We start from the raw sequence: 72,089 nt of genomic DNA on the forward strand, positions 1-72,089 counted from the left end.
CTATTTGTTAAGTGGCATAGAGGAGGTGGCAGACTGTATTGTAGTATTTGCTTCTTGCACTGGACACCTGTGCTGCACTGTGGAAAGGAAATGCAGCAATACAGGAAGATAAGCTACTGTAATAAAGGATCACTGATCAAAAGACCGAATGCATTTTATATAGATCAGCTGGTACTGAATGCCGAAATAATCCTTTCAAAAACCATACTTGAAATTAAACAGCAGCTTCAACTGTGCACTTCTGAGTTTGTGTTCATGACATCTAAAATACACTACAAATTGTAGGAGGAACATCAACATTTCTTAACTTTCAAACAGTTGCTTTTTCAATTTACAGTTACAGCCTTATCTTGTTTCTTCTACACAGTAAGAACTGCCCTAAGAAGAAATACATTGCTGGACAACAGAATAAATAAAAAAGACACAGAGTAGCAGACTGCAATTAAAACGCCTGCGCTAACACTGCTCATGTAAATACACAGCGATAAATAATAAAACCAGGGTTAAAGGCATCTAATTTGTTAATTATCAGGAAAGTAGGGTTCTCTTATGCGCTCTTACTTCCAAAACTTAACGCCTAAATATCATACAAGACAAATAATAAAATAAAAAGCTACAATAACTCTGGTATCAGTAGTGCGCTTATTGGTTATATGTAAGGAAAAGATGCAGTCTTCTTCTCAAGTTTCTGTAAAGATATTTATTTAAATATCCATAGAATTTCAACTTTAAGCACAGACATTTGAAATAAATGTGCAAATTCTCATTTTTAGTCTCCAATATTTTAAAATCTACTGTAGACTACACAATTAACGTGAACTTAGTTAGAATAGCAGAATACTCAGATTGCTGCTGCAGCTAATGCCGTTTATCAGAAGAAGTGTTGCTTGGACTGAAACACGTCAACTCAAACCACCAGAGCAAAACTACACCGGACACTGAAATCTGAACCGCTTGCCTAATCATTATCCGTATCTCACACTTATTTTGGGATGTACAGTGTTTCAATTCTTCAGAACTGGTGGTACATTTGTTGACTTTGAACGCATTTTTGTTTGATTGTTGTTACTTATTTTGCCTTCTTTGTATCTTATGTAACATCTGTAATTTCTGTCAGGACAATTTGCATGTGCTGTTGGAGCCACCAGGTGGTGCTAACGTATCAGGAGTAGTGCATTTTCATTTCAACCACCTGCTGCACCCACACGGCAGTGCAATGATTATTGCTGACAGGAAATGCAACAGTTTAAAAAGGCAAAGACTTGTTTTTTTGTTCACACACGTCCTGGCGGTGCTAAGCTGGCGCTCCAGCAGGTTAGGAAGGCTAAACCAGCAGGGGATGTTTTTCCTCATCGTGCTACTGCGGACCCAACTGGCAAGGTGCCTGGTGAACTCGGGCAGATACCTGCAGCACTGGCCCTAGTCCTCCAGAGGATGGTAGCTCACTGACACCCGCTCTCAAGTTTTTGGGTGTAAAAGGAAATTGGCTTGGTCGTGGGATTGGAGGACAGCCACTGAACCTTCAGTTTTCCTGAGCTGTTTGGAGAATTGCTGCGGTGCAGGGGATTTTAAATTGTGGAGAAAATATTGCGGGTAAAATAACTGGGCAGTCTAAATTAAAAAAATAATATTAATTAAAAAAAAACAAAAAAAAAAACAAATGAAAACCTACTAATCTTAATCCAATCTATTATTACTGTGATCTTTGTCCCTGGTAAAAAAATAAATAAAATAAGAAAAGAAAATGTTGATTGAAAGATCAGCCGAGAACAGTGTGAAGCAAGTTTTAAAATAAACAGGCGCAGCAATCAAAAGTGACAGCAGGTCAGGCAGCATACACAAGTCTAAAGCTGTCGCAACCACAACATTAATATGCTAAAAAAATTAAATAATAAAAACAAAACATATAAACCTTCCTTTTTCTATTTTTTTTTTTAAACTCACATTTTCTAACTGGAAGAGGTCAAACAGCCCTAACAGTCATCTAAAATATTAGTGGCAGTGTATGCAAAAATAAAAACTAAACAAAAAAAATCTTTAACAATCTTACATTTTTGCCTAAACACTGTTGTATAAAAACACACCTCTATTTAGTAAACTTTATCTGAACCATCAAACAAGTATGAAAAACACAACTTTCCATCTTTCCATTATCCTTAGTTAATAAGTAGCATGTTCACACAATGACGCAATAATCGTCTTGTACCTATCGGCAGCTGCACTTCAATCCCTCTATACCATTAGCCAGCTGGATGCAGGAGTACAATAAATAATAACCCAGTATCATTATGATAACGCTCCTTTACTCATCCTATATATAAAAGGCAAACTTGTGACCATCATTACTTTAGAAAGGAAACCAAGTACAAACCAAGTACTTTTCAAGAGGCCTGTATACCACAGTTAGCTTGGACTCTTATATCATCCAAAAAGGTCTTAATGGGAAAAAAAATAAATCATATTCTTTTTATTCTACTGTATGTATACACGTGTTTGTTTTAGTTTTTTTTTTTTTTAGAGATAGTAGGCCTTTTGTAGTGTTCAACACATAAACCACTTTAAGAAAGGATACATTTAGAGGCCTGTAGCCAGGATCCAGCCAGTGGACCACTAACAAACTACATTGCCTTAAGGCCACCATCTTTTTTTTTTTCTTCTTCTAAGAATACCAACAAATCTTGTCTCTGGGTAACTTAATGTGCCAGTGTCTATAACTCATAACTCTTCATGCCCCAAATAAGAAAAAAAAAATTCTAGTGCCGTTTTTTTTTTTTTCTCAAGAGGTTTTCTTTTTTTTTTTTTTTTTTTTTTTACTTATCCATCCGAGACATGCATCCGCATGTGGTCGTTGAACAGCTCAATTTGGTCGAACTTGGCAGGGCAGACTGAGCACACGTAGGTGGTCCCCTCTTGGCAGCCTGCTTCAGCCGCAACTCCAACTCCCTCTTCCACACCTACACTAGCGCCCCCGGCCCTGACGGTGCCAGCCAAAGCTCCGGGTTCAGGCTTATGGACGGGAACTGAGACTGGTACTGCCACAGGACCGCCACTGCCTGTGCTGTGCAGGGCCATGTGTCTCTCAAGCAGGGTCTTGTGGGAGAACCTCTTCTTGCAGACGTAGCACTCGTAGGACTTCTCGCCGCGGTGGAGACGCATGTGAACGTTCAGGGAGCTCTTCTGAGTGAAGCGCTTGTTGCAGATGCTGCACTGGTACGCCCGGACCCCTGTGTGCGTCACCATGTGTTTTATAAGGTAATCCTTCAAGGAAAAAGAACGCCAACAGATGCTGCACTGGTGTGGTTTCTCACCTAAAACACAGGAATTCACATTCATTACAAAACAAACAAAAAAAACCTATTACATCCAAACAACTGTCTAAACATATGTAAAAAATAAAAATTATAATAATAAAAATAAAAACACCAAAAAATATGGAAAGATAAATGCAAAATGTTTTTTCCTCAAGCAGACCAGGTTTACTGAAAAAATTCCCTTTTAAACTTCTTCCTGATATGACCAATGGAATAGATCTCTACCCGTTGTGATCCTGCAGGAAGAAGAAAACATTTTCAATCACCATAACAAAAGACCCTAGGCTATACTGTATAGCTATGGCCAAAAGTTTTGCAACCTCTACAATTTCAGGATTGAGAAACTATATGAACATAATTTAGATCTTGTATTTAACATCATATTCATCAAAGAAACTACAACTGATAGCGCAAAAGTCTATTAGAAGCCATAATAGTAGTACAGTATTTTATTTCAAATTTTCAAAATCTACAAAACTGCATGTAATTCAACATGCCAATGTCAGTGTAACATTATTCAGTAAGTTTATTTTGATTTTATAAAGCAAAATTAGTTAATTCTACAGGATGATGCAAAACTTTTGGCCCTATCTGTATGTTTTTTTAGACCATGGAAATTTGATTTTCTTACTCCATTGGTGTGACCAGCAACAGGTTGAGAGTTATTTCCTAGGTCAAGGTCAAGAAACAAGAAATGTTTCCAGTACCTTAATGTTTGGAAAGTAAGCATCCGTGAAATTAAGAAACCATATGGGACTAACTATTTATCGCAAAGACAATTCTTAAATGTGGCACATGTCTTTGAGTTACAGATCTTTCATCATCTAAGGCATTTTCCTCTTTGACTCAAGGCCAGCATTCGAATGCTGACACAGATTTTCACATTTAACAGAGCAATTACATTTTTGTAAATTAAAGGATTAAAAGGCTGTGCATTTGTATATAAAACAAATTAAATAAAAACTGTATGAGGCAGTTTCACTAGACATTTTCAGTTTCACTGAAATATAATTGTGCTACTCTGTAATAAACACTTACAACTTATAAAACTTTCCTTGTGTCTTCTGAATTGTTTAACAATTATATGGAAGGCAGTTATTATTTTGAGGGAGAAATACTCAAAACTTGACATTTAGAGGAAACACACTACACTATAAAGATTTGAGTTAAACCTGGCTTTAGTTTCTTCTTTTTTTTTTATTGCCTGAAAAAATGCAAGAGCTTGGCACGTACTCTTCCTGTAGTACCATGACTGTCTGAGAGAAAAGACAGCGCTTATTATTAATGTCTAATAGGGTCCAGTCTCTGTTAGCCATTTAGGACACTTATGCACAGACATTATTAAACAAGATACTGTTCATACTGTTCATTCGTACAGTCATGGGAGCTGGGAAGTGCTGATGCCAAGTTCCACCCAGAAATGGTCTTGAATCAGCTTTCCCTATATATCTTGAAAGTCTTACCAGATATAGCTACATGTATTTTATGACTCATTTTATCATCAGAGATGCATAACCTGATGTCATGCTGCTTGTTTCATGAAATCAGCCATTTGTTTGTGTCAGAGAACATGTATACGCAATTTTATATAATCTGCTAGTCTACATATCTTAATATAATGCAATATAAAAAATGTTGTGTACCGTTTACAAGACTGAGTAAGTAGTTCAACATCACCACGACTATTTACAAAATGTTCAAATTTGCTTTTGAAACAGAACTGTATTCCTTACTCTACCCAATGTAGCATGCTTTAATTTGAACCTTTTGCCACTGCAACAGCTTGTCCACCAGTTAATTATTACTTCATTGCCAATGGTTTGAATATCTCTGAGCCAGCAAGAAAATAAACAAACAAAAAAATGCTAGCTTATTAAATCTACCTTCAGACTTCAACAGCAGAAACCAGAAATTAAGCCAACTAATCTAGCCTGGGGCATCTCTATGGTTAAATTGGTATCTCCAGCTGACTGGTTTTGCAGATACCTAAACATAACAGTTTTGTGTACGGAATGCACAGTCAAACATCTAAAACTGCACCCGTCTGACATCGAACACATGCAAAGCGATTTAGCAGTACTAACCTGTGTGCACAAACATGTGTTTGACGTAGTTCTGTTTCGCAGTAAATGTCTTGGTGCAGAGCGCACACTCATAGGGCTTCTTCTCTCCCTGGCCACCTGCTGTGCTCTGCCCAGCTTGCTGCCCCGGGGGCTGCTGTGCGGAGAGCGGGGTGGAGAAGGGGGGCAGGCTGGGTGGCGGAACAGTCAGAAACTGGGGCTGCTGGCCAGCCAGAGGCTGCGGCAAGCTGAACAGGAAGGGCTTGTTGCTGCTCGCCGACTGTGTGGCGAACAGGGTTGGCAGGTACGTGTTTCCAGCAGTGCCAATTACCTGTGTGTTGCTGGTCAGGGTCAGCGGCATTCTCAGGTTGCTGGTGAGGCCATCAAGCTGGCGAAGGTAAAGCTGGGTGCTGGGCACCTGCTTTGATATTGTGGGATTGGCTACAGGCTGTAGCGAACCCTTCTCGCTCACCATGGTAATGTCCCCCCCGCTCTGAGACTCCCCTGTGTCGGCATCCACATCGTTCATCTGCTCAGGTGAGGAGTCGTCGTTGACTTCTATCTGCTGTGTGTGTTCGGTCAGGAGTTCAGTTTGTTCTGCTTGCATGATGTCCTGGTGGCCTTCTCTGCCGAAGCCAGTCATATAGTGCTGCTCCACAGAGTCAGGCTCAGTCCCAATGGAGGAGCTCACTCCAGAGTCGAAGCTCTCTCCTTTGGGCTCACTCTCTGTACCCTCTGCCTGATCTGTGTCTTCAGTGCATTCTTCAGATTCGTTACGCTCCAAGACCTGTGTGCTCTGCTGATGGTAGTAGTCATAGTCATCCTCTACCTCCTGCTTAATGTGCGTGTTTCCCGACATGGTCTGGATGCGGACTGGACGGGGCTGCTTGCGGCAGTGGGTGGTTTCTGAGGTGGAGAGGTACCTTTCCATCTGCTGTGTTCTTTCGTGGATGCGGGTGATCCAGGCAGGCTCTTGCACGTGCTGGTCTTTTTGGAGTTCCAGAGACGTTTCATAGTTACCGACTATCCCCCCTCCATAATACGACTGGTCTCCTGTGCCATTCTGCATGGAGATCCCGGGACAGGTGTACAAGGACGAGTAGATCCGGTCCAAGCTATGCTGAGAGTGAGGTTGCATGTAACCAGATTCGGCATCACTGCTGGGCCCAGAGGTGCCAGATTCCGGTGTTCCCCTGGGCGTCTCCTGGCCCGAGTCCCCAGGGATTAGGGGGTACCCCCTGGCCCCAGAGCCCCCGGTCTGCGAGACAATGCGCGTGCATTCGTCAATAACAGTCTTAATCTGCAATATGCTGGCTGCCGTAAGGATCTGCAGGGCCTCAGACTGGGACACTCGCAGCACTCCACTGTACATGAAGTCAATGAGCTTCTGGATGGACTGCACCGAGACCACTGAGGGAATCTCAATGTCGCTGTAGCCCAAAAGGAGCTTGTCCTGGAAGAAGGGGCTCCCAGCAGCCAGCACACAGCGATGGGCACGCAGCATGCTTCCATGGATCCGAACTGTCACGTCACAGAAGTGGCCGCGGTTGCGCTGCTCATTGAGGGTCTCAAGTACAGAGTTGCTGAAGTTGTGGAGGTTGATGCTGTGAATGCGCTCGGTCATCCCCTTGCAACTGATGTCACCTGGCACAAAAACAAATACGATTACTACCACACATTACACATGGTAAGCCAAATAAACATTAACACGTTTTAAGTAATTGGGATTAGGTAGATATGTTTTTCAAATTAAATAAGTAACATTCTGCTTCACATGTAAAATGTTATTAAAAAAAAACAAAAACCCAACCAAAAAAAAAAAAAAAAAAAAAAAAACACCTTTCAATATTTAAGGGGTTGTAGAAAAGCAAGCATTCAATTTGGATAAGAACCTGAAAAGAAGACTTAAATATTGAGCAGTTGAAACAGCTCTGTTGGAAAGAGAGGTAAAACATCCCCAAATGCATGTACATGATACGACAAAGAAGCTGTGATAAATTCAAAGGAGGGCACATTACATTTTAATTAAAAAAAACAACAAAAAAAAACCTGTCTGTGCTAATTGTGTCAATCTGTCTGTCTATCACATTCTGCATCAAATCCACTTTAAGATACACTCCTAGCCTATACACTTTTTGGATTGCATTTGGCTGTACATGACAAGTGGATATATTTACAGCTACTTTAAAAATGTAAAAGCTGTGCAATTTTAATACATGTTTTTTACAGACGTATTTAAACATCACAGGAGTCTTCCCAGCAACATCCATCTCAAATTTGCCTATGCTGCTTAAATTATGGTCTGCGTTCGATCTCCCAGTAATTGCTATGATTGGAGTTGATTTGAAGTGCAAATAGATGAAACGCAGGGTAGATACATTTAATTTGGAAGGTTTTACATCCTTGAACAACTATAAATCATACGTTTAAAGCTACAGTATCACTGAAAACTGAAACTAACCAACATATTACATCTTATTAGCATTAGAAATGTTGTCACTAGTCCCACTTTAACTATGTTAACGACCTTTCACTTCACTGCTAGTTTTATACCTCAGTTAGGAATAAGCAGATATTTGAGTTAAAATCCTTCCTGGTAACTAATCACTGAATGTGTTGTTCAAATACCAATGGTTTAACTGCAATCAGGTCATGTGATCTACAGTCCAGCTATAGCTTTATATCTAAAATATTAGCATATCTGCAATGAACACATACTGTAAAACAGGTGGAAAATAATATAAGCACGAAAAGTAATAATGGTAATACAGCTAAGAGGTAATTTTAAAAGCACTGGTTAGCACTCCAGCTAAATCCAAATCAGCTTGCGTAACTAGAAAGACTAATCAAAATATGGATAGAAAATTATATATTTAAATATAAAACTTTCACATTTTTTAGCAAGGAAAAGCATTACTGGTGACAGAGGATTATGTACCTTCTCAGCCGATTGCACAGAGCTACTGCAGCTTACTGTATCAATATTACTGTTCAATCTAGTTAAACTGCAGCTTCTGAATGAGGTGTCATTTTTGGTGGCAGTTTTATGATATTGACTTACATCCACTGAGGCCATCAGTGAACGTGTCGTCTGGCCTCACTGCTTGCAACAGATATTGAGTTATCAGCATTTTTTATTTCAGTTACCTCAAGAACAGGTTGAGCTGTCTGAGGTCAAAGATCGGTCTGAGGCTACCATCCCGTTTCGGCTCTAGGCAGTACCTAAAGCCTTCCCTCTTGTCAAGAGGGTGTAGATAGAGATGGCCTGTTTTTATAATAGGGCTGACATCTCCAGAGACACTAAGGCAGTGTCTTGTGGATTCATGACCATTGTTTTGGTCACACCCCAAAAGGGGAGCGTGCCATGTTGAACTGTACAGACTAGCCAGTCTGAATGGTAGTGAGCACCCAGGTGTCTGGGGTGCATAACTGCTGGTAGTCCAGGGGCCTGAAGAAAATGGCCATGGACCTGTGGCAACAAAGCCCTAGGTTAGCTGTTAGTTAGAAGGGGCGCCGCCACTTTTGCATTTTTGGGCTCAGAACGGTGATTGTTGTGTTACGACCCCTACATGGACGGTCCGAGAAGCGGTTCGACGCAGTCGTTTGTGTGGAAACTGGCAGAACGTGCTGGCTTCAGGGGCTGTGGTGGCAAGCAGGTGGCGCGCAGAAAAGTGAAATGTTCTGTGGAGGCCACTGGCAAGAAGCCATAGCTTGCACCAGCAATTTGATGCTCCTGTTAGCAGCCTTTGCTAAAGTGCTGTTGAAACCAGCATCTCACTAAAGCAGCATAAGACACTGGTCATGATCTGTCTCAGCCACAACTGCTTACACAGAGCCACTTCAGTTTGCAGTATCAATGTTACTGTTCAGTCTATTTAGACTGCAGCTTCTGAACGAGGTGTCATTTAAAGTGGCAGTTTTACATTCACTGAGGCCGTCAGGACACATCTGAAGCAGCATTGGTCAGGAATCACTTTGGTAAATCTATCCTGGGTCAAGTATATTACAGGTCCCACAGATAACATGCGATTGCTTTTCTTTTAAGGTTTAAATCACATTTTCTATGTCTTGTAACAGCTCCCAAATGCACTGAGCATTAAAAAAAAACATATAGAAGTGAATATTAACTAGGGGTTTATAAGTAATTTGGATACAACTTCCCTAATTATGATTCTTCAATTTACACAGAAATAAATTGCAACATCAAGATTCAGAACATTCATTAAAGTTTGACTCTTGGGTGGAGTTATTCCAAATGGCAAGAGTGCTAGAGTGACAATGCATTGTGATGCAGCCACTTCAATTAAAATTGTATAGCCTATCCTGATTAATATTTTCTCTAAGCAATTATTTATATCACAGTTGCTGCAGTGTCCAATAATAGGTAAGCAAAATGCAAGCTGGAACATGATTACATTACCTAATGAAGACAGCGAACCCTGGCAATTTAAAGTCTACCTTCTGTTAAGACAAAAATAAACTTTAAAACAAAAAAAAGTAATCATATTTTAGCATTTCGGTGGCTGCAGGACGGAAACTAATGTATATAGAAAGCATCTGTCTTTATTAAGCTCCCATTACAGGCATCACTCTGAGCTGAACTGAGCTCATGACAGGGGGTATTTAATCCATGCTGAGCTAATGGATTGACATCTCCAGCCATGCAAAGATGTGCAACCCTGCTATGTTAGGTTGTATGTCAGAATCCTGATTCCCGAAACAGAAATGTTATCCATTACCTTGTGTAGCCTGATTTTCCTAAACATATATGTCAACACTTTTAGTAGAGCCACCTCTGTGTCAGGCATCCCTGAACCAGAGGGGATATAGTGCTGCAAACACCACTTTCTATTCGGGCCCGCTGTGTTGGGGTGAACGCAGCGGCCTCGAAAGTTAACGGATAACATTTCTATTTCAGGGAACGTTTCCATTCAGATGCAAAATGTTATTGCACTACTGACTGGGATAGTACACCAAAGCTGTTGCAAGTGCAGTACTTGCAGCACTGGCAGATGTGTTAAAAAGATTAGACCGGGAAGCTGCCCTTAGTACTCTGGTCCCGTAAACCAAGGTTTTCAGGATCTATGATGTACAGTCCACAGAACATAAAAAGAGTGGGGAGAACCTGCACTTCAGTATACATGCTGTAAAGGCTAGGCTGAGTAGCTTTCCTTAGCATTCTTTCTTAAAAATCCAAGATTTTAAGGGTTCTCTGACAAATATACTATAAAACTAGATAAAACTTGTGGGGTAAACCCATACTATGGTGTATGTGCATCACATGGTAGACTGAGTGGCTGCTCTTAGCTGCTCTGGTCCCAAAGCCAGGGTTTTGGGGATCTATATCAGTCAGACCCATAGGTATAAAACTTACCATCTCCTTTACTGTGCCAGTAATGCACTTAACATGACAGTATATCATCGGGTGACGCCTAAACGCCATTTACTGTCAAAACACATCACTCATTGTGATGTTAGAATAACGTGCCCTTAGAGACCAATTTTCTCATTTAAATATTATTCGTCTGATTCATAAATCTTTATTGTGCAGTTAATTGACCATTATCTGCATCATAATTGACATGTGACTCAGACCAGGCAGAGAATGAGATGCGTCTAAACGATATAATTTCCTAGCATAATTTCTGCGTTTTGGATTTAATTATTTTTATATTTGTAACTTATTCATTAAATTGCATTCTCACTAAATTAGGTGATTAAGTGCATATGCTTCAGTCATAGTCACTCAAGCGTGTGATGGTCAAGGATGAATGATCGAGTGATTAAAAAGAAACCAAAAACATTTTGTCAATGCCCATCAACACGTACGTGTGTTTACTATTTACTACTTAGCTTTACATATTTCTCATAGCAGTCCATCTGCATAACCCTAACCCCCCCCCCCCCAACACGTACGTGTGTTTACTATTTACTACTTAACTTAACATATTTCTCATAGCAGTCCATCTACCTAACCCTAACCCCCTCCCCCCAAACACGTATGTGTGTTTACTATTTACAGCTAGACAAAGGTTTTGTATCACCCTACAGCATTAACTAATTTTGCTTTATAAAGTCAAATGAAATCTGCTGAATAATATTATGTTAACATATTGAATTACATACCATTTTGTAGTTTTCCATATAGTTAACAAAAAGCTGACAAAATGAACAATTTTGAACTCTAACATGAAATACTGCACTATTATTATGGCTTCCGGAAGACTATTGCAATATCATTTTATAGTTTCTTTGATTACGTGATGTTAATTATGTTCATATATTTTTTATTTTATTTTATTATGTCTCAATCCTAATTCTAGGTGATGCTAAACTTTTGGCCATGGCTATATATTGAAAAATACATATTAGTGTAAAATGGGATTATTTATTTGTTCAATAAGTTTTCAAATATAGTTTCACTATTAAAGTTGATAGTATTGTGTGACAAGCAGGATTTTCTATCTAACTATTTATTTATTTTTGTTTAAAGTAAGCTTTTGTTTGGTAATGTGTACTGTATGAGAAACAGATTTGTGATGTATTATATTGTATGTATTGCATTTTATTTAATTGTGCAGGTATTTGCAAACTGAGGGAATACAGTAACAAATAAAAGCATAGGCTATTTTTTTCCGCCATTTAACAATACATTATATTCTAGTGTAACCGTGAGGAGCTGTCTTTCTGTGCTTTTGTAATTCAAACTAAAGTTTTAAACATGAGAACAATAACCAGAGTTTGCTGACGCTAGTGCCTTCTATACTTTATTGTGTGCTGGAAAGGAAACTTATGATAATATTAGAGGATAATTTTTTTTTTCTCAACCGAAAGTAAAATATCATGTACTGTGACACAAATACAATTTCTCTCTCTTATACAGTTCTTTTTCAGGAAGGTATGTGCATATAAATGTCAGCATTTTTTTTAATCAAAAAGCGTGCACTGCCCCTAACCTAACCTCCTCCCTAAAAATCAGGCAACACGTATCCCGATCGGAAATAAAATAACATTTCGTACATGAAGGGGAACTATCCTTTAAAATTCTGGACCCTAAACAAACAACTTTACTAAAAAGGATTTTACAAGAACACTCAATAAGTTCATGTGTTGGCAGATACTTCAGGGAAAGTACCTTTACCTTTATCTTTGCTAACATATATATATATATTTTTTTTGTATATAAAAAAAAAAAAATGGTACCAAAGATAAAGGTAAAGGTACAGAAATTTTACATTTTTATTAAATTTGTGTTTGTGATTTTATGGCTTTAAAAGGGCACCGGTCGTGAGTACGGCTCTTTTAGCTAAAAAGGTGGATATGCTCTTCACTATTATACTACTGAAAATGAAACTGCACAGTTGTAAGGGCAGTGATAATGGAAATGAAGCTATTAAGTGTCCGGCAAATAAATTTAAAAACAAAACAAGGGCTTTTAAGATATCCACTAAACAACATCTTAATCTTCAGCTACTGTATACTGTGGATTACTAGTAACTCTGAAGTATGTGGACCTGTGTCACACAATCAATTTAAACTGAGGACATTAATAATTGGCAGACTTCAGAGGCTTAGGAACAAAGTAGTGAACACTGTTAATGAACAGAGGAAGAACCATTATTTAGTCAAAACACATGTTAAGTACCATTAATAGGTTGTTAATTAGAGATAAAAATCCATTACAATAAAGGTTACGTATTGCATGTAGCAAGAGGTTATGCAGCAAATGCATTACAAAAATGAATTGCCTCAAAAGGTACTGCCCTTCAATCAATATGAAGGAATGTCGAGGCTTGATGCCGCTGCTGCTCAGGAGTACAGTATTTACTTACATGTTATTTATAATTAAGGAGAAAAACCTTTCACTGACCTTGAACAAAATGAATATATATATATATATATATATATATATATATATATATATATATATATATATATATATATATATATATATATATAGTGACGGGTTGTACCTGTGCTACTGTAACCCAGGGGTTTTTAGGACCGTGGGTAAAAGTTGCTGGTGCCCATTTTGGACCAATTAGGTCAAATAGGTCAAACAATTGGACACAGGTGCTGTCGGTTAAGCTGCTAGTGGTACAAAAAGCAGAAGAAATGTTTGTTTAGCGCAGTAATACTCAATTCTGGCCCACAAGATCCAATCCAGTCCAGGTTTTCACTCCAAGAAGCTTCTGATGTAGTTAACTGAAGCTACTAATAGGCAATTAACTTATATAAGACCTGGTTGGAATAAAGACCAGGACTGGAATTCATCTCGAGGGCCAGAGTTGAGTATCACTGGTTTGGAGAGAGACACATGGTATCGAAGACATGTCAAGATGGATATGCTGACTCATCCTGGAGAGCTGGTGTTTTATTTTTTAAGCGATGGCTTAAAAAAAAAAAAAAAATATATATATATATATATATATATATATATATATATATATATATATATATATATTAAAATCTGTAACTTTCCCTCTGTCTCTCTTCCAATGCAAAATGCTTTTCTTTTTTCTTCACATCATTGTGAAATGTTTATTTCTATTCCGGTAGGCTAGTGAGATAAAGTGCCACTTATGTTCATAACTGCAGTATTCACTTGCTTTTGGATGTTATATTCTCAACATGTTTTTATCAACATTTTTCCTTTTCTTTATACATTCTCACAAAACACTCCCCTGGCTCTATGCAGCTATCGTGCCGTGCCAGTATCAGCTACGAAAGAATGCTGGCACGGCATAGTCCTAACACGCCAGGGCACGGTATGGGTTTCTACAAAAATCATGGAAACAGTGTGGCACGTTTTCATAACAGTGACATAACAATGCCAGCACGGTACTGCAGGTTCATGGAAACTTTGCTAATCTATATATATATATAATATATATATAATATATATATATATATATATATATATATATATATTGAAGATAAATTGATTAATTCTAGAAGTTAATAGAAGTTAATATAATTTAATTTTAAATTATATATTTTAACACTGGGAGTGCAAACATCAGGTCCATTGCCCAGACTCCAGTTCTGAATTCAACTGAGCATTACTGGATCATAACGAAGAGAGTGTTGATGTGCTCAGAAAAGTAGCAAAATATATCCCAGGCATGTACAATACATGCTACTGTATGTGAGGTCATCCAGAAGCTGTTAAAGGCCACATTTAAATACACAGGATGGGTGTCAGTATCTGTGTGTGATATTCCTCACTAAAATTATTACTACTCATATTATATTTTTGATCAATGGTAAAAAAATTGAAAATTGAAAGCATTTACTAATAACAGCTCATTCAGGCAGCAAAACGATTTACTTCATTTCTGAAACCCCAGTGTCAATATTTATGGGCACCACTATCCTTGTCTAATTGGCCTCCCCTTTAACTTATTTGTATGTCCCACTGCAAATATAAGCAATGTGAGTTTAGTAGAACCAGCCAGTGGCCAATGTTGTAATTGTGGTTTCTGTTTTTTTTTTTCAAGTTCCTTAAAGGGAAAGTAAAATCCTAGTTGTCTGCACACCCTCACTACAAAAGCCTTAAAGGAAACTGTGTATATAATGACCCTCTGCCCCGTTAAATGTTGTAACCAACAAAATATTGAAGCGAAGAGGCTGCAGGCTTTCATTTGTACTAAGAGCCGAGACCTACAGTTTTTTTTTCTCTACTACTGACTGTTACTCTTGCTTCTAAATGGGCTGCCACACTCCTGGGGACTGGGCAGACCTACAGAGTGAGTCTGCATTATTAAAAGACCAAAGAGCATGACAAATACATTTTAATGTTTTAAACAGTCCTTAACCTGGTTTCTGGTTCTGTTTTCTTGCATTTATTGTATTTCAACAAAATTAAAAAAAAAATTAAAATACAGCATTTTCTACTAAACTTTCTTTAATTTGTATACAACCCCCTTACCAACTTTTGTACAAAAAAAAAAAATAAATAATAATAATAATAATAATAATAATAATAATAATAATAATAATAATAATAATAGGTGAGTGGCAGCGTGTGTGGCAATAGTGTAAGGACATCGAGGAAGGACACTGTTTTGGGGCTGTGCTGGGGTGTTTCTATGTTAGGTGTAGTGCTATGAGTTGTGTATTTTAAAATGTTTATAATTCTTCATTTTCTTTTACTTCTGCTGTGTCTTTTCATTATTTTATTTTATCTGGATATATATACACACGCACACACACACACATATATATTAGTCATTATAAAATTATCGAAGTGTGAATGTTTATGATTCCAGGTTGAATGTATGATGAGACTGTGTTTTAGAGTTTTCAGGGATTTCAACTACTGCTGTCTGTTTCTGGTAATCTTGCCAGGACACATGTAAAAGAGGTCTCGATCTCAATGGTTTTTTTCCCGGTTTAAGAATGAATGAATAAATAAATAAATAAATACTGGTTCTATTAAATGTTTCATTGATTTCATACAAACCCCCTTACCAACTTTTGTCTTTTTTTTTTGTTTGTTTAATATTTATTAAAAATAGTATATATATCTGGTTAAAAAAAAAAAAAAGGTGGCTGTCCCTTTAATTGAATTGGTGCTCACTTACGGTCAGATGACGCTGTGGTGAGTATGTGTTTGTGAAGCTGGTGAAGTCGCAGTTGGAAAGCTACAGGTTGCTGGCACAGGAAGACCAGCGTAGTGCAGCGTCTGCCCCAGTGAGCAATCTCATTCTTCTCTGCATATACCAAATGTCTTTCAGCTGTTGTGGTTTACGCTGGAACACAAGAGGGGTCTCATTAGAACAGAGGTTGTATTCTCCACTCTCCAGGTCCTTCCAAAACCCCACCCCCCTGCCAGTTTTTAGAACAGACCAAATAATAATAACGTAACCTGAAAAAGAGCACTTTTCTTCTTCTTCTTCCCAAATTCCAGTTTCAAATACTTAGGTATGCTACTTTAATTTACACTATCAAAAATACGTTGGATTACCACCTGATAGTAATTAGCAGCCCTGTGCAGCTTACAAACAGCACATAGAATAATTAATAAGAGAGTCCTAAAAGTTTATTACGCCTTATAGTTCATGTAAGGATACACAGTCTAGAGTTTAAATACGTTTCTGTTCAATGATTTACAACCTCAGTGGGCTGATGCTAGCACATATAACTTCTACCAAATGCAAAGCAAAATGTGTGGGTGAGCCAACACCCACAGCCTATGCTGAAGGGCAGTGAGGAAGCAAACAGATCATAGATAAAGATAGGGGGGGGGTCTATTTTAATTACCACCAGAAGTGATTTATTGGTGCCCTTTTTAACTACTCTAAATACAATGACATATGTCCACACTAGACAAGGTTTACAAGTATTAGAATAGTGTCATGAAGTAAGTCTATGTAAGTCTACTGTGTTTTTACCATTAGAATAGGCCCTGGTTGGTCGTTTCACATGAATTGTTTGTTGCATGCCCAGTTGTAGCTGCTTTGTAATGTAACAACATTGGAAACTGAAGGAATAGGGCATTACTCCAGACCACTGGTCTAAGAACCACACCCTTTTTTTGTACCATCTGCCTCTACTTGCTGTCTGCTTTACTGTGAGAGTTATGTGCTAGGAAGAATAATCGTATACATTTTCAAAGGTTACTTATCATACAACAATTCTGTTAATTAAGTTCATAATCTTTTGTTATATAAGGATTACATCATTTCTGATCATTTATCTAGCGCGACACCAGGGGGCAGAACATCATTAGCTATGGGCTACACTGTAATCTTCTTCCTGGTTAAGGAACAACAGGAAGTATTATTATGCATGAGGAATCTGTGGGGGGGGGGACTGTTGTAGGATTAACAAAAAATGAAATAAAATCACCCACACTATTTTGTGCATTAAATAAAATCAACAGAATGTTTGTTTGTTTTTTTCATCACTAGAATGTCAACCTCCACTAGTATATTGGATTATATGGTAACAGCACAGCTTTGCTTCCACACTCTGGTTGCCCAACCTGCAGAACACAAAGTGATGAGGTACTTAAAAGCAGAACTTTAATCCTTCAGAATCTAGTGTTGTAAATCTGCATACTACTAATTTTTTATTTATTTAACGTGAATACAAAACCAGCAGATATGAATTTAATTACCCTAACAAAAACCACAAACCACAGTGTAGCACTAACATTGATCACAATACTTTGCAGTTTGCCAGCTCTCAAAACCGTATTATACGACACATGAAATGTCTCTGACGTTTGCTTTCTTAAGGATACATGCAATGGGCTCTTTAGTTATTTTATTGTTCTGACAGTATGAGATTAGATATTTGCTGGAGGCAAAGACCACTTTTTGTAGAGAGAACAATCAAAAAAAAAAAATTACAACAATGTAATTAGCCATGCAGTCATACAGTAATTATACAAGAACTGCAGGTTCATCTATGTAATTATACCAAATGACAGAACTACCAACCTGACAACAACAGTTTTTATTACCTGACAATAATTACAAAAACCCAACTGGAAGTTGTTTCAATAAATGTTTGTCGTGGGTCACAGAATGTTTCCTTAGGGAAATGCATTAAACAGCTAAATTAGATTGCATTATGCACTGGAGTATTATATAAGTACATCTGTACAAATACATACATTCCTTTTTTCATAACAGTACAAATTACAGATAACCAGTTAGAATTCAACTTTCTTATTCAAGTTTTGTAATCCAGCAGACATCCTGCATTTGAGACTACGGATACTTATCAGTTTGTTCAAGATTAGACTATTTTCTCATATCCAAATCACAATTGTATACCACCGTCAGTGGCAAAGTGCATGGCATTATAATTTCCTAACATGTTCTAATATCAATACACAAACACCAACAAAAGTAACAGTATTATCGTATATGTAAGAGAACAGACTGATTTATACTTGGACACAAATTTTCATTATAGTAATTGCACAAGAAGCAAACAGATCGCCTGTGATGCATATACAGCAATTATCAGGGAGATTACTGCCTCTGATAAATAAAATACAAATAAATCAGGCCACTTTAAATTTCGAAGGCAAAAAAAAAAAAAAAAAAAAAAGATTAAAGATAATTTTGAACAAATGAAACGCGAAGCAAAGGAAATGTTAGCCTATATGCTATTACCTTAATCTATCACAGCTGAAGGATGTAGAACAAATATTCATTTAAATTACACATGTTTTCATCCATAAAAACAGTGCAAAAAGTCAAAACTGGATAAGATAGTCTACTTCCATATGTTTCTTTCTGAAATATACTTGATACACATCTGTTTTTCATTACGTTCATGGTTTTACATAATGATAGACCAACATTACTTACAAAGGCAGATAATAAGCTACAATGTGTTGTAGGATCAAATAGAACCTTGATTTAAGAACTTACAATGTATTGTACATTCCAACCAATCAGGTTTCATAGTCGGCTCAATGGGCAATAATAATGTTGACTGCTGTAACGCCCCCCAACCCCAAACACATCGACTGATAATATGTTATGATCTTATTTATTTTGTATAATTATCATTTATAATAACGGATAATCACTTTATCTATTTTTATGTAAATGAATTTTGTTTTATTTTTTGAAAACGTAAATAACAAAACAAATATGGAAGTCCTGTGTTTGTCTCCAGGATTACTTTTTGACATTTTTACATACTGTACAGAAATGCTTGTTTAGGTTAATCTTTGGACTTTATCCTTTGGACTGGAAAATAAACTTTTCAAAAAGGTTTGCTAAAATTACTGTGAAACCTGAATCAGCTGGTCTTGGTATTTGGTATCAGTATTTGGTGACTGCTTACTTGTCCTGTTATTCACTGGCTGGTAAGAACTGTTTTACTCTATTTGGTACAAATATTACATAGACTTTTCAAAAAATAAAAGTATCTGGGCAATTGAAAAATAATCCATTATGCTTGCAAACATGATACAAAAAAGGGGATGGATTAGAAAAAAAAAGAAAATGAAAACTGAAGCTACCCTAGGTATAATCGTAAATCTCGAAAAACTACTCACTTCTAAATCTTTTGTAGTCATTTTTGTATTACTTTAGTACAAATACATGTTAATTTAGATTCATATGTTGTTTTTTTCTGACTTTATGTGAACGAAAAGACACACGTTTGCCCGTTTTCCCATTGGAAATAGTGATATTTTGAAATACCACTGTCCTGGTCACAAAAGCAAAGTTTGTGGGGAATAGCCATTTTCTATACTTTTGAGGCATAAGCAATTAGGAAATAACACTTACTACCCAGGAACAAAAATTGCGTTACATAGTGTAATCACAGTAACAAAAGAGTGTCTTCTGCAAGTTTCGTCTCATTTGGATAAGCAGGATGATATACGTAAGGATGCCTCAACTAAACCCCTGTCTCCAGGTATATGCATTCCTCATGACAGGTCATGGAACCCTAATAGGGAAGACACCTGTCGTGTACAGCTTCAGTTACATGCATAATTACTGTATGTGACAAACTGTTTGCTGAGATCCTTTCTGGTAAAATCCAAACTTGAAAAATGTGCTTGTCCATAAAAACTTATGTAATCATCAGGTGCAGACTCAATTTATGGATATGTAAGAACTGTGAGAATGAGGTTATAAGTACAAAATACTGAAAGTACAAAATCACAATCAAAACAACAACAATAAAAAACTTACAGTATCTGCCCAAGTCTTTTTTTGGTCTGTAGCTCACTCTTCAGGAAAGTCAGTCCGGGGTCTACTGCAGATCTTCATTGGAACGGTATACATTTACAATTACTTTACTGAAATGCTGTCAATGAAAAAAATGATAATTGAGAATTAGTTTTCTTACAATACCATTGCAAATTGTTGCCAGGCATTCTGAAAGTTAGGTAAAGCAGATGCAACACTATAAAAGATAAAAAATAAAGTATGGTACAGTAGTATACTTGGCTTATAGAATCTTCCTTGGACCTGCACAGGACCAAAAACACAAGATATTGATACTATAAACTACTGTATACAGTTATACACTTTGGCTAAGAGAACACCCTTGTGGTGAAACTGATTTTTCCCCATTGTAAATATTCTGCCTAAAGGAACTTCGCTTAAACAACACCTTTTTGGTACTGCTAGCGATTTGTTCACAACTGATACAGTACTGCTTTGTAACCTGATAACTCACCATCATTAAACTTAAATTCAAATGATTTATTTTATCTTTTCAAATGTGACTTAAATAATGGAGATCAGCATTAATAGTACACTTCATATTTTTTTTATAATAATAAATTATCCTTCTTGGTTTAAAAAAAAAAAAAAAAAAAAAAAAAAAAAAAATTTAAACCATGAAAATGATGCATAATGGTATTTTTATTTATGATATTGTCTGTTTCCCTATACATTCTGTTATATCAATAAGCTTATATTTTAGCTTCTCTATTAGCTTGCTCAAGACAGATCTAACGGGAAACAAGGAAGATGATGTTAAAATTAAAGCCACTTCAACCAATCTTTTTAGGAACTGCTCTAACACTCATCAACTGTTACTATGTGTAGTTACACAGAAGACAGATGTAGCTTTGTATGTGGGAAACTTTGGGATAAAAGCTTATTATGTCAAATTGTTTTTGACAGGGTACAGCCTATATTGTGTTCTGTTTGGTATAGTTGCCTGCCATAGACATGTGTAACACAGTTCAGATCGACCAGTGCAATCTCAATGCTGGCACTCACTCCTTTTAAATCAAACAAAAAATGAAACTTTCTCTACCTAACAATCTCTAGGCTGCCAAAGGTCACTATCACAAGATTATGAATTGGACCCTTAGATCACTTCCAAAAATGATACCTGATTACCAAGGAATGGTTTGCTACAATGCAAGCATCAATTGTACAGTACCATGAACTACACACCCATATTCCACTTTAGCTAGGCATACTTTGTTATGTTTTACATACTAATTTGTTTCTGATTATTTCACTATGTGCACCACTTTAAATGCAAGTCATTTCTGAGGTAACCCATGGATGAAGTACAATATCCAGAAAGTCTGGTGGAATTTTCCTGTTATGGTAAATAAGAAAAAGTTGCCATGTTAAATCTGAACATCACTACAGCCTGCCAATAAATATATTTATATAACAGATTTAAGTAGGTGAAATATGGTAAATATGTTAGAGCAGGATTAACCTGGGCCGACCTCTTTCAAGCAAACAACATTGAGTAAGAATTTAATGAGGTCAATCCCTTCAATGTAAAAAGGCCGGGTGAATTTATCGTCACATCTGCCCAATGAGTGAGTAGCAGTATTTGTTAATTTCAGTAATTTTCACCTTGGTATCTATTGTGTCTCCACTGCTTAATTAAATGCATTTTTGACCTGGACATCTATAGCTACACTTATTATACCTATTATTCCTGAAAGAAAACCCCTTTTTATTTTGACAAAGTTTTCCAACAAACTTGTAAATGCCACACCAGTGGTTGTCATTTTATGGTAACTAAGGAGGGGCTATGGTAATATTTCATATCGCATGCATTACAAGAACGTACCAAAAAAACACGGACTGCATTAAAAGGCTGTTTACAATTACTTTGTAAGATTGTAGAATGATATCCCATAAGTATTCCATTGTTACCTAATTGCGGCCATATGGGTTTACAACAGATGTAACTGGAGCATTCTGCTGGTCGCCTCTGAGGATGGTTAAATGTAATTATTTGTTAAATGTTTCTATTAAGATTCCCCCATAGGGCCCGCAAGCTGAGGTCCTCCAACTCTGGCCTGTTTGTTATCCCCAAGCAAAAGTGCACCACACTTGGACAATGCTCTTTTAGCTTCATGGCTTCCACTCTTTGGAACTCTCTCCCAGGTTTGGTGTGTGATGCTCCCACTGTCGCTCGCTTTAAATCAACTCTCAAGACCCACCTGTTCTCTCTTGCTTTCCATGCTCTTTAAGCCTGATATCTGCTATTAGCTGCTGCTATTATTTCACGTATTATGTCATGTATTATGCACTTTCCACTGTATTTAGTGTACTATTTAATGCATTATGTTACTATCATGTATTATATACTTTCCACTGTATTTAATTTACTCTGCATTTTTTTTTTACTGTATATCATTTATTATGGATTTCTCTGTATTTTAAGTATTATGGATTTTCTTGTATTGACTGCATCTTGTAAAGCACTTTGTGATGGTGGTCCACTATGAAAGGCGCTATATAAAATAAAGATTGATTGATTGATAGCACAAAAGTAATTATTTAATGGGCTGCGATAAATTGTGCCAACATGCTACTGCAACTACTAATTAAGTGATTTTTAAAAAATTATTTTTTATTATTATTTTTTTTTTTTAAACTACACAAATTAATATATGTTTTGTTGTTTGATTACTGGAATTGTGACTATCAGAATCGCTGTCGTTTTACATGATGGGATGGGATAGCAACAGAATGCATAGACAACAAGAATTGATCTGTAGAAATAAGGGTGGTCATGAGACCAAAAACAATAAATTGGAAATAGAGGATTAATAAATTGCCTATGTATAGGCTTTGATTAATTTAACTTTATAGTTACTTATGTTAGCTGTCATGACATAAGAAATATACACATTTTGAAACTCAAATATTATACTGTAAATATTCCTGGAATTTGTAGATGTTTTCACTATACCTAGTATGCCAGTTTAATATTTAAATAATAACGATCAAGGGCCAGGGCATTTCCTATGGATTATTGACCAGCTGGGACAGTTGGATAACCCCAGTTGGTTATTAATTCCCCTAGAAATGCCCTTGGCTGAGGTTGTTACAGGTATTAAAGCCACCTTCAGTAAAAATACATTTAAAACTGTTTAATCTGTGGTTTGCTCACACAGAAGATTGTTATGCAGCCAATAAGACCACTGATTTTGGTTTAAAAGACCTTATAATGGGGTTATTTTCAAAGATCTGCTGAAGGACAGTATTAAAAGACATTACTTCAACCGTTTTTTCTGCACTTGTTTTTACCACCGACTCAGTATTTTCTAAAGCTGCAGTTTGGTTCATTAGTTATTCTGACGCTTTCTTTTTGGTGCAATATATAATGATCTAAGAATCTGTGCCCATTTTCCAAAGACCGTAGTGGTAGACAATTTAAACTTCTACCAGTTTGCTTTCCATCTGCCAGTAAAAATAGTGGCGGCACTTCAGATCACAGGTACAACTACCGTGCACCCCGTAACTTTTTTCAGGCACCCTTTCTGTCCCCCTCAAAATTCAGGATGTTCCATTTTCATGGGAAAGCTACTGACATGAACCTGTGTGGATTTAAAAATAACAATAATAATAACAATTATGAACCGTACACACAAATGCCCAGGCTGTGCAAAACGACTTAATTCATTCCATATTGTAAATATCAGCTTTTAGGAGTTTCTTGTAAAATGTTGTCAATGTAACAAAAATGTATACATTTATATTTTATCCAACGATATGAAGTGGTTAACCTTTCAGTTTTCACCTTCTTATTTACAATGCAGCCTATCACTGCTTGTCACCACACTATTCATAGCATATACTGTTAACACTGACTTTCACAAACACAGGTGTACATAAAGCACTGTAACCTGTATTTTGTGGTTACGCTACACTGAGGGTATTTGTATTTTACACCAGGAAGTAGTTTTAAAAAAAGAGACTACCTTTGGTTTTGGACACACATTGGATTATAACTTTTTGACTCTTATGAGGCAAAAGCCAAGTGCAAAACAATGCTAAAAGTATTATTATAATTCAGGTCACTGATTTATTTGTGCCACCTTGTATAAGTTTTTTGTTGCTACAATGTTTACACATGCTTACCATAAAACCTTTAGAGCAAACAAATCATATCCTGTTATGATCCCTTTGAATACTGCAACTTATAACAGTGAACCAGGGTTATGATAATAACCTGATGTTCCCTTTCAAGTATGAAATGTAACCGTTATTGAATGGGATAGAATACACAAGCCGTCGCAAGTGAAGCACTTGCAGCTCCGCCAGATGTGCTACAAAGGAAGATAACTGCCTTTAGCATTCTGGCCGAGGACCAAACAGGATCCATGGCATATATTCCACAGTACAGTGAGGGAGAACACTCAGCATTTAACACCAGAAGTCCAAAAAAGGTTGTGTGGCTAACTACCCCAGGACTTAAAAGTGGAACATAACAAAAATGTATTACAAAGCAGAATGGGTGGCTGCTTTTAATACTCTGGTACCAAATCAGGGTTCTGCTGATCTACGACATTTAGTCGGTAGAACCTTGTAAAAGCATGAGTCTTTGCCTACACTGCAGCGTTGCAAATGTCTGCAACAGACGCGCCCTGGAATAATGCCCAAGATGTTGCAAGGTCTCCTGTGGAGTGACCAGTGACCTTCTCTGGTGGGGACAGGTTGGCTAGATTGTATGCATTCCTGACCGTGTCTGCAATCTACCTTGACAGCCGCTGTTTAGATAGGGCTTGGAACTTATACCCAAAGCAAATAAACAATTGCTCTGATTGCTGCCAACTCTGGGTGCGGTCAAAATAATACGCCAATGCCCTAACCAGACAGAGCATATGGAACTTCCTCTCCCTGTCAGACTGGAAAGGAGGTGGATAGAAGGCCTCCAATTCCACTGTGGTTGATATGGAAAGCAGAAATGCTTTTAGGGAGAAAAGCAGGATTAGTGCAGAGAGTAAACTTAGTTCTAGCCTTTGCAAAAAACAAACAGGCTTTCACTGTTGAAAATGCTTGCATTTCACCTACCCGCTTAGTGGAGGTAGTAGCAATCAGCAAAGCTGTCTTTAATTTCAGCTCAAACGGTGGTTTTGTAAGCGCCTCCAGCACTACATTAAGTAGCCAGTGAGGGACAAGGTCTTTTCTAGGGGGTCTTAACATCTGAGCACCCTTCAAAAACTGTCCTGCCAGGAAGTGTGCTCCTGGGGAGAATAAGTGAATTTAAAATTTAAAATTTTTTGTAGATGTGAAGCGTCTCTATGGCATTGTCAGATAACCCCAGATGTCTCTGCTCAGGGGCCAGACCCAAAGCTGCAGAGCTTGCCTGATCTTCTCCATCCACAGTGGAAGCAGTGACAATGTTGGGAAAGCATACAGCAGAGTCGTGGGCCATCTGTGGGCCAGCGCGTCTATGCCTAGCGGGCGAACGTTCTCCACTTGGGAATACCAGTGGAGACAATGGGTGGACTCAAAAAAGATCCATCTGTGTGCACCTGAACCTCTCCCAAATGAGGTTCACAACCATTTTGAACTGTGGGGGCCCCCTCTGGAGAAGAGGCCCTCCACCCAGTTCCTCACCCCTGGCAGGTGAACTACTTTTACTGAAAGCAAGTGGTCATGAGCCCAAAGCAAAAGCTTCCGGGCAACACAATTGAGACCATTCCAGAGAGTGCCCCAAGCTAGGTTGGAAGCATCTGTAATCACCACCTCTCTACTTGTGACACAGCCAAGAGCTCTGCCCAAGAACAGATGAGCTGGTTGTTTCCACCAGTGCAACAGTGCATGCATTAGAGCTAAGCGGAGGACCGGGGATGCGGCTGCCATCAGGCCTAGAAGTCTCTGGAAAGTCAGTACCCTCACCATTGTGTTGGGCTGAAATAGCTACTAGCACACTGCCGTCCAACAGACTGGCAATCACATTTTCGGAGTTGAGGCTTACAACGAGATAGACAGCCCTTTGAGAGGGTGTTAACTGGCTTTTCAACTGGTTCACTGTGATACCTAACCGTTGGAGGTGGTTGGTGACCAGTCCCGTGTGTAACACTGCCTGTGATGGTGACTCGGCACATATCAACCAGTCGTCCAGGTAATTGATCGCTCTGATGTCTTTTAGTTTCAGGAGGGGCCAATATAACATCCATGCACTTTGAAAAAGGGTGAGGAGCTAGAGAGAGACCGAACGACAGCACACGGAACTCGTACGCGGTACCTTGAAAGGCGAACAACAAGTACTTTCTGTGGCCTGGTCTTATAGGGATGTGAAAGTAAGTTTCCTTGAGGTCCACTGTAGTGAACCAGTTGTCTGACCTTACTGACTGCAACAGCTGCCATGTTGTCAGCATCTTGAACCTTCGGACTCTCTAGTACAGATTTAGCTGCCTGAGGTCGAGGATTGGTGTGAGGCTAACAATAATGCTGGGTGTTCTGGACATACAATGACTATAGTATAGCAATTCTGATGAGCAATGCAAAAAATGTCCATTCATGATAACTGAGTGTCAATGGGAGAACCACTGTCCATCATTTTAAATGAATCAATATCTAGGACACTATTTATCCTTAGATGAACCACGAAGAGAATACTCTGATGTAGTGCTGTAGGCAAAAAACATGTACATCTACAATTACAGTTACATTTAATAACAGCAAAAAAAGATCCATCTTGAAACTAAAAAGTTTGCTTTCAAAACCATACTGTAGTATTGCTGTAAGCTTGAGAAATTTTCTTTTTTTAAAAATGCCACTTGATGTTTTATTTATATATTTTAATATTAATTTTAATGCTACAAAGATGCTGCCGTAAAGGCAGATCTGGCAGACAGTCATTTATATTTATTAAAAGAGAAGGCACCATGCTGAGCCCACATTGTTCCAAAAACAAGCCTGCGTTGGAGAGGGGAGACTAAGAGAACTCAGTCTCTGTAGGTATCCAATTCCTGATTTTGCTTTTGCCTTCAATGGTGCCACTGACTGTCAAATGTGAATAACAGTGCCTTCATTCTATTGCATGCAAAAATACAATGCAATATGTTTTAGTCCTGCATGTTCTTCGTGTCCAGTGGTAAAAACCAAATATGCAATACATTGCTGTATAGTAACAGAAAGAACATCCTGCAAACTTGGCATCCCCAGCATTTCTGAATGGGTTCCTTTCAATTGGTTTAGACGTGATACTGAAACTCTCTGAATAATACAGTGCTACCATTGTGTTGCATAATATATGTTTACTGTAATCTTGGTGCATTTTGGCTGATAATGGCCTCCTATTTCCAGGTAGAAGAGGCCTGGCACTTGACCAACATGCAATGATTAAAGGGTTGTATTCATGGACTGCTGGTAACATTCTGATTAACCATTTTCCTGAAAGTTACAGAAGCTTCGAAAACTCAAATGCCTTACAAGAGACTAGAGTAAAAACCCTCCGTTTCCAGCTGTAAGTGCACAGCTCGCAGCACACAAGGGAAAGGCACACATTGAGTTTCTATGCATTGCACAACATTGCAGGAGTCTGAGATGACAAAAGCACCTGACATGGAGAGCTGACAGACTACAAAAAGCACCTAGCACAAAAAGGCAAAAAAAAAGCCCCAAGGCCACAAAAGGTATATAGTTTTTTTTTCTTTTTTTTTTTTTACTGTCATTCTCCAGTACTGTAGGTCAGACATGGTTGGTAATGTGAAATTCTGTGAAAAATATCTCCCTCTTTAGATAAAAAGTGGTCTGTTATTTGTTGTATACACATGTGAAGCAGTTGGGATTTGGCAGCACTATTTCTGAATTTCTCTGCACACGCAGAAACTCTTTCTGATTTCCTGTCCGTATCTATGTGTTATCACTACACCAGTGTTTTTTTTTTTAAGTTTTGCTTTTGTAAAATTGTTTAACACATATTTTAAAAGAATGATGCAAAGGTGTCATTTTTTACCGTGGCAGGAACATAAAAACTTTCTATTTGTGTGGCAGTCAAAAAAAATAAAAATGTAGGTTTTCAAGCTATGTAGAGGATGGACAAACAAAAAAAGTTTCCCTATCTAACAATGACTTGACTCATAAGAAATGACAGAACTCCATGGCAATTAACATCAAAGAAGTCTTTCTGAAATATACATTTTGTGGATCATTTGAGAACATCTGAATGTAAGTCAACAGGTGTGAACAGTATGCAGTGAGATGTGTAATGCACAGAGATCAGCACTATTTTGTCAGCACGGTTGCCAGTATGATGCTTACTAAACGCAGACAAGCTTTGAGGAGAAAAGAACTAAAACAAAATGATGTAAACTCAGATCAGAGCTTTACTTTCTTATGTGGAAAACCTGGAGTTTAGATACAGATAGCTTTGAAATTAATATACAACAGATACTGTTGAAATTTGCTAAAATTACATAAAAAGTATATTACAGTATGAAGTGTAAACATGCAGACAATTCCTGTTTGTCAGACTGATTAGTGGTGAATGGCGTAACCATTGCCCGGCATTCGGAACCTTACTAAGGCTAAGATAAAAAAAAAAAAAGACAAAAAAAAAAACAGTTGCATATTCTGTTCTGAGTACACTTTCAGCAAGCAAACATTAAGGTAGAGTCCCACTTTAGATTACTGTATTAATTATATTTTTTGAGGACTTTATTATGTGATTTTTCAAGTTTAAAAGAAAGTGACATATTAAATTTTACCAAATAGATCTATGAGAACACTGTATTGCAGGAATATTCAATATTCAATACTCAATAACCGTAGTAGAGACTTTCCTGGTTAAAAACATATTAAATAAATAAATAAATAAATACGCACACTATATATTAAACAATAATTCTACTAAGTGCCCTGGAGGCAGATGCCAAACACAAGTCCCACCAATAATACCAACTATACAGTACTGCTTGGTTATGGTTTTATCAGTTTATCAAAAACACAATTCGGAAAAAATTAAAACAACCCCTTTCTTGTTTCATTTGTCCACATTGTGCGTAGTTTAAATGTATATCCTGCTATTACTGCAGGTAGTGGCAGGAGTATGTTTCTTAGTATTAATATTGTCATAAAACTTTTTCTGTGTGCAAACAACTACTCTAGGAACATATTCTTGTGAAAAAATGATCAAAATGGACGGACATTTTCTCCATTCTTTTTTTAAGTAGAAACCATATTAGCTGACACACTGCATTACATCCTTAAAGATGACATCCCCCAAGTCCATCAATTTTATTGCTTCAAGACATTAAACTGGGCTAGAATTGTCAGATGCATTTTTTTTTTTTCAAACACCTTTTCAGAAAGCTGTAGTGCACGGTTTACAGCTGGTAGAAAAATAAGCAATTTACACAATATATGTGGTTTACAATGATCTCAATCCTACTGTACCTTTGTTGATGCGTATTCTTGCGCTATGCAACTTTTCAAAGTAGCTCATAAGACCATGACAGCTTCAATCCTGTTAAAAGATAGAGATTTCTCATTTAACTGAAGCCTCCAGAGGATTACATACTTTGGGGTCATGCATTTAAGATTCACACAATGTACTGTTGCGACTGGTATTTGCTTATTAACTAAAATGTAACTGGATGTAATGAGTTACAAAGAGGGAAAATACAATCTTTAAAAAAAATAAGAATATGAAAATCTAGTTTATTATTGTACACCACAGGCGACAAATAACATATTTAATAATAATACTAAAAGGTTATGTTTAGGTCAAGGCAACCTTTGGGATACAGATTTTAGTAATGCTGAGTTAGTTCAGCATTATTGGCAAGCACATGGTTCTCTACATACTGTGACATTTTGACTTTTTACAGTTTTTAAGGAGTGACACAGCAATTCGAAGCTACAAAATGAAATAATAATAATAAAAAATGTATTTACCAAACAGAATATAAAATGATTTAGAATGATTATAATGCAGACACTGATATGCTCCACAAACATATTCACTGCACCAGGACTTAACAAGTTGTCAATCAAATTACCAAGTTCACAGGAATCTTTGTACGGGTTTAGGCCCGATACAAATTAGGAACAGTGGTCAGGAAACATATTACTGACCCTAACATTTTATAAAGCTGATTCATTTATTTACGATGTGCTGAAAGTGACCAGAATGAAACATAGAGCACCATTACCGGAGGAAGAGACACTTTTGATAATAAAAATAGGTCTGTACAAAATGGCTAAAATGCATGTTTATTTTATAAAAAGGAAAAGAAACAAACAAACAGACAAAAACAAGAGGCTGTTTAACCTTAAATTAAGTTTTTATTGAATGTATCCGTCCGAATGAACTCTCTCCAGTTAAGTTGACTGTGTTGTTGTATATGTGTTAGTCTGCTCTGAAAATTAAACCTCACTCTTTTCTCACACCAGACACCATGTTGGTTTCATATGGCTCTCCTGACCCAAACTATGAATGATTGAAGACTTGTTTTAATCCTGTAATTGGAATAATACAGATTAATTTTACAGAGATTATTTGCAGATTTAGCAGAACTTTACAAGGCCTATGCATTCTCTAAATACCCATAAACTAATAATACAACTAAACCATAACCCTTGCAAAGGAGTGCGAAATAATAGAAATTAGTTTTACACAACAGTCGTTACACATTCGTTTTTATTTAAGTGAAACAGTTATGATTGTTTGATCTCCAACATCTAAGTTTAGACAGAATTGTGTATAAGGTATTTGCATCAGGGGCAGGCCTTATTACAGCTTAAGGGAAAGCGAAAAACAGTGACAAGGTATGATGCAATACATATCATGTGTGCAGTTACTGATTCTGTAAACATTAAAACATGGACACTTCTGTGCTAATTATATAATATCCTTAAACCATACAACAATACGCTAAGAGAATGGTATAGCAAATCCATTAATGAACAGTTTAGTACACAAGCTATATAAAATAGTTTTATTATTATGATAGGTAGCTGGCAGTCTTATCCTTACCTATGAAAGTGGGAGCATACTGAAAACAGGAAAGACAACAAAATAAACACAGGGGTTGTACAGACAATCAGAAGGCTGTAAAACAGGCCCACCATTGATCGCTGTGTTGTCACTGATTTGATGGCACTAATCTGCAAGGTAGAAGTCTTTATCCAGACTTTCCTGTGAAACATCAGTAATGTGTGCTATACTGGATACATATGCTCCTGCAACCAAGCACCCACTATCAACCCTTTATCTTAAATCTTAAATCAGAACTGAATTGCAACAGGGAAAGACAGCTATTCTTTTTAGAATGCATATCAGAGCATTAAAAAGTACTTACTACATTACAGCACATTTGAAAGTAAATCTGGTACTTGCAAGAGAAGTAATAGCCAAGTAAACACTTTATAATAGGTGTCAAACTCACAACCATATAAATCGCACATAAACTAATATAGCATTTCCTTTTGATTTAAAACAATCTACACCTTGGTTTAATACACATCTCGTAAATATTCATCATTTTAAAACCATAAACCTAAAATGACTTCATCATGACCACTATTACCAACCTATTACCATCACATCTATGACCAGTTGGATTAAGAATCAGCACACACACACAATTATATATATATAATATATATATATATATATATATATATATATATATATATATATATATATATATATATATATATATATATATAAACCCTCTTGTTTGTGGATAGACAAGTATTGTTATTGTAACATTTCAAAATGACACTGCTGAGACTTTTCTTTTTTCATAGCAGACAAGCATGTTATAGATTTCATTACTCTGGTAGTTTAATTTCTTCAACATATGTGTTTATTTATTTTTTTTCCCTTGCAATGACAGCTTAATAGCTTTAAAACTGACTTCAATTTGGCACCACAACAGCTATGTTTTTTTTTTTTGTTTTGTTTTTTTTACATTAAGTCACATCATATATCTGAGCAAGAGGAGTTTCATAAAATGGCAGTTCTATGGGATAAAATACCAAGTTCATTGATTTCACTGTTTTCAGAAAGGATTAAATACAACAAAATTTAACAAACTGTAAAGAATCTCAATTGATCTGTAATTTCATCAGTATGCTATAGTGTTTTACATGTACAGTGAGATATAAAGAGGGAGAAATGCAGCTGAACCAATGCATTTGCAGCAATTAAACCAACACCACAGTGATTCTTTTTCAACCAGCACCAGTTGCACGGTTACAGATTTTCACTGTTAGTCAAACACCACAGATACTCCACTACCACCACAAAATAAAAGGGAAAGGCTTTTAGAACCCAATTTTTGACCTTCACGCACCCTAACTTAATATAACTGTTAGCTGCTCTGAAATGGGATATATGAACAGTTAAAAAAGTGAATTCACACTAAAGCAATATCAAAAGTAATCTATAATAATCTCTTTAAAGGAGGCATTAAAATGTAACTGGAGCCTTGAAGCAATGTTCAAAGGGTATTTGAGATTACGAACCATAGGGCATGCGAGGACAACGCTATACACAATATCTTAATAAGCATGCAGTGTTTGCACAATCCATGGGTACAGTGTATGGCATGGATACCTAAGAGACGCTAAAAGAGAAATGAAAATCTTAGAAGATTCCCTGAGAGTTCCTTTCATTACCATCATTTTCTGATTTTGGCTGATGTTGGGAGGAAGTCTCTCCAATCTATCAATCTATCTGTCTGTCTTCTTGCTAGCAGTTATAAATCATGTTTAAAGTAATCCTGAAGTGAAACTCACAATCTAGCTTCCAATGCATTAGAGGCCTTTTCTCAATGCACCCTTGAAATCATTCACACCAATGAATTTTCACTGTTTTGTTTGTACTGTGTTAGAGATGCCTTTAAAATGTTTCAAGAATATTAAGCAGACACACTCCCTGTGTCATTAAAAGAGCACCAGCATTTAAAACAAGCAGAAACGACATCACAAAAAGGTTGCACACAAAAAACAAAAAAAGGAAAAAACATTTTAAAACCTAAGTTTAAAAAAAAAAAAATAAAAAAAAGAATTTGAAATAAAACAAGGAGTACAGGAAATGAAAGAAAACAAAGCTTTGTTTCCCAAGCACTTCCAAATTAAAAAGTCATATGATATCTGATACTGCAGGACACATAGCCAAAAGCTAACCAGCTTGCCTAGAGGGAAAGAAAGAACCAGTGTACTTTTGGTCAAAGAGCTTTTTCTTCTTTACTGCAACTATGTAACACACAGATCAGCCCCAGAAAGAATTCAATAACACTGGCTATCGGCTTACACTGCTGCACCACTGCCTGGTGGGCATGAAGATAGATTTTAACATTGCAGGCAACCATCACCATTACAAGTGTTAAAATACTTGGTGCCTTCCTAACTTGGCCAGATGCCAAAAGACGTCCGATGGGTTGGCTGGAAAACAAAAGCATGTGTTTTATACATATTTTTTTTTTCTCCCCTCCACTAAGCACTAAACTTGTGATACATCCTTATCTAACTCCAAGGAAATCCACCTGCTACGGGGTGAAATGAGGTGAGGCTGAGCAACAAAGAGACAGGAGAGACTAACAATCGCCAGCTCCTTACAACCCGACCGACACTCATAACAGCAATTCCATTTCAGCTGCGACACAGTGAGTGAGCAGCAGCCGTCTCCTACCTGCCGTGAATGCTAATCAGCCCAGGAGTCTCTGTGCTCTCTCCTCAGCCAAAGGAGTCGTTTCCTTCAAAATGTATTAGATCCTTTCGGTGGCAGCCTTTTTCTTTCTTTCCTTCTATTTTTTTTTTTTTTGCTGCTTCTGCTGCTTCTTCCCCAAGAAGTAATGACTAGTCTTTATATATATATATATATTTATTAAAAAAAGATAAAAAGGGCTTTAGATGTTCTCAGCCCGTTATTGATCCTCTTTATTGTGTCTCTTCTTTCTCTATTTTTCTGCTCTCTCTTTCTGTGTGGCTCTCTGGAGTGCTCTGTCGATACGTCCCCAGAGGTAGCGGGTCAGTCCGCCTGCTTGAAACCAGACACAATGCACTCGTCTCGGAGTGCCATGCACAGCCATCAGAACACAGACCACGTAAAAAAAAAAAAAAAAAAAAAAAATAGAAGGGGGGACTGATTTGTAAGAGAGAGAGACACCGCCAGTAGTCAGGTTAATCAGATCTTCTTTAATTAGCTGGCCGCTGCATAAAGAACACCCAATTCAAGTTGAACACATTTTAAAATCGGGTTGTCTTGCGAAGGAAAGGAAAGAAATGAAAAGAATTATTGAACAGGATGTAAGCTATGTAAACTCTGAAGCAATATACAATTTGCATAATGATGTAGTGGATAACCAGGCTTTAATAAGTGTGTTTGTGTAGGGGGGTGGGGGTTAATGTTTAATTACATACATTCCACTTGTTTTTTTTTTTTTTTTTTTTAATGAATCACTGAACCAAGGATATTTTTTTTCCTATTTATACTAATGCTAAAATAATGAAACATAATACATAAAAGGTCATTAAAAAAGTTTCTCATGAACCATGATATCTGTGTGTTATAAAGCCTGGTTAACCGGTCTGTTATGCGATATGATCAAAAAGAGAATTTTTAAACAGATTTTTTTTTTTTTTTTTTTTAATTTATTAGATATGAAGGTTTAAAAGCAACAACCCAGTAAGATTCCTACCGGTTTAAAAAAAAAAAAAAAATGTTGGTTGAGTCATTTTCAAGTTATTGGCAACAGCACATCATACTAATGGACTTCTGCAGTTTCCTCCCCTGTCATTCCCAGGAACTGGGTTACAAATCATGCCAGAAAAAAGTCAGTTCTCGTTGAATGTGTGTAACTTGTTTGTCTGACTTTGAAACGGCTAGTCGAAAAACTAAAACTTGTTAACACCAGAACAAAAACCATAGCCTCCAACAAGTACAGGGACACCTTGAACCCAGAGGTGTGTCTGTCTCACTGCTTTTCTACAATACTATCTAGTATATCCTTCTCAAGCACTTCACGACAGTTCACACAAAACAGCTTATCTGCATTTAGGAGCAGCAATTTTACTTGTAATAGAAGGGTACTCCACCCTGGCCCTATAGTACCAAATCGTGGTATGTGTACCTAATATTTGAGATTATCAGTGGCCTACAAATACACATTTACAGTGAATTAGATCACAGCTGACCTTATTTCACATCTTCAAAGTTGCTACATTTTTTGGTAGAATTTGTTTGTGTGGTTTTAATGAAATAATTAACTGGCCTTAAAGTGCTTGCAAGAAACACAGTATTTAAATCATCACTGTGTTCTGTGTTGTTTACATTGCAGCGTTTATTTCTGATAGATTTTGATAAAAAATATTAACTAAAGTTGGCATTTTTAAAAACACACTTTCATATAATGCTTTTATAAGTCACAAGTATAGCAGGAAATGTGTCACTATATGAAAAATATGCCCCTTGCATTACACCCTGGTGTGCTTCCCCTCCCACCAAAAACCCTGTTCTGCCTCTTTACCAATCCTGGAGAAAACACTGAAGTCGTCCAAACAAATACTGTGTTTACCTGCATGCCAGTGCCACACTTTGGCAGATGGTTGTGAGATGTACTTAAAAAGGACAGTATGCAATTTCTCTGATGACAAACACTATTATAATAAACATTATTATTCATTTAATTATGTATGGTTCCTGCCAACTGTTTTTCCCAATACTTAAGTAATTCAAAATGATTTGCCCCAAAGGAAACTTATATATCAGATGAAGTCAGGAATCCATTAGACAGGGACACCCAACCCGCGACCCATAGGCCACATGAAGCCTGTTTATCATCTAACTGCGGCCCAGTGTATTAATTCCACTTCACTTATGTGTGTGTGTGTGTATATATATAAATACTATCTAGTATATCCTTCTCAAGCACTTCACGACAGTTCACACAAAACAGCTTATCTGCATTTAGGAGCAGCAATTTTACTTGTAATAGAAGGGTACTCCACCCTGGCCCTATAGTACCAAATCGTGGTATGTGTACCTAATATTTGAGATTATCAGTGGCCTACAAATATATATATATATATTAACTTTGTTGACTTGCTTTTTCAATTTTTTAGCACAAGCAGCAGCACACCATTTTAATTCGTACTGTGGAGGGTAATTGTTTCATCAGCTTGTCTCCAACTCATTTTATGAGTCTTCCTCTCCTTTCTTAAATGAACAAACCCACTGCATTGAAGAACCCATTCCCAACATAGGAGGCCTGTTGCTAGGGAAGTGACGTCAATGCCCTATGACTTTTGCTACATTGCTGCCTGCTACAACTGAACAACCTGTAGGCTAAAATAAAAACCGCCTCAACAAAAGACGTGACTGCCCGACTTCACAAACAGGAACACGACTGACTGCCCGCGAAATAATGAACAAAAACTTTACTGCCCAATCACAAATCATCCATGACATACAGGCAGCCACTGTTAAAGAAGCGGAAGTCATTGTCTGGGAGATGTCACGTAATAAAGAGGGCTTCTTCCAACTCTGAGGATGATGACTAGGAAAGATCTGTTGTTGTTACAGACATGCATGTTAATTTACCAATCTACAATATGCTTTACCAATATACCCAATAGGTGAGTTTCTAGCAATTAACTGCAAAAAAAAAAAAAAAAAAAAAAAAAAAAAAAAGGGTATTCCTTTATATAATAAATGGTTCATATGTGTGTAACTGAGATTGTATCTTTGTAAATGCATCTTTATTTAGTTTTTCAATTTTTTCCTCAAATTTTGGGCTGTGTCTTAAATTCGAAGGAACACAGTATTTAGAAACGGCTACTTGGCATGAGATACTGAAGTGTAAAGTAGACACAAAGCAATAAATCATTTGTTTTTGCCTATTCCCAATGCCTTGTCCAATGGTTTTATCCTAGCCGACCACAATCCATGAAGTACATAGGGTAAAACAGCATAATGAGAATGCAAATACTGATGCAACCATGGGAATGTTTTTAGGAGGGTGGCGCTAGGATGCTCTGACAGAGTATTCTGAGAGCTGGCCTATTGGTCGCAACAGGTCTACTCACATTAAAACACTGCCTTTCCTTACTTAGGAGCAATAACTTAAAAGACAGTACATGTTTTTTTAAACTTTGCTTACCTCTACACTAAACATGCATTTTACAGTTGTCCCTTATGAACATAATAACCTTTTATCACCTTGCAATTGTAATGTAACTATCAAATTCCTCAAGTGCCCAATTCTGTGTTTCCTTCAACCTTACTGCTTCCTCTTATTTACTTAGATGCATCCCACTGCAGCGTGGTAATGACCTACTCAATGCTGCAGAGAAGAATGAAAGTCCTGGTGTCAGCTGAGGACAAACACGCCTTTTTCCAGTACATAACTACAATAACGATAATGGTTCATTCATCTGAACAGACACCAGACTGCAAGACGCATTCAATTATAATTCCTTTTTGTGACTCACTGGGGAAGGTTTATTTTATTTATTTATTAGGTGTCCAGCTTTAGCTAGATATTGTAGGCTACTGTAGTTGATGTCTGTGTAAAAACACTGAATATGTACTAATCATTGCCTAGTTAAACAGGCACTTAGCGGCAATGTTATAATCTATGCTCAATAGTGACTTACCTTCCAGTGACTCCAGCTTTGCTGAAGAATAAGTGCAAGTTAGTTCAGTTCAACTACCTAGTGTTTTGTTCTGTGCATATTATTTTTATTTGTAAATTTATGCTATAAAAGTCTGTGTAATACACTTTTATATGCTGCTTTTTCTACCATTTATTTTAGACAATTTTTAAATTTGTGTAGGAGTTTTATCTTTACAAGGTATAGCTTAGCTCTGCTGTGACCAAACATTATTTCAATTTGAATGTTGATTGGTAACCATGGTTTTGTTGCCTGTTGAATATGATCAAGGGGCTTCGCTAAATGAGACGTTTCTCAATGGCATAAAGTCTTTTTTATTTTTTAAAGTATAAAGGTTGATTTCACCCATTCACTGCTTGAATTAATAAACATCGATATCCATCATCAAGAGAGAGAAGAGAGTCCGCGTTCAGTTAGCTGTTACCCACATACACCTCAGTCGCGTTTTACCGCCCTTGTAACAATAAAATCAATCCCCACTATATATATATATGTGTGTGTGTGTGTATATATATATATATATATATATATATATATATATATATATATATATATATATATATAATATATATATATATATATATATATATATTTCAAACTTAATGCACCACCCGTCACACACGATTTCCGACTTCGTCACCAGCTTATAGATACAAAGCCCAATGTTACATTTTATCTGAATATGTCACAGAACGCTTTAAAAAAAATAAAAATAAACAAAATAATCTCTAATGCCAAATCAGTCTCTTATAATGTGCAGTTACACAGCACTTCCTCCAGTTTCACCTGAAGAAAATTCAGCCAACGCAAAGCGAACGAGACAAGCTAGGGTACTGTAACAATTAATCATTAAACAGTTCTAGATACTGTGATGCATTTTTTATCATATGTGATCTTTGTTTTTATGCATCTTCATTTGCAAGTGAACTGTGACATTAGGGCCTTATCGAGCACTATATTCTGCAATTCTGAATACTGACTTTCGATACTGCTTTAATTCTGGAAACTTTTTTTTTTTAATCTTTTGATTTTCCTAAATAGCATCACGTTTTACGCAGTTCTGTACATGGATAACATTTAGATTTCATTTTGCTGTTATGTTGTTAATGGGAAATTTTACATACTAAAAGTATTGTATATAAAAAGTACTGTATATAAAAGTACTGTATGAACGTATCGTCTCTTTAGTTTTGGCAAGGGACATTTTCAGAATCATATCGTTCTGAATTAAAATACTTAGTGTTGAAAATATAGTACTGTACCAACAAAACTAACACAGTACATCTAAATGAAAGCCTGCTTATTTTAAAACACAGTCCTTTCAGCTATGTATTTTAGAATTTATTTATTTATTTATTTATTTTGTGTTCCCTGAAAAATGGATAAGGGTTGGAACAGGCCAAAATGAAATAATCAGATATTTAAATAGAGCACAAATAATGCTGCATGACAGAGGCTGATATGTTGAGTGACAGGGCAAAGCAGCTGTCTACAAACGGCTATGCCACAAGTGATGTTCCAACAGTTTTCACTCACCACTGTATTTATTATGTGTTTGTATGGGAGGCAAAATGAATTAACAACACATAACTGCAAGTTACATTTCCCATTTTGTTTTTACAAAATGGGAAGACTACAATAATGTTGTTATGCAATACATAAATAAATAAATAAATGAATTACACAACACGGCTGTCATAGCATCAGGAACCATATGACCAATATTTAATTTTTAAAAACACTCACTCCTGTAAAAAAAAAAAAAAAAAAAAAAAAAAATATATATATATATATATATATATATATATATATATATATATATATATATATATATATATATATATATATATAAAGTATCGCTATCAATAAGTTGGGACGCTAGCAATGAGCGATCGTTTCCATCACTTCATTTAAGAAAGGTTTCTGACTGTTAAGCCCTGACCACTCTTAACCTTTACGCTTCTATGTGTCTCCAGGTTAGGCCATTGTTTCTTTATTTCCTTGACTACAACTTCAATAAAAAGTATATGCTTGTAATAACCTATACTGCAAAAAATTCACGTTTTAGGATCCATTTTACGGCTCTAAAGGGTAAACATTCAGTTCAAATTATGTACTATACATTAAATGGGTGCAGATGTCATAGGATTCAGTTTGGTCGAGAGGACTCACAACATATTTACCTATTTATAAATTACAAAAACTGATATTTGAGCTAATATACACATAGATCTATCTATCTATCTATCTATAAACATTCAGATGCGTACGTTCCATGCACGGGGTGGCGTCTGTACACAGGTAAAGATGCACTGGAGTTTTAACAAATCCTTAAAAGTGATTGATTTCTCATAACTACAGCTGTGGTCAAAAGGTTTGGATCACTTATAATTTTAGGACTGAGACATAATTAAAAAACAAAAACAAACTATAGAACATAAGTTATATTTTTTATTAACATCATGTAAACAAAGAAACTACAAAATTGTATCACAAAAGTCTATCTATATAGTGGTATATGTAAGTAGTTTATATATGGAAAACTACAACGCAGTATTTAATTCAATAAGTTAACATAACATTATTAGTTTCATTCTACTTTATGAAGACAAACATATTCACTCTATATTGCGATGCAAAACTTTTGACCATAGCAGTATGTCTCATATACACTGTCATATATTATCTGCTGATCAAATATGACAGTTACTGACAGTATCAGAATCTGGGGATCCTCAAAACAATCTGCTCAAAGTCACACTTCTTACAAACACTCTCGTAATACATAATAAACCAAGCTTAAGATGTACTTAACAAAAATGTATTTTTAAATTATCCATTCAGTCATTAACATTCACTGTCAGGTGAATTGGCTTTTTCATTATATAATTTCCACTAACAAAGCTAATTAGCCATAATCATTTTGGGGGGTAAGATACAAAGTTCTTATAAATTTCAATTAAACCATGCTATTTGTGTTTTTAAACATCAAAATTAATCCCATCTTTAATTAAACTATTAATACCATCTACAAATCTAAAAACAAATATTTATGCAAAAGGTTAATTACAAAACAGATGTAGAGTGGAGGGAATGGATTATCTTTCTGCAGGTATGTTATCATTAAGTAACAGGGAGATCAAAAAGGTAGAATTTGTAAAGCTACTAACACTTAGGCAATTAAAAAACAGAAATGAAAAAAAATAAAAACAGCACCAAAATTAACTTTCTTCAACGCACGCTGTTTGTAACTATTTTTCCTGAAAAAAAAAAAAAAAAAAAAAAAAAAAAAAAATACATGACCCTGTCCTTTTTTTTTTTTTTATTTTGACATAGGTTTACAACAAACTTCTAAGTACCATGCCAGTTGGTGTCATTGTGTAGTAATGGAGTGCCTGTTATTTCGGGTGTCAATCATAAAAAGAACCGCAGTATAAATTAAAGCTGCATTGTATCAAAAAAGGTTTTTACAACAACACAATGTGAGAATGACATTACTGAGACGTTCTAATTCTATTTACCCAATTGTGGCCGTACGGGTTAACAACTGGTGTAACTGGGTCGTTCCACTTGTCTCCAAAGATGGTTAAATATAATTATTTCTTAAATATTTTCACTACTGCTAATTGCACTGAAATTAATCAATCAATTAATAATAATAATAATAATAATAATAATAATTATTAAATATGCCTCATGCAGTTATACCTCATCAGCAATGTGATCATCATTATCAATAGCTTCTTTGTCATATGAATGCAACCTTGGTCATTTTTTTTTTTTTTTGATCTTTAAAACAAAATGTGTGGTAAAAGATATGATTCCTAACTCCAAATCACCTTTGTATTATGATACTTTTCAAGATACAATGGCGGTATGTTGACATCAGCATTCTAGAAAAAGGATGTTCCATTCTAGATGCCAAAAGTTGTTGGTGAATGGCTACTTTACAATTTCTTGAGCTGTAATGTCACACATGTTTTATATCCTATTGTTATGGGGGTTCTGCATTACTCACTATCGTCGTTTCTGCAGTGCACTCTACACTGAAATCCATTGGTGATTCAATGTGCACCGATAACATGCTTCCCCACAGAATAGCCTTAAGTTTCAAAAGCAGTTTGTGCTGGGTCACAGCAAGCATGACAAAAACTGATCTTAACAAGAACAAATGAGAATCATCTATAACACATATAAGTAAGACAAAGTGCCATAGATTTCAGAATACGATATCACAGCGCAGCCTTTTATAAACTTCACAGCATGAGACTGATAAATGTGTACATTTATATGTGTATCATGTCACAAGCTACATGACTACCAACCAGTTTTCCTTGAAGCTGCCAGCAAAAGCTCAGTCAAGCGCACAATGCACAGGATTTGTTGGACAGGCTGTGCGTTATACCCTGATAATTACTGCAGATGATATAAAGTATCCCTTTAAATTCAGACCACTTTTTATTCTTACAATAAACTATTAAAGTAACAATAGCACCGTATTGCATGGTAAATAAAAGATGTAAGCATTAAAAAAGTTCCATACTAAGCAACATTTGTATTTCAAACTTTAACACTCATATTACCTTCAGAAGGATGTCTTAACCCTTTATACCCAGGTACCCAAATCCTTAAAAAAATACTGGTAACATGTTTAAGTAGTGATAACATGACAACATATTATAATTACTTATGACAGATTAGACATGTCTGTATAAAGTGGTATGACTGTTTAATGTACACACTATATGCTATAGCATTAACTTCAAATAAAAGGTTAACTTTTTTTTTTTTTTCTTAAGTGCTGCACAAATCAGTAAGTATATTACTATTCTTTTTAGTTATTGTTGCAACAGCACATTGCACATAAAGACTGGTCTGTTGAGCGTTAACAACAGCATCCCTTTTTTGATGTATATAAGACTTCACAGCAGATTTTAAACTGGTAATGTTTTTAAACTAGCAATTAACAACCCGTAAGTGCACCAAAAGTGGTGCAAGCACTGGATCAGACAGAGTAAATCTGACTCTGTGCCGACAGTCCTGTTTAGTTTCCATTCAAACACCATTCTGTGTCAGGTTACTAGTCTGTAAACAGCTTATTTTAGCATAGGGACATTTGCCTGAACCCCTCTGGATCCAGCTTGCCTTAAAGTGGGCTTACAACTGCTGTACTTACAGTAGAAAGATCGTATCTAAGGAAGAAAAAATAGTAATAATGGGAGGTTGCATTTTTTCCTAATGGTGTGGTAGCTCTATTTACAAATGTTTCACAAACATTTTTGTGGTGTGACATCCAAATGTACCATGCCATTCGACATCCCTGTCTTAGTGCTCTCTAATCTACACAAGGCAAAGTGTGCTCTCTCAGTACAATTTAAAGGGTGTACAGCCAGGCATGCACACTCTGAAGTATTGCTCTATGCCAAATGCTTAGTGTTTAAGTACTGTATCATATTTAAACAACGTATATATTATATATCAGAATTCAAAATTAAAACTAAATAAAAGCAGCTTTGGAGTTGTTACCTTACCAGCTTAGAAACTGAAAGGTCAGGGTTTCTGGTTGCAATACCCCATTAAAACACTACAGCAATTAAAACTAAACCTGGTAGTCAATTCTTCACTGAGTAACAAAATGTTAACTTGAGATGCAGCATACATTAAAGTTAGCACATGTGTAATTAATTTAAATAACAAATTAGCCTTTACTTTAATCAAATCCTTAGTATTTTTTGCACAGCATTTCTGTTACTTCCTATTGCTACAGGTAAGCTTGCAGTAAAATTGAAGATTAAAGACAGCACATTCTGGAATTACACGATTCTCTGTGCTTACGCAAGAGAACTCCCCTGTCAACAGGGGTAAATCCAGCACCTTAACAAAATGCCTTGAGCTGTATTGGGCCAAAGCTCCCCCTTACTCTAAAAGGGAATCGACTTGTAGGTGATGTTCTAATCCCTGATGGCATTAATAAATCTGAGCTCATTGACGGTTGCTGTAACAAAAGCTGCCAATTAATCTCCATGAAGCAGGTAATGATTTTCCTCTGCAGCAGGATGATTCCAGACACACAGTGTAAATGTTACAAATTAAACTTTCCTGCTCTCTGGCTGCACCGCTGGGTAGTGGCCACAGATCTGTCTGGTTTTCTGCTTGATACAGCTCACACATCCGCCACATATTTTTTTTCTGAATCCACCATTTCTGCAGGACTGTTTGTTAATGAAACCCAACCATTTGCCTAGTGCAGAATAATTTTAGCGAAAAACGTATTGACACAACACAATGGTTAGAGATGCTGACTAATTTTTCTTCTTATATAGCTGGACATCCTGGTTAATGGTCCCCACCCAGATAGATTACTTTGACCTGTTAATTACCAGGCATTCTCTAACTGTTGTTGGAACATCTAATACATTACTTTAAAGTACATTCTATCACAGATACTGTAGCACCCTAATAGCTATGTAAAATGTGATAACTGTAAACACAACCGGTGATCAACTTTAATGTTGCTCTAAAAAATGGATTTTTTTTCTGGAAGTCATTTATTTCAATTGTTTTAAATTGGAATATGCACATATTGATTTACTGCATAGGGTCTTTTGGCATATATTTCAAACAACACAAAAAGGCGGTCTTAAAAAACAATACCTGCAATAAATGATTTCATACAGGTATGAAATATGGGTTTTATTTTATTTAAGATAAAAAATTGTTTGTTAGAAACCTACAATTTTCAGAGCAACTCTTACATTTATGAAGCTGTTACTGTACTGAATGTCATACTGCACAATGGTGTACATGCACTTGTGCGTTTCTAAAATGGCAGGTCTGATGTGTTGTACTTACTGTATATATGAAAGAAACAGGATCAACACAGTTCTTCTTGACCCCCAATTTAAAGTTTTAGGCAGCAAAACGTAAGCTGTAGATTAGGATGAGCACGCAACCCAAACTGCCAAATTGTTATTTCTGTCCAGCTAAAGCCAAGTATTTCAGATTTGGGAAGCGAGTCAGAATTGGGACACACAGATACAGGTACATCACTTGAAAAATACCCTTTCCAACACTGGTTCTACTTGGTAATGTTATGGATAGTGATTAACGTTTTGTTTTTTGTTGTGATCTTATTTTATGTGCAATGTAATAAATGAAAACCAAAACTGCGATGAAATTTATATATATATATATATATATATATATATATATATATATATATATATAGTACAGTGTATCAGAGGCAAATGTGTAAATTTGGGTTAAATGTGTCACAAATTCCCCTTGCTTGTTCAGTAAAAAGGGGGGCGAAAAGTAAACTTCAGTCCCGTATTCATTTGAAGTCATGACAAAATGTGTACTTTACACTTTGTTTATTGAAACAAATAACGTTTCTTTAATGCAACCGTCCCTAAAAACCTAAAAAATTAAAAAAAAAAAAAAATTAAATATATATATATATATATATATATATATATATATATATATATATATATATATATATATATATATATATATATAATTACTGATTTTGTCTGAAATTCACACAAGAAAAATGTTTAACTTAAACTACTGTATAATGTCCTGTTTTGTAGGCAATTCAGTGGGGTAAGGCCCTTACAACCTATTCTTTTTAATTAAATTGGGTCACATGAACAAATATCCAGATACTTGTCTGAATTTTGAAGGGATAACCGAACATGAAAACACCTTGTTGTCCCAGCACTGTTACTGTATATGATAAGACAGACCATGTAAGTAGTTTTAACAGTAAGTGGCATTACATTTTCTGTGAGTGATTCTTGATAAAGAAAAAAAAAAAAAAAAGAGCAATGTTTTGTGATTTAATATTTGACAGCTCTCCTGCTGTTGAAAACAGCTGAATTCAGTTTAAAAGTGTTATAAACTCAGTTTGCTTTGATTATTTTATTGACAGGCTATGTTATTTATCAGATTAATTGATTATTTTTAGGTTCAGTAATGCCTCTAAACCCACTGCGGGCCGGGGTTGGTGGTGGCTGGCCCAGGCCAACAGGCCCAATTTGGAAGTTGTTGTCCTGCATCATCAGGTCACTGGGGGATTGTGGGAAGATACTGTCCTGCGTTTAAGAAACCCACAGTAGTAGAAGTTCAGAAAGAAAGAAACTGGCAGAGCCATGGATGCTGCAATTGACAATCACATTTTCTTGACTGGTGGTCCGAGTGGCCACCTCCTCAAAAAGCTAATTTCTAATCCTGTAGTCCACACATTTAAGCATTCATTGTCTCTCTACACAACGCTTCGCACATGAAGTTCTGTTACGGTCAAGCAGATGGAGGGTGATATTAATAGAGTTTTGTAAAACAATCATATACAAATTATATCTGTGTACTTGAAATCTAGACCTTTCGAATGTGTTGGATTAGCAAAAACTGAATTTATCTGGCTGTGTCAAAAACAATAAACTGGTATCCTCTTTATAGGCCTACTGTATTAAATGCATTATTTTTTAATGTTAGAACTAATCATTCTGTATATGCTAATACAGATACGGTTCTGCCAATGACATACCTGTAGGCTATCTGCTACATAAACTTCAGTACTGACCTGAAAATGACAGGTTTCCAACAAAACACAAAATTGTATGAAGCTCATATTTCACACTTTTGTAAAGTCATTTCTTACAGATCATTTAATATTCTTAAGTGAACCTTTTCTTTGTGTGTCGATTTTGAAACATACATGGATATTCTGAACAGCAGCAGCAAAATAATAAGTTCATATTCAAATTTAAAAACACTTTGGAAATGACTACCAGTAATGATGAAGTATGAGGTGCATTTTTTTTGTTTAAATGTTTCATACAAATCTATATTTATAGCAGCACTAAATTGAAGCCACGTTCCAAATCATAGTTCCCATATAATTGTAAATAACCTCTATATTGCAAAAGGCTGGAAGGATGTATTGGAACAATAATTGATGTTTATGAATAAGACAAAACACTGCAATCACATAGGCCTGTGCAAACATTGTTCAATTAATGTTAATATTTCTAAATACTGCATTCACAAAAAGGATTTATGGCAATAAACAACTTCTTTAAAATTGTCAAGATCACAGGAAAGGCAACCACTAGGGAATACAGTTAGACAGCACTAATGAATTCCCACCAGCAGCCAGGTCAAACTTTAAAATCACAAAATGAAGGGGACCCGTGCAAGCGTAAAGCCCTTTGCCCTATTGGCTTGTGTTTTACAGCACTATTAAAATCTAAATGTAATCCTAGGACATGTCAAAGCAAGTGATCTGTATGATTTATAGATCCAGAGGTTAAACAATTTGGCAGGGTTACATTTTACTTGACAACACTGGCAAAGAAAATCCAAGAATACAGCTGTGTACAAAACAATAACATAAAGCGCACTGTTTCCAAATTGTAGAAGTGTAAAAAGTTACATGACCTTAATATGGTAACCATATTAGGTCAGAGGTCAATGTCATAGTCACAAACACATTTATCATGCATGATTTACATAAATGTATATGATGTCACTACTGTACCTCAAATGATTTCTGAGATATGACTAACTGTAAAAAATACTATCATGAAAGAGTTAATTTGACTAATTATCACTATGAACAGAGTAAGAGGCTAATATCAAAGCCTTCAGTCTATCATCCAAAAAACAAAAAGCCACATATGGTAGCCATCTTAGGTCCCAGGTCAAAGTGAAGGGCACAGTCAGATATCCACAGAAGAGTTTCCATACCATTGGTACCATGAAGTCGATGTTAGAGAAGTTTATGAGATATTAACAAAGTTGTGTGGGCAGATTTCCATATTTATACCTGCTCCACTCACAGGGGTTGGCTTCAGAAAACTTTTATTTATTTTTAAATTTACAAGCTTATCAGCTGCAGACCAGGCAAAGGTTCATAAGACATAAGGTTAAGACCACAGCAGTGCCCGATTAAGTCCCAGTCCCAGTTGTGAACAACCCTACCTTGCTGTGGACTGACAGAGTGTAAGATGGTATTTAAATCACTGACCTAATTATCTGAAGGAGTTTTGAGCTCCATCTGCAAATTATCTCTAATGATCAGTCTAACATGATGAGAAATGGAAAGGAACATCACTTAAATATACTAAAACTTATACTTCAAAGTGGAACAGGAGTAAAAGAAAATAAAAATGAAAGATTTCACAAACCCACCACTTTCTCATCTTTTTTTCAGTTTAAAGTACATTTTTCCTTAAAATCAAATGTATAACCAAATAGTCATGCTGTATAATATACACCCTGTACAGTAGTACATATTACTAAGCAGCCTTGGAATGCAAAAAAAAAAAAACACATATTAACATAAAAAACATTAAAAAAAAATTAATTAAATACAAATGCATTTTTTTTTTTACAGTATAAACAGGAAATCCATGAAAAGCAAGCAGATGTCCATAATACAATGCCTCCTCTGTTAGCCATTACTGTATGTTCTTTAATAACACAGTATAACAGGCCCTCGGTCAACATTTTAGGAGACTTATTAATAGGTTGTGTGTATTTGCAGTATACTCTACAGTCCACATTTTGTAAATGGTACACTGGTGTTTTTGATAGGGTAGAAAGAGAGGTGTGTTTTGCAGAAGAGGTGTGAATAGCTTTGAAGATGCATCCCACGATATCTCAGTCTTGCATGTTATATTCCAAAATGAGTCTATTCTGGTCGTCTCAGGACCACTTGACATTTTTCTGTGACTACTACTTTTAGAACCTTGGGATTAAATAGCTAATACGAACTCTGCAGACAGATGATGTCCTGTGGATCTAAATGAATTACACACCTACATATTGATATTCTATATTTATTTTTATAAATCACTTAAATCAACATTACCTTATCATGAACAAAAAGGGCATTTTTTTATGTGACTGGTAACTACAATAAGAGCATGCGTATGCTCTTCAATGGCTGCATTCAGTAACATGAATGACTTGTGAATTCCACATGCTCTTCCAGTGCAGACCTGATGAAGCCTAGGATTTTCACAGTCCTTAGTTCATATTATAAAACTTCATGTCTCAGCCAACCTGTGTGATGTGCCCTTGGCTCCTACAACATCTGGGACACTTAACTGTCTCTGCCACCAATTACACTATGTAACACAATTTTTGTTCCTGGGTAGTAAGTGTTATTTCCTAATTGCTTATGCCTCAAAAGTATAGAAAATGGCTATTATTCCCCACAAACTTTGCTTTTGTGACCAGGACAGTGATATTTCAAAATATCACTATTTCCAATGGGAAAACGGGCAAATGTGTCTTTTCGTTCACATAAAGTCAGCAAAAAACAACATATGAATCCAAATTAACATGTATTTATACTAAAGTAATACAAAAATGACTACAAAAGATTTAGAAGTGAGTAGTTTTTCAAAATTTACTATTATACTGTAAATAGTATAATCGTAAATCTCGAAAAACTACTCACTTCTAAATCTTTATCTATATATATATATATATATATATATATATATATATATATATATATATATCTATCTATCTATCTATCTATCTATCTATCTATCTATCTATCTATCTATCTATCTATCTATATATATTTGTTACATACAGAGCCTTTGCCCACCCCAAACACCCCATTTGAATATGACACGCCAGTCCATTCTTAGATTTAAATCTGTTTTTGTTAGCCTTACTCTTGGAATGGAGCACGGTATTGCAATAAATCATAACACCAGATTCCTGGAATAAGCACAATGCTGTCTAGAAGACCATTTATAATGGCAACAAAGTTAATTATATCAGTAATCTGTACAAAACCCACACGAAATTCAATTTGAAAATCTAATACAAGTCAAAGTTAATAAAACCGGAAAAAAGCAGCTTTGAATGCTGCTGTTCCACTCACAGCATAAGTGAACATTCTGTAAAAAAAGGTTTTATCTAACATTCACAACTATAACTCTCTTAACATTCACAGTAGTCCATTATAAGCAAAATAGTTTTAAATGTTCTAACTGATTTGGGTAGAAATGTTGTACATTGAAAAAAACAACAAAAAAAAAACAGGAACATTAAATCAAAAACAATATCTTTACCTTGCATTCACAATGGGTTCATTGAAGCTATCTGCACTTACCAGAGAGAAAAAGAATACTACAGCTTTGAGAGTTCAGAATTAAAATCCTTAACATGTTTGTGTCATTAATTCCAATGTAACAATACAGAAACCAGCACATGATTGCCTACTGAGTTAATATGAAACCCATACTTACTCATACTGTTGTTACCCCTCAATCAACACAAATGCATAAACAGACATATATTTCAATACAGTTGTATCTGATGCCAATAAAATTAACAACACTTGAGTAAATATATCCTCATATTTTAGCCACATGTTGTACGTACCACAATAGAAAAGAAACTTCAAAAACATACTGAAGGAAGCACAATGTAAATAAATCAACACTCCTGCAACAAAAAGAAAAATACAAACATACTGTGGGACTTTTTCCACATACCAGCGCTGCACATGGTATGTAAGAGTAAGTAGGAATCTTACTTGCCAGCTGCCACACACAAAGAAAAGAATGGCAGTCAGCTAAAACTGAAGACTCTGTATTGAGCCCCCACATTAAAAGCAGACAAAAGTAAAACACAAATCCAGGCATGGTGCAATCTGGAATCAGGGGTGACACGCTATCACCCAAATTCAGGATGACGGCTCTCTGGATACAAACATGGTAAATTACAAATGGGTAAGTCACAATATTATCATTTTACCACCAATGAACCAATAACACCAGTTGAAATGTTTGCCTGGCTTCTGCTTAAACGTCTTACAGATGGTTCCACAGACCCATATTAGCACTAATGTTGGTCTTATTGTTACCTGTATTGTTTTGTTTTTTTTTACGCAGTGGTGCATTTCTGGAAAGCCAACCTGAAAAAATGCAAAACATTTCTAGAATTAAGAAATTCTTCTTTCAGTTAACAAGCTTTTGGCAAATTGCTCTTATTGTATATGCTATATAACAGGCTCCATTGCTAGCCCTGGGGATTGTTGGTCAGAGTTGAGCAAGCAGTAACTAATCTGAATTTTTTTGGAGTAGTAATAAAATTAACCATTAACAACTTTTAAAATGTGGATTTAAGTGATGTCCCTGCCTGTGAAGCACAACAAACAATACTAATTCATTACAGCAAAACCTAAGATTGAGGCAGCTATGCGAGTCCTGGCAAGTTTTACATTATGTGTGTTTATATTATTCTCTATATTCCTTTTTGTGTGTAACCCTAACCCTAACTTTTTCAACGTCCTTTTACAACAAAGAGGCTGGAATGACACTTGCAACCGATCTGTTTGAATTTTTTATTTTATTTTTTTTCTGGAAAAGTTACTAAGCATAGTAAATCTGCAGGGTACATATGATCTAAGCCGAAACAATGGAACATTTAAAATAAAACACATAATAGGAGATGATATAAAGCATCCCTTTAATGACTGTATATATATGTACCATGGCTAACAGTCAAATGGTCCTTTCGTGCCAATGTTCCAAATTGAGGAGGCACATCACAGCCCCTAACCAATAAACTTTGGTGAGACAGATCATATCCATTTTTATTGAGCTCAGGGGTGTCTTTAAATTTTTTTTATTTTTTTATTTTTTTAAATCATCCTCAATTATATTGCTATTTTTATGTACTGTATTATACAACCAGAAAACGCACATTTCACATTGGTCTACAAACATTTGTAATTTGTTTCATTTTTTAAGATATACCTGAACAATAAGTAATCTGAGGGATGGAAAGAATCTGTTTGAGACAATCTCTACTTTTCCATGATCAAAAACCGGTCAGATATTACAACATTATTGTCAAAGTTGGCTAAAGTTAATGAATAAACTCACAGTAAAACTCTGAATGGACCAAAATGAAATTGTGTCTTTGCTTCTAGTAATTGCTGAAGATGTAAATAAACTATGCATGGACTTTGTGTGTTCTGATTTACATTTTAGGGGTTTCATTCTTCATCGGTTGATAAATGACAAACCTCACATTTCCTGGCATAGCTGTGTTTGCATTGTGGTTAGCAAAATGTGGCCCTGTGAAAAAATATTGCTTGTACTGCCTTTGAGCCTGATTATGCATGCAGGTTATTTTAATCAAATGTTAAGCCTTTCTGTCTATATGGATGCACAGCATTCTAAAGCTGGAGTGCATTGTTTGCAAATCTTTTTGGTAGTGTGATTACTATAAATAGAATATTTGTCATCGTGATTCTGGCCAACAGGACCTGGCTCCAGCTGTTGTCCATTCTACAGATATGAAGAATGGAATATAGTAACAAGACCGAAAACAAACAGAACCCCTACGTGTTTTTGTAATTGTTTTTTACTCAGACATATATTATTGATTTGTCTGCCTAGATGTTGAAAATTGTACTAACCATTACTGTTCACAGGCTGGAAAGCTTTGCTGTCATTTGCCTCTGTGAAATGTTGTATCTGACTACAATATATAATTGTAGCTACAGGTATCAAACACACACACACACACACACACACACGCAGACAGAGTTGAACATCACAGCTGAGGAAAGCAATTTAAACTAATTTTTTTTAGTAGCAGCAAGAAGAAATTCCTGAGAGAAAGTCATTATTTAAATTACAATAGCACATTGTGAGGCTGCATGTTTTGGACACATTAAAATAGCCATTGAAAAGTGATTGGGGTGTACAACACCCATCCTAAAATATTTAGGCAGCTAATTAAATTAGTACGCAATATCATATAAAGGGTCTCTCATTACAATTGAGTGCTTCAATTTCAAACCTCTGGGCAATTATGTGTAAACAGAAATTAGTTGTAAATATGAGTAACTGAAAAAATATGTTCAATGGTAGAAATACATAAAAAAAAAAAAATAATAAAAAAAAATCAGTTTCAGTTTTAATGAATTTACCTTTTGACCATGAACATGATTGGCAGCAAATCGATCCTGTTACATTAGTAAATACTACTGTCAGCCCACACAGTACTTTAGAAAGCACTATACTCAGTATACTTACAAACCTAGCAGCAATTTTTGAAGACCTGGACTAGTTTGAATAGGTTCTGAAGTGGTGTTCTTCCTTAGTAATATTGGTTTACTTATGTGTTCTATATTAAGTCTCAAATAAATAATAATAATAATAATAATAATAATAATAATAATAATAATAATAATAATAATATAATTTATTTTTATGAAGTGAAGTGTGATCAAATTGTTTCAGCAAAACCTTTTCTGTAAAAAAAAAAAAATTATCTGGCTTCTGTGTCAGTTGAAATTGTAACAAGATCCCTGATGCGTGTTTCATTTTATGAGGTGTCAGATTGCAGATACAATGCTGTAACCTGGACCATCTGAAAATGAATTTGATACTTTCAGTGATCAAGCCTGGTGGCTGACAGTTTCAGCGGCATCCCGTAGGAATTCTGTTGTTTTAAGAAAAAAAAAATTGGAATTTGGGATTCTATGGTGGCGGTGGGGTGATGTATAGTCTGGATGCTTCTGTAATTATTTCTGTTCCTGCAGATTTATTTTTTTTGCTCTTTCCCATGTTCATGCTTTAGAAAATGATTAATCACTAAAAGTGCAATGCATAGCAACTACTTGCTTTCAAAAAATATTGTAGATATACATATCCTGAAGAGGGTGATTTATGAAACAAAATATGCGCTGCCGTTTGTGAATTCTGTCAGCTAGCAAAGCTGTAAAGTAAAATATGTTGCCTTTCATTTGGAAAAGTAAATGTAAAGTGATGCACCTGTAAAATACACTCTGCTGGCAGTCTCAGTATGAATTGACAACATGACTAAATATTAATGTTTGTGAAATTGAAACTGAACACAATAATAATAATAATAATAATAATAATAATAATATAATAATAATAATAATAATAATAATAACAACAACTCAAGACGAGTTGTAAAACATGAAAGACCAACAGTAGACAGTAGAGAAAGTCAATATTCTCTAGGTACAAACTCAGTATACACAACATTTCCTACTACACTTACAGTGCATATCCAATTCAAACTGACTGAGGTGTGGAATAATAGAAACATCACCGAATTCACTTTACCAAAGAAACTGGGTTTAACATTAAATTACTGCTGTAACATTGTTTCTGCTTGCTCTGCTGATACAACACTGTACTTTTTGTTCAATGCATGCCAGGCTCTTTGGCTCAAGTTTAGTACACCTCAAAAGAGTAAGATTAAGTTAAAAACTTCTGGCACAAGAAACATACAACTACACCCCCTGAATAAATACATTTCTATCACATTGCAATCAGTCACTTATGGGGCAACTACTGTTTATAAGTTTTGTGAAAACTTTTCAGGAACCTCCAACTTGAGAAGGCAGATCTGCAAAGATGCATTAAAAAAAAAAAAAAAAAAAAAAAAAAAAAAAAAAAATTTTTTTTCAAACAGAACTATTACATTGGAGCTTCAAAACAGCTTGTGTTTTTCTTGTTTCACATTCGATAAAAGACTTGACCTGATTAAAATTTGTGCATACGATAATTTATGGTCACTGTATACTCTTCTGTTTCCTCTGTTCTTTCAGTTTGAATTCCAGCATGCTGGGCAAACAGCCATCATGGAATTTCCCAACCGGGCAGGACAAAGCTAACCGTATTTGCAATGTACTCTTTTTTATCATATTATGTTTTTGCCCAGCTGTAAAACTATATAAAGAATCCATATTAAAAGCACTCTGAAGTGAAGCTGAAAATCTTTGTGTAGTGTGGAATATACATTTTATTTATTTATTTTTACATAAAAAAACAACAAATGTCAACCAAACTGAGATTTGTTTAGAGATTTTCAAATATAATCTTTTTATTCCACAAAAAAAACCCAACAAATATTATGCCTATGCTACACACAATAGATGGCTTAAATTAATGGATTTCTTTGTACTGTACCAACTGCCTTACAAACATAAAAGAGCCTTTTTGTTCCAATGTGTCGAATCCTTCTCTAACTACAATACAACAGACCCTATTAATATTTTTGTTTTTGGAAGAATGCTTTTTCAAGGTCTGTTTTTTATGAATACAATAAAGTTTGATATTCATGAAACTGTCCTATTGTACATTCCTTTAACAAAAGTCTAGAACATTTACATAAAAATTGGGTTTAATTTATAAAAACAGACTGAGATGTCTACAGTATATTTTGTAACATATGTAGCTATTCAGTATAAACCTCTTTGCTCATTACGACCTAACTTTTTCCTTGTTCAATAAGTTGCTTTAGACTTAAGTAACTCCCTAATTTAAATGTAGACATCAGTTTTTTGAAGTCAAAGAGTAAAATAACATGGAGCTGGAGTTTTTCTACTAAACTGCTTTACCAGGCTACAAACTATGGTGTGTTGACTTTAATGGTTCTGTTCACTCAGTATGAACCCCACCTAACAAAAGGACCTAAATGAAGAATCCTTGGCTATGTGCTCAATGCGATATTTTTAACAGGAAGTGTCTACTACTGTATAAGCTCTGTTTCTGATTTCCTGTTCTCTGCCCAGCAGTCATATGGTTTTCCATTTCAGAATCCCAGATTCTATCAGCCTGATCAACCACTCTGTGACTGAGCAGAGAGACACAATACTCCCGTCTGAATCACTGAGATGGTTTGTTCAGCTTCCCTGAGGCGTAATGATCAATATCACTCTAATAAGCCTACAAATTACAGTTCTCAGATGCTATAAATATCAAATCTAGACAGCTTCAGATGAGCTTTAATATTGCACAGTATAGCACACATCCTAAACATTGGGGTGGGGAGTAAACATGCTTAACAAAACTGGCAGGCTTTCTAATTACAGAAAGTCATATACTGTGTATACATTAATGTATAATATGCCCCCTCCCCCCCAATCTGCTGCTACATTAAACAATGGAACATGAATGTGTGCAATTGCGAACATGTAAGTATCAATGTTCTTTATTATAAATCTCCTTAGAAAACTCCTGCTCTCTGATTGGTTAGCTACGTTCTATCAGCCATACATTATTCCCCCTTTCAATAGACACATCCCCTTTGATTCGAATTCCACTGCCACTTACCTGTCCTGACTCTTCAACATTTAGTATCTGTACCACGTCCTGCCTTATAACTCCTTAAGTGTACGATTACTTAAACCCACCCCCTGTCGTTCCTTAATGTTTCACTATATGCCAATGAATCAACTTAAATGTAGGTTGTTAAATTATTATTTGGAGTATTGCTAGTTTAATACCATCAACATAGTTTTATTCCTTTTCAGAAAAATCTCATTTGCACTTACTTCAAAAGCCGGAGTCTGTTGCGTAATACTTAATTGTGAAACTCTTTGGATCTGAATGTAGTTACTAAACATAATTTGCAGTATACTGTACAGCAGTGTTCTGCATTAAGCCAGACATCAAATGCGTCTTGCACAATATATGGCCATTGTAGAGCACATAAGCAAACTGCAATGAGATGGAGTTTTAACTGCTGTCGGATCAAAAGCTATGCTGATGGGTACACAAGATGACCACCATTACTTGAATGTATAAATCAAGTTTTATTTAAAAAAAACAAACACAATTATGGTAATGCACTGACTCACTGCTTAACTTGGAATTCCAGCAGTACACAATGTATTTATTTATGGTTGTTTTCGTGTTTCTTATTTGGAAGAATACCATTGGTAGGGGAACATCTGGGTACTATAAAACATCCAATCTGTTCCTCCAGATGTCAATGCTATTTCAGCAAAGCACAGAAAGTAAAGTTAAATTGTATAAATGCAGACATCTACAAAACTAAGTTCATTCATTAAGCATTAAAATCAGTACCATAACCTACTTCCACAGTACATTGAACTTCTTGTGGGACTAATGAACATGGAAGGTTTCATCAAATTCACTAAACAGTAATTATTTGTCTAACCAGGATAAGTAGGTCACCATACAGATAATCAAAGTTTCCTTTTTTTTTTAAACATACTGCAAGTGTGACTTATGAAGAAGCAGCTCCCATATTTCCCACCACTGGGCATATGCTTCATTGCAAGGGATAACTTAAGCCAATTTGATATACCTGTTTTAAAATATTAAACCAATTCTGTTATATATACAGAGTACATTTTTCTTTCCTGGGAATAAAATAAGTGGAACAGCCTGTCAATATCCACATTAGGCATACAAATATAATGTTGTTAATTTAAGAATTATAACTCTAAATCTTGAATTGCTTTTAGAAGATCAGAAGGTGGTTCATTATTCATAAAACTGTAGATCAAAAAACCCGACCTTAACAAAATAATATTGAGTGCATACCTTAAGCAGTGAGCTGTGCACCTGTGTTCCACTGGCACAAGTATGCCATGCATTAATTATAATAAATACACTAACTACATTACATTCTCCCAAATGTCACTTTCCATTCCCTTTCTATAAAGAGGAATTGTGCAACAGCTTCGGTACAAAGCTTTCGATTTAAAACATTGCACAACTACTAGAGGTGGGCAGTGAGCATTTACCATTGATTTATTGAAGTCTAGTCTGCTCAAGAAAAATCGGCATGGCACTTTTGGAGCACTAGTCTGCTGGAAGTTATATTACAATGACATTCACACTACTGTATGTACATGTACTGTACAATGTCTGCTTCACACAGACATACAGTACATGCACCTCCACACTGTACCCTCTATTCGGATACTCAGATTGGTTTGAGGTTTGCCCTTTTCAAAATAGCATTGGTATGCTGTGACAAACTCCTTTGCAGATTATAAAAATAAATAAAAAATAATTAAATTGAACGGCCAGAGCACCAAATGCATCTCCACACCATCAGTGAAAAGCCTCCATGCTTTATTGTTGTCTGTTGCTATTTTCCAGACACAAAAGACACAATGGTAGTAATGAGTATGTTGTGAGATCATATATGCTTTCATCTTTCCCTCTGCCACCGAGATTGACCAGAAAGCAATTTTAAATCGATCATATTCTATTCCAATCAGCAGCAGAATGATATCAAGGTTTGAAATGGTACTATCTAAACAATGTAAATCATGAATGGTAAATCACTGGGAAGAATCTGTCGAAATTCAAGTACAGATGTCAACCTTGCATAGTGTTCTGTGACTCGACTGGAACAGTGTGTTTCGCTGGAGTTCGAAATGCACTCCATTAGGAAATACACTTGGACAAGATCTGTGTGTTCTTACTAAAACCTGTAAGACTGCAAATAAAGTCTGACATTTGATATGCAGAGCAAAACCCTGTCTACAGCACACACTTTGGAAAAAACAAATTTACAAATTTAAGTATTTAATTTATTATTATAGTGTATAATATTTGATAAAAGATCCCATTGTAGCAGATTATGCATAAAATCAAGCCTTTAAAAGTAAACCTTTTCATATGCACCATATTAAGTATTGCCAGCCAGATCTTTAATGTGTTACATAAATATCCAGTAAACTGTCGCTAATCCGACCCAGTTGGGCCCAGACCCTGTTCAGATTAGTGATTTGTTCAGAGTGCTGATTATAATTATAAGTGCTGATTATAATAGTATAAGTGCTGATTATAATATTTAAGTTTGGTCATCAGCATGCATTTCATAACGGTAGCATGGTTTGGATTATAGGTGAATTTGGACTACTCTGGTTTGGATAAGGGAAGGTCTACTGTGGCAGGTTTTCTCCACACAAAAATACATTGGAATAACATGGTTAAACTGTGATCTAGTTGTGTGGAGAAAAGTATATAGGAAACCAAGGGCAACTCTCTGAGGATACAGTAGCTACATTAATCCTTCTCAGGGGACATCACAACAGGTCAAAAATCTTGAGAGATTCTATAATAATTGTTCAGTTCCATTATCCACAAATAAACAGGGGTAGGAAATCCATGACAATTAGATTTAGTATCTCAGTTAATATGTTTCCCGTAAGGATATCATAAGTATTACTGTGTATCTATCAGCATTCCAGTACTGACACCACCATGACTGAAAGGAAGTGCGAGTCTGGTCTGAATCATGTCTTTGTAGTATACAGTAAATGTGTTTTTCTGTTTATAATGTTTGACTTTTACTCATGCTTGGTATGGTTACATTTCCATGTGGAACTCTTATGGATTTAGACAATAATATTTTTAAGTTGGCAATTTGTGACGGTTGACTTGATGACCAGAATTGGCATTAGTTTATCTAAGGCAATGCATAACAAAGCATGAGTAAGACTGGATTATCACATGGCATTTCACCACACATTCTTTAGAATGCTGTCACCTAGTCTGTGGTCATTTTGTTTTCCCCAGCTCAAACCTGACACAAGAAAGCTCTTTGAAAAGTTACAAAATCGGATCAACCCACACCATTCACAAAAAGTGCCTCAATGCTGACTCCGCACCCCCATCATTCCTATGAATATAACTTTGTAACATAGCTAAATACTGCAACAAATCTCTGTAAAACATACATATTCAAAGTTATTAATTATTTTTGTGAAAGGAAGGAAATAACTAAGGAGAAAACAGTGATTGGACACCCTTTTTTTCATCCCCGTGTATTCAGGTACATTGCCCTTGTCTTTTCATTAAGAGAAACTTGCTTGCAAGGATCATAAATGCCCTGACATGCCATTTAAGTGTCACATGGAAAGAAAATATCTCTCACTTGGAAGCTTTGTAAACGGTTTCTACATATGGAATACATTCCTGTTTTTCAAAACAAGAATCACCACAGCATTCTTATTGAGATGCAATAGTTACTGATTTAGAAAAAGAAAAAAGTTCCAAGCAATTCACTGCTTGTTTTTGAGGGTGGATACATCAATTCAATTCAATGCCACTTTGACCAATGCCATCATTGAAACTACTCCACTGTTTGGTTTGTTTTTAATTAAATATTCATGTTTTCTTTAACTTTTGCAGAACTAATGCATTTAGGGTAGGGATGACTAGACTTTTGAGCAGAAAACAAATTGATTATGCTACTAAACTACGGAAGTACCCAATCCATCAATATCTAAAAAGGTGTGGTGAACTGCCGAACCTATTAATTAAATTGAATCCACAATAAATCACTATATCGTATCATTTCAACTAAAAATAAGTGTAATTAGTATGACAGTGGTTTAAAGCATAATTTATGCAAATAATTAACCTTTAGAAAAATGTAATTAATTTCATAATTTAAAACATTACAGAAAATTATATTATAAACAGGATGAAAACCCATTAAGAATATTGAAATTTGTTTTAGTACATCACACTTTAAAAAAATCACCTGCTGTTTTATGACCTTTTATTAACTTGAGCTACAACCTATTACACAAGAATAAAGAAGAAAGCAAGATAAATTTGCCCCTTTGGAATATGACTAATCAAAGAGCTCCACACAAAAGCACCTGCATACTATCAGTGGACAAATGGTATAGAAATGAAATGACACTGTGTAAAGCAAACAGGAAATTACATTAGGAACAGGATGCAAACTCAATTGTTTCCTCAAATATCAGAATGCTTTGATTTTGGGGCTTTACTGAACTATGAATTCATAATGGGAACGTTTAACATGAATTAGCGCTAATGTTGTGGATAATAAAATGCCTTTATAATTGTTGCAGTTCCCGTTAATGGCAACTGAATTGTGACTGTACTGCAGGCCTTTACTTACTTGCTAGATAGATAGATAGATAGATAGATAGATAGATAGATAGATATAGAGCTAGCTGTATTTTCTACAGTCCTGTAATGAGACTTACTGTTACATCTGCTTAATACTTCCTTCTAAATTGCATTCATTCTCATATTGTCCTTTTCTCAGGTTACGATACTGAACGTAAATGAATGGGCATTTTACACACAACTTAATAAGGGAGAGCGGAAAATCCCATTCACAGAAAGTTTAACTGTTTTAATAAGCAAAAGAAACTGGTCCTGTTTGTTAATAAAGTCAACAAAAGGCACCTATGAGGCTTTGGCACGGCTTTGTAAAATTACTGACACGAAAGGGTTCAATTTTCTCTTGTAAATTATGTAAGCCACAATCAAACTTGACCTAGAGAAACCTAGAATACTTGCAGGTCTTACTGCAGCAAAAAAGATGATTCTGTCCCCATTGCTACTAACTTGGCAAAACTCTCAGACATAAAAATAAATAAATAAATCAGGAGCAAACCACACCAAAGAACAATTGATCACCTCCAGCAACAAAAACAGCCTGCTGATGCAGTGTCTGAACTGCTATGATGTTACACAATTTATGTCTGGTTGAGATTTACATTGTTTTGATTGTTATATATTTTTTTTTTCTTTTTTATTCTTGTTCCCACCTAGAGGCCTTGCATGCATTTGCACAATGTCTTGAGCATGACTGCCAACCTGCACGTAACAGTAGATTTATTTCCTTTTGGATGATTTCTGTAAATAACTGTTTGCTCACGATACCTTGTATGTGGAAGCCTATAGAAGTAGAACATACAAAACTGCTGGCTTATTGATGTGGAATCCCTTTTTACATGGCATGTTACATGCCCTGGAAGCTCTGGTGTCAGGAGTGAGCAAGCACTGAAAGAGATGAGGTTTTAGCAAAATAATTTGAAAGATTGGCTGCTGCTAAAGACAGCCTTTTCTCTTCCCCTATGCTAATTTTAAGAGCCTTTACACAAACTTTGCCTGTGGCGCTGTATAAACTGCAGGGGACACTGGACGTCACATGAACAGTGGCTTTTCTTACCTCGAGTGAAACAGTTTGAAACCTATAGAGTTCAATACGGTAGGATTTAAAAGACAAGCAGATAAAGGCTTTTAAACTGACATCCCCTTTCTGTTTTGAAACTAAATATCATAAAAACTACAGGTTTATTTTGTTGTGAACGAAGTGTTCATTTAAAATTAATGCAAGTATTTTTAATTGCTTTAAAGATCAAACAACTGCAACCTCATTATTAACCACTTAATGACCAGCATCAAGCAGCTCTAGGCTCAAGAGATACATTTCTAAGCAACGACTGGTCCTTAAACGGTTAAATATTAACACACATTGCATAATTGATTCAGTAATTGAATGTAAATTCACTTCAGTTAAGCAATAAAGAGCACTGTACTACACATTACGTGTGATTTGAGGATTGCAAAAAGGACTGTGGGACAAGACCGTAGGTCGAGTCCTTCGATCAAGTCATACATAATGTACACCCCAGTGTTATGCATTACTATTCAATCATTTGAAAATCTTTCTCTCTCTCTCTCTCTCGTCGTTTCAGGGGTATGCTCCATCTGCTATACCTAGTTGCCATTGATGTACACCCTACCACTCAATCAGAGAGCATGATTTCTCTCCATTGGGATTCAATTATTGTTAATTGTTTATTAACACTGATGGGAACAGTTCAGTACAATAAATAAATAAATAAATCAAGGTCTCACCCCAGCATCCACACCACATGTAGCTTCACACTGTAACTTTTCAATGTCAATGATCCTGTAGCCATTTCCCCTGTTCAGTGTTGTACTGCAGGCCAGTGGTTTGACCTCTTGGATTTTACAGTACAGTAAATACAGCAGAATCTATTGAAGACATAACTGATTAACACACATTTTATAAGTAATGTATGTGCAATGATATCTAGACCCCAAACAATTAAAACCATTGCTGTTGGAGTTTTTTGCAGGTAAAGCAAAAAGGTTTTAAATCTGTATCAGTGTAAAATCACGCTCAACAAAATGATAAAGCCATGCTTGACACCTAATTAGCAGCTAGGCTGAAAATGCCACATTTGATACAACTGGCTTTCTTGCACAGATCTAATGCAAAACTTAATTGTGAAATTACACATAGGACCTACACACAGAATGCTGAATAACTCTCAGGCAACATTTTATGACATTTAGGTGACTAGTTCCTAAGATAGAGCCTTCATTACTCATTTAAATTAATCAATAGTAGGGCACTCTGACCAAAAAATATACGCTCAGGATGAATGCCCATGACAAAATGTAAGTCAACCTATCTATCCCTGCATAACCAGACAAACATTCACAATTATATAGTAATACATGTAATTCCAGGAGGTAAATAAAACAAATATTTATGCATTCTTTCCTGTATTCAAAAATAACTTTCTTCAGTTGGAAATGCATACTGTGCTCATACCATATATTGTATCACCTTGCAGCACCAACTAACAATTACATCTACTGTATAGCCTTAGGAGAGGGGGTTTCTGCTTTGACCGGATATCAGCATTTTTTATCAGCTGCAACTGAAGTATGCAAACCATCAATACACGTCCATTTTGAATAACAAACAACATTGTTATTTTATGCATTCCAAAAGTATTTCCATATTGTGTGTTGCTATCCAAGTACGCTACATGTGAGCATATGAATAAATCCTTAACATAAAACCCAGAATGTTACTTCAAATAAAGTGCTAAATAGCAAGAATAATGTTTTCAAAACAGTTTTTCCCATGAACATAATGCCATATCCTTGCAAAAAAAAATTAAAAATCTGGCCTACCATAAAAACTCTTACTTCAGTTAACTCTATATTAAATCATACATGTTTCAACCTCCTGCTATTTAACTGTTTTCTTCATGTCTTTTTAAAAATGTTTTACTTTCTCTCCATTGCTGATTTGTCCTCCCAGACTTGTTGATTATTTTCTGCAATGTTCCAAACACAGTTGAGAGCCAGAACTGTCAACCAGGACCCACAAGGAGTGTCCTACAGCAATGACTCAAACTGGGGGGGACGTCCCTCACTAGGGGCATAGAATGTACCTTGTGGTGGGGGTGTGTGTGTGTGTGTGAGAAGGTTCATGATTATTTATTTATTTATATTTCGCTTTTTTATCTTAACTTTCTGGGAATGACAGCTAATAAAAAAGAGTGGTTTTAAATCGCTATTAAAACCAGCCCTGGTGTCCTGCTTTTTCTGCACCGCCACTGGAAACCCAGAACACAGTCGCTACATTGCTGTCAGAAGTGAAGGCGAGGCAGGTACCGTGGCACGAACTTGGAAGCTGGTAGAGGAGAGTGTATAAATGCAAAACTAGACTTGCCCAAACAATTGGCATAGGCAAAACTAGGACTGGCCAAGCATCAATGTTGAAGCTTTGGATGAAACTAGACTGGCCCAAATTAATGGCATGGGCGAACCAGATGATTCTCGCCCGGTCTAGCCCCCGAAATTTAGTGAAAACTGTTGAAAAAATGGATTTCGCCCAGTCGTCTTTTTCAAGTTTTGCAGTGCTGCGCTGAACTACTGTAACTGTAAATAACTAAAGGATGCTCTCCCCTGCTTTGTTTAGTAATGGAGACCAATGTTACAGTTTTTTTTTTTTTTTTACTGCTTGTCTCGAGGTTTTGGAGAAAAATAACTAATAGTATAAAAAAAATATTGTATCTGATGGGCTGAAAACTGCTCATTTACCACCTGCAAATGGACCAGTTTCAACTCTACAAACTGTTAAGCACTGAAGTTGTCTTAATAAAAGGTGGATTTTCCAAAGTTAGGACATTCAAATCCCAAAATCACACCTCTGTTGCATTCCACTTCTTAACATCAGAAACAACTAGACAGTATGTACAATGTCTTTTTGTTTTTACTTTTCACTGGTAGACCAGTATAAAACCTAGATCTTCGTTTCTTGTCATTCAGCCTTATTTTCTACATTTCAAAGCAGTTACGGCAACACAGCCCTTGGCACAACCCCTATTGTCTAAAAGGAAGGCCACACAACAAAAATCAACTGACAGTGGTCAATAACGAGTAGAAGCATTTATAGCTCATTTCTGAAGTGAAACTGTTTAGCGGCTGTTTTATTTCTTTGCTTCAGAATAATTTGGAGGAAGCATTACCATGGGGCTAAAAGAATGAAAATTGTAACCACTGCTGTATGATCTATCTGCTGCTTGGAAGTGAAAATGTATGGTAAAAACGTGTTAAGCATTAATTCAATAAATTTCAAATTTACTAGCAGACACAAATATGGACTGAACATTTGTGGTATGCTCCAGGTTGCCTGTGTGGAAAAGTCTGTTCTGAGATTTGCTGGCTGGTAACAGTAGGTATAATTAGGTCACATTATAAAAGCCATATATAGTAGTAAACTCAAAACAAATATAGATACAGGATGAAATTATTTATTTATTTTTTAAAGTGCCATTGAGTTAGGCAGCTGTCACTTTAGACTTTCCCTGAACACAGCACAAGAAGATTCCCAGCATGGTAGCAGGAGATAATGCCATACATTCTGCAGTAAACACAATAACAAATATAATTCAAAGATGACAGTCAGGTGGTTACCACCTGGTTAAAACATCATTAAGAAAAAACAAATACTCTTTTGACCAACTGAGCATAAATACTGGAAAATGTCAATGCAACACTTGGACTTCAGATAAACAAACAATGATTACAGTTGGAAAAGCTGTACAGAGGAAAACCACGGAAACTGTGTAATGTACTGTACTGAACCTGAAGAATACCACAAGGTACTTATTAGACCTTTTTGTTTTAGCAAGGATTAGTTTAACATGGTCAATTAATAAGACCCAACATTACCAATAATGTCACTAATATATATAAAACAGTTACAGGAATGAAAACATGTAGAGAAGAATAAACACTGACAGTAAGTAAAAAAAATAAAAATAAATAAATAAATAAATAAACAAACCACACAAACAGACACTGAGGAGTTGTTTTTAAAGAAAAAGCTGAATGCTAATTTATAACATTCATGGTAAGAATTTCAGTGCTGGAAACAACTTTTGAACAGAATGGAAAAAGGTGTTAAAATGAAGGTTTAAATTTTGGTACAATTTTGTTAAAAATGAAGCAAATATATATATATAATATATATATATATATATATATATATATATATATATATATATATATATATATATATATATATATATAACCAAAACACAGCTCTGTAGAGAGGCACAAGTAGGGAGTCCATTTTAAAAAAAAAATAGTTTTTTCTTTTTGAAAATGAGAAAAACACACACTACAATTAAACTCAAGCAGGTATTTAATATAAGGCAGTTTCAGTAAGTTGCAGTTTTAACCTGTTTCAACCTTCCTTCAAAGACAGTTCATGGAGCAGTAGTACATAAATCACATTAGCCCTTCATTATGGTTCTTACCCTTCACTGCCTGGCATAAATGTATTTTCCCCATTTCTGCTTCATTTTTTTCTCCAAATGTTCTATTTCTGGATATCATTGTCTATTTCCTTTGATTTTATACCATTAGGAGTAAGTACTGCTCAAATGGGCACCTGTTTTACCCAGCCGAGTATTTTAATGATGAAGCATTGGATCCTGCCAAGCACTCAACTGTAAACCTAATGGCACATAAAATGGAGATTTCATCAAACATATATATACACACACACACACACACACACACACACACACTGTATATAGATTCAACTAACATGTTATTAAAAAGGTTGAAATTTACTTTAAATTACATTTAGTTACAAATAATATTGGTGGAGTGATATCGTTTAATTTGTTTTTGTGATGCCGTTACAAACATTTTAAGATAATATACTAGGGATTAAAAAACAATTCAGTACCATCAGCCAGTCAGCTTCCAGCTCTCGCAGGCTTCTATCAGACAGTAGATGCTCTCTGGAACATGACTGCATTAACTGAATAAAACTTAAAATCAATCCGTGTAAGTCTGGCTTTTCATTTTGCTGCATTGAAAGCTCAGTTCACACTTATTGGACAGCACAAACTAAACAAAGACTCAGTTGGCTCAAAGTTATTATATTATCCCCTAGAATCAGCCAATCAATATTTTGCACCAACAATAACAACCAGTCCTGTACCCGCAAATGCCGAATCATCCAATCACATCCTGTCAGCTCGACTGGAGCTCAGTATCTTTCAACAACAACAAACCGGGACAGTTTACTAATATTGCTCCATTCACCTGGCACTGTTCAGATACACTATACACAACTAAGGCAAATAAAAAGCTATTTCTCTCTCCTTATCCTTTTTTGAATATTTTCAGGGCTACTTTCCTGTGCCCTCTCGATGAAGGCTCTGCAGTGTGGTAGTTTGACCTTGACATTCATGCAGTAGAGCCTTCATCGACTGGCACTGTCATTTAGTTATACCCCTCTAGGTCTGACAATCAGATGCAATCTTTACATTAAAGTATTAATATATTACACCATAACTTACAAATGTGTCTGCTTACATTCCAATCCAGTGGTGTGCGGCTGAAATTCAGGACGGAGCTGCGCTTCGGTACTTCAAACAATACAGCCACCGATTTCATATTTTTATTGTTGTTTTGATTTGAACCCCAATTTCCTTGAAAACGAGTTTAGTTAAGAAATGCCAGTTATCGTTATCGTCTGCTTCTGACTTACCCAAACAGCTTGTAGCCTCTTTATTAACCCCAGCAACGTTAAGAAACAACAGAGACTGGCCTCAAGTTTACCTAAAAAGACAGTTGTGAAGAGGCCATAGACAGGGTTTGAAATGAATTTGCGTTAAAGCATAGTCTGTTGAAAATGAAAGTGAAGATCTGACAGGTTAAATATTCCCTGAATTAACTTATTTAATATAAAATATTTACAAACTGGAATGCTATTTATTAAAAAAATATATACCTTGTGGTTTACTGGGGCATCCTCCTATGGAGGATACAAATACATGCCGTATTTATTAAGCAGATTTGTACTAAAAAACGCCTTTGTAAATAGCTTTTTTATTTGTATAAATACAGAATAACTTCAAGCATGTGACAATATGTCGGTATCATCAATCCCTGATTATGTGGACCTCTCTTACTGCAGCCTGATGAGACCCAATAAAGAAACACATGCAAAAATAATATTTTATTGTAATAATTTGGTTTTTATGGGATAACTATTTCCGCCACTCTATTAATTGATTTTTACATGTTTATTTGCATGTATTTTCTGCTTAGTCTTCTGGTAGCAGCAATATGCAAAAAATCCAGCAAGTGGTTTAAGCGTATAGAAGCTCGAAGTTTACAGTATAGACAGACAGCTATGTCACTTTAGAACATGGTATAGCTCTGTGAAATGAGCATCTGAACCGAATAGACGAATTACCAAATCTGAATCCTACAACAGACAATACTGGAAAATTGTATGTTATTTGTGAACTGTATCCAACACACAGCCTGTGAGTAATAGACAGCATGGATACATTCAAGCACCATTTATAATGATACGTCTCCCTCTTGAATGTATATCAAAGGGCCACACTAAGAGGACCCTCTCAAACTCCTCAGTATGATCTTGACAGAAAGTGCTTATGAATGTGCCTGACTAAAGACATGACGTTTTCTCTTCTTTCATTCCCCATTTTCATTATAATGAACATGTGAAAATAAGAATTGGAATAAATCGACTTAAAAAATACAGCTGTTTAAGGCCACTTCGCTACAGTATATACATGAACGCTACAGTTTCTTTAAAATAAATGTTTCCCTCCCCCATGCACATACACAAAAAAAACAGGGGGGGATTTAATTATTCCTGTTTCCCTAATGGCAATCTGTGCCATTTGCTATTCAAACCAGACAAGATAAATTACTGTACATAAGACTGAGCAGCCTGGCAAATTAAGACAGGCCTCCAGAGGACAGGCAGGATTATTAATCTTTTAAGACACTGTAATATTTCTTCAGCAAGGAACGTGTATTTCCACACAAACACACCCAGATTGAAACATCAGGTTGTTTTAGAAAAAAAATAAAAAAATCAATGCCACAACAACCAATTTACCTCCGTCCGTCCTCAGTCTTAACCTACTGCATGTATTAAAAAAAAAATAAAAAAAAATGACTGCTTGTATTTCATTTTCAGAATGACACATTCCTATTGACTATTACTTGCCAACATACATATGTAATTTACATCCGTTTCTGGTTTTAAAGCATTGCATATGTTCATATATATTTAGTATTATTTTTTTTTAAAAGGTGGTTGAAGGTTTTCAGCAAGAACCGAATGCACAAAAATACGGTTATTTCAACATAAGAATAATTAGTTAATCTTTCCCCCTACTGATGCAGTGATATTATTATTACCTGCTGCTGTCAGTTTTTATTTGTATCATTGTATAACATTTTTAGTTAGATGGATGGTTTATTCTTTGATCTGCACAGAGCTATGAAAACTCCAGGCTTGTTAAGGTATATTGGTTGTAATTGCTATTTTATTAGCAGAAGTCAGAATGAAGCTCTGGTTTCATGCTTACAGGTAATCAGTTGTCCAGTTCTAACTAGAAAAGCAGAAGCCCCTCTTTTGTTCCAGATTTGTTCATCAAGTTTGAATAATGTGGACCATGACAAAAGAGGCTAGTTTTGTTTATCCCTCCCAACACTGTTTCACTCTACTTTGCAGTGATGTAGTACAGTACCACTAATTATCTTGAGTCACACAAGACAAACAATATTTATTGCAAACTGCCTTGGACTCATTTATGTGATTATGATGATTATTTGTATGCTTATTTTTTCTTCTCACTAGTTTTATAAGTATTCTGGAGGGATTTCTAAACAAGACCTTGCCTAACTTGCTGTGTTTTGCTCGTCCAACGAGTCTGCACTCTACCAATAGCAGTCAACTCCTGGGTGACGTCACCAGAAAAAAAAAATAGGCTTATCACTTCGGAGATGGACAATCCAGACGAGTCATTTATAGGTCTGTAATTACTTTGAGAAACTGAATGGGTTTTTGTCATATCATCTGTGTTCTCCTGCTTTCATAAAACTACAATCCATAAACACAGCTAAAACTAAAGCCTGTCAATAATGTCAGACACTCTGTACTGCAACTATGAAATAAGAAGTTGAATCATGTGCTAAAACTGAAAAACTGGTATCATGTCATTGCTAATATAAGTAAAAAATAAATAAAATATTAGTCACTACTGTGAATTATCGACATCCCTGTCCGATTCATATACTGTGTGCTGATGTGTTGTTTATGTAGGTTATTGTAGACTCTATTCTTTACATCACAGTGTTCTATAATGGAAATTTATGTTCAAACTTATATACAGTACAAATCTCAGTACAGCCATGTTTTCTTTGTATTTGGCAAGAGCAACAGTAGTTGGAGTGTGGGTCTTTTCACGCTAAATGGAATGCACTAAAGTACTTTAACTAGGAAAGGGAACTGACACATGGATATAGACGCGTTGGTGTGGCACTGTCTAAGTGCAGCAGCACACTGGTGTGTCCAGGCCCATACTCGTGTGCACTGTAACCAGCTGTGGTGATCACTGTGGTAAAATATAGCGTGACACATTTATCCTGACCAACATAATAAACTGCTGATTTAGTTATAAACCTCAGAATGTTTTTTGTTTCTGTGTTTGTGCTAATAATTTTGCTGTTTAGGGATTACCCCAGAGTGGTTAAACAGTACGCGTGAAACTGTGCTGCTCTGGCCCTTGGAGCTTGTGTGACTGAGTTATTAGGTCCCTAAATCTGTTTTATTATTAAAATTAATAATATAAAATGGTTTTAAAAAAGACCAAATTCCCATAGGGATTTTTTTTTTTTTTAATTTCTTTAGTTTTAAGTATTACTATGCAGGCCAGCTGCTATAAGATTGTCACCTTTATTAAAAATTTGCACGGATTAATCAACCGATTAATCAACTAATGCTCATAAATTAACTGATCAAAATTTTTAATTGAGTGACAGCCCCACAATTTTTGCATTATTAATTTCAGTGCATATAAAAAGCTAAAATATACAATAACGATTTAACTTGTATTTCACTTTCATATAATGCAAGCCAAGATATTTACCATTTTTACCATTTGATAAAAACATATGCTATGTGTCATTTCCATTCGACTTTAATGTAAGTGTCTTATGTAATATTACCCATTTCTATAGCCAATAAATGCAGCACCCATACGCCAGTGGGACTGTGAGTCACTCAACTTGAGTCTGAAAAGATAGTTATAAATAGAAAGAATCCTTATTTGTGTGGTTTCTTATAAGTCATTACGTTGTGTGAACGGCGTCTCTCTCGTCATTTCACAGTTTGCACAGCCAGTACCCCTCAGCTTGTGGGAGATTACAGCTCTTATAATAACCCTCAAAAGAGTCATTAACATTCAGGTGCTTTTAGGACTGTGTAGCATTGAACTGGCTGACTGAAACTATGGAGGGAAATCAAAAAAGTATAGATTCTTATTTCAAGAAATTGTCAACTGGAATTGTGCATGGAAAAAAACTCAGTGGCATATCTGCCAACAGATCCATCAGCAAAGAACAATGATTCGTCAGATTTCTCTAAGACCAAACAAAACGGGGGGAAAAATGGTACTGTTCTATATAATGTTTGCAATGGGGAACATGTATTTTCTGCCTCAACCTTACACTGGAAATATTATATAAAAAATTAATAAATGGTGCCATTTCATTGCAGTCTTTTGTAATACAAACACAGGTGCTGTGGCCACAATAAAAGGCAAAATACAAAAGGACACGAGTCCTGAATTTGCAGTACCTGCAGCACATCAAACAAAAGACATGCAAATTACATTGAAAATAATCAGAAGAGATGCTTGTCTATATACCATACAAATCTCTACTGGCACACTGTATGCCACTTGTGAACTGGCAGACACTGCTATTATATTCAGCATATACTATCTAATATATACACCGAGTAAAAAGCAGCATGATTTCATTTTAATTAATACACCATTTATAATGATGTTTCCGTTCTAAACAGACTTAGAATATACATCAAAGGCCACAATAAGAGGACCCTCTTAGGATACTGTATGATATCAACAGATGCTTCTGATGATTGTACCTGACCAATGGAGTGCTGCTTTTTTCAATCCCCTTGTTCAGTATAATGAATATCTGAATATTAGAATACGACTGCATAATCATATCAGTGTATTTCAGTGAATTTACAACTTCAAAGTAAGGAGTTGGACAGTCAAAATGCAATGGTACCTTCTTGTATCCTATATATTATGTAAAATGCATGAATGAGGCATTTGAGCAAGTTAACATTAACTGCAGTAACAGCTTTTACACATGAGTTACAGAGACTTAAAAATGTAACCAACTACTGTGAGGCTCAGCACTGTGCTGTAGTTAGCTCCAACAAGCCAGTTAAAGGTGCCCCTCTGTGTGTACGTGTTTGTCAATAGCGAGTTGTGTGCTGCAAGAGAATAACACTAACATTTTCCAAAACTTAAATATATTTTGTGCATTCTGATGCAGGCAAACAATAATAAAATGTCATAAAAATAATAAAAAAAGTTTTGG

General features: G+C 35.7%; 1 protein-coding gene across 3 annotated transcripts; it reads right to left on the bottom strand.

Moving 5' to 3' along the window:
• Nucleotides 1-1,803: 1,803 nt before the first annotated feature.
• Nucleotides 1,804-35,672, bottom strand: zbtb20 (zinc finger and BTB domain containing 20). Of its 3 annotated transcripts, XM_041233139.1 has the most exons (5): nucleotides 33,725-35,672; nucleotides 29,479-29,548; nucleotides 20,047-20,161; nucleotides 5,396-7,015; nucleotides 1,804-3,308 (listed from the first exon to the last, which is right to left on the bottom strand). In XM_041233139.1, the coding sequence occupies exons 4-5, from the start codon at nucleotides 6,993-6,995 to the stop codon at nucleotides 2,815-2,817; spliced, it is 2,094 nt and encodes a 697-aa protein (XP_041089073.1). In that variant the 5' UTR covers nucleotides 6,996-7,015; nucleotides 20,047-20,161; nucleotides 29,479-29,548; nucleotides 33,725-35,672; the 3' UTR covers nucleotides 1,804-2,814. The 3 variants fall into 3 exon arrangements, with proteins under 3 accessions (XP_041089073.1, XP_041089074.1, XP_041089075.1); XM_041233140.1 differs by lacking the exon at nucleotides 29,479-29,548; XM_041233141.1 differs by lacking the exons at nucleotides 20,047-20,161; nucleotides 29,479-29,548; nucleotides 33,725-35,672 and adding an exon at nucleotides 15,958-16,119.
• Nucleotides 35,673-72,089: the final 36,417 nt, after the last annotated feature.

This window comes from Polyodon spathula, chromosome 30 (assembly GCF_017654505.1).
Source record: "Polyodon spathula isolate WHYD16114869_AA chromosome 30, ASM1765450v1, whole genome shotgun sequence".
Taxonomy (NCBI): Eukaryota; Metazoa; Chordata; class Actinopteri; order Acipenseriformes; family Polyodontidae; genus Polyodon; species Polyodon spathula.

Excerpts from the sequence above, each read along its gene's own strand:
- zbtb20 (XM_041233140.1), bottom strand. The coding sequence starts at position 6,995 with ATGACCGAGCGCATTCACAGCATCAACCTCCACAACTTCAGCAACTCT. Across the intron at positions 3,309-5,395 it reads ACACATGTTTGTGCACACAG|GTGAGAAACCACACCAGTGC; the intron begins GTTAGTACTGCT and ends CCTGTGTTTTAG.